A 72,089-nucleotide genomic window follows, 5' to 3' on the forward strand; every position below is an offset into this window, starting at 1 on the left:
ATGAGAGGGAGTAATTTCTGAGTAATTCCCATCTCATTGTCATTCTTTCTCAGAGAATTGGAGATCATAACACCCAGGTATTTATACGTATTAACTTTTTCAAGTTGTTCACTTCCCAGATACCACTGATAGGAATTAACCTTCAACAGCTTTTTTGGTTTGCAAACCAATATTTGCGTCTTTGCTGTGTTATTCACCAAATGGTTTTTCACTGCATACAGATTTAGTGCATTCAGCATATTTTGTAAAACACTCGGAGTTTTGGATTGCAAAATAAGATTGTCTGCATAAAGCAGATAGTTTATCAAATATGAACCCAGTTTTGGAGCATCACAAATTATATTCTGAAAAGCACGACCTATGTCTAAAATAAAAAGATTGAATAGTGTTGATGCCAAAATGCATCCCTGTTTCAAACCTCTCAGTGTGCGAATGTAAGCAGATAGTATTCCATTTAAAGTCAATATTACTCGCATGTACGTATTAGAGTGGAGCAAGCCAATCAGGGCCAGTAGAGTATCAGGACAATTGTAGCGCTTTAGTTTCTGGTATAGTAGCAAACGTTCCACAGAATCAAAAGCTATTTTAAAATCAGCAAATGCTAGGTAAATTGATTGACCAAGATTTGCATACTTATCCTTGATTAAGTTCAGGATCATTATGTTAGGTATTGTGCCCACTCCTGTAACAAAACCTGCTTGGAGAGGATCTACCATATGTTTATTTTGGGCCCCGTATTTAAGTTTTTTCAAGATAAGACACGTAAAGATCTTCCCTGGTGCGTCTAATAATGCTATTGGCCGGTAGCTATTAGGAGCCTGACGGTTACCCTTTTTATAAATCGGTACTGTAATTGAATGTCTCCATGACTGGGGGATGGTTTGAGAAGCGTTCATCATAGTAGAAATATTATAGAGAATTTGGGCCCACATCTGAGGGCTCTGTCTTAATGTCTGATTTGACAGCCCATCTGGGCCACCCGCTCTCGACGACTTATAGAATTAATACATAACTGGATATCTAAAAGATCGAATTCCAAGTTAAATTTAGTTGGGAACTCGACTGAATCCAAACTTGCATTATTTGTCGGTTGAGCATACAAGTTAGCAAAGTAAGCTATCCAGTCAGACTCCATAACGCTATTGCCTTGAATGAACGCTTGCGGTCCATTCACAGCACCATTCAAGATTGCCCATGTTCTTGCAGAATTTTTAGATTGTATTAGACTAAGCATGTTTTGACCATCTATCTGGTATAAATTTGCCCGCCTAGCTCTTAACCAGTTTTTATACCGTGTCTTTATCTTGTTTAATGTGGGCCCTCTTAGTACCATGGGTAGCTTTGCAACGTTTCTTTTTTCCATCCTATACACAGTTTTTCGCTTTTTTACTTCATCATTGTATGTATGGATAGATGGTTTCAGAAATCTCAATTGTCCTTTCTTATCGTCAAGAAAATAAGGCATCATTGTATAATAACAATCATCCAACGACTCACCCCGTTTGGTCAAACCCACGCAATTCTGTACATAATCATGATACTCATGCAGCTGCCTATCCGAGCATCATAGTCTGGTGCTTCTCGCATTGGCGGTCAGATTCATTAGGCCATACTCTCTTTCTATCAGCCTGGGTGGACTGCACGCTGTCCATTTGACTATCAACTGATCATGATCACTATAGTTAGATTGCACAATACAAAAATCAACAATACATGGGAATAATGAAGTGCTCACATATAAATAATCAATTAGAGATTCTGTTTTCCCCCGCCTCCATGTTGGTTGTGCGGGAATGTCAGATGCACACGAGCCATTAAGCATCACGAAATTATGATATTTTATGAATTGATTCCATACTCTAAGTCTTGCTTGAGACTTTGATGACTTCGCACACAAGCAATTCAAATTCAGATCACCACCCATGATTATATGCGATATGGATTTGTCTTGAGAAATCCTTAGCATTAAATCAGACAGGTCTTCAATAAAGCGTGTCTCCACCATGCCAGCCGGGTTCCAGTACAGATTAATGACAGCAATTGTATATTCAGATGTTATTACTTTGATCATTTGCATAAATCTATTCGGGCTAAACCATGGATCAATAACCGTACCTGGGACAATTTTAATTGCAGTAAGAAGACCTGATGTGGGGCGACCATTTTCAGTTTTGTGAGCCGGGTTTAAACATACATTATAGCCATCCATAAAGGGTGCAACTTGTAACCACGTTTCCTGAAGCATAATTACATCATACTTAATCAGATCACGAAAGCTTTGATTTAATTGCTTAAAGCCCCTTATGTTCCAACTAATTAAGGCAAGTGTATCAAATAGAGGTTCAGGGCCTAGCTAATTCTGAGCATGAGTGGACAGGTAATGCTTATTAATTGGTTTTTCTTCAGATATCATTTGCTCTTGGCTGATGGCTTTGTAGGGTTTGTTACAGAGGTTATTGTGTTTTATACTAGGAGTCTTTTCCTGTGGATCCTCTGTTGTGATAACAAAACCCAGATTAAATAGTGCCTCTTTTGCCATCCATATTGTGTTTTGCACCACTCTCAAATTCATCCAGATTTTCACTGTAGTTGCTAATTTGTTTTTAGGGAATTCAACTAGTGCTATATCAGTTGACAATATATCCTCTAATTGTGGTAGATCAGAGAAAATAGCTAGAGCAGTATGTCTGTTGATATCGTACTGTGAATAAGGTGCTGGACGACACGATAGACTCAGTGCATATGCCGCTGGGCGCTTTATGCTAGTTGGAAACAGTTTGGTTTGTGATAGATCTGGATTCTTAACACTAGGTATTATCAGATTCTCTTGGGTTTCAAATGGTAGAAGACCTGCAAGTGCTGTCTGCAAGAGTTGTATTTCCTGCATCAAACTCATCTGTGTTTGTGCAATATTAGTCCCATTCTGCAGACAGAAAATAGCTGTCGGGCCGGAGTCTATTTCTGGAACTAGAGTGGGTTCCGGCTCGGTTGTTTCCTTTAATAATTAACTCATTTTCTTTTTTTGCGCCATTGTGGACCTGCTAGCATCAGACTTACACGGGCGTGACCCATTATTGCCCTGTGGAGCAGAATTGTCATTGAAGCTGTCGTCGCATATTTGAGTTACTCTAACAGTCTTTGTATTACTTAGGGAAGGACTAGTAGACGGGATTTTGATGGGAACACGTTCCGCCATGTACGCGTCCACTGCTTCTCGAATCTCTCTTTGTTGTAAAGCTTTTTTATCAACGGGCTGTTCTTTATTATTTTTGTCTTTATTATCTTTTTGAGAAACATGTTTGTTGTGCTTCTCTGACATTTCCACCAAGTTGTATAGTGGGGCATAGGCAGTAATAACTTTCGCCACACCTTGGTTACAAGTAGAGACCGATTTTTTTGTCTTTTCTAGATTTTGATATTTTTTCGAAATTGTTTTAGAGAGCAAAATAGTATTTTTTACTGGTTTTGGCATAGATAATGCTTTAAAATACTGTTTGGACATAGAGCCATTCTTCTTTGGAGGATCTTTTTGATTTTTTGGTAGCTTGCTTAGATTCTGTACTTTATTAACTGTAGCTTTGGCTTTCGAGAAGATTGTGTATGCTGTTTTTTTGTTATTATTTTTATTAGTGCTGATTGGACTTAATGGATTTGACTGTGAGTCAGCAGTCACACAGCTAGAATTTAGTTCTGAATGAGGTAACGCTATTTCAGGCATATTCGATGGTTTGGTGTGTTTAGGTTTTTCAAGCACTTCATAGATTGGTCCATAAATGGAGGGTACAACGCAAAAAATCTCTGTATTTTCCACCGCTGTTAACATGGTTTGTGATGATTTTGTTACCAAGTTCTTCCGTTCATTATCATGGTTTTTATAACACATACATTTCCTAATTTGTAATAGCACAGACGTCTCCTTCTGCCAAAGAAATATTTGCTCCATTTGTGTATGCTGCATGGATATTTTGCCTTCTAATGATTCAAATAATTTTGTCATTGTTTTAGTGCTAAATTCATTGTAGTAAACGTTACTTCCAGCACTTTTGTTATTGGATCAATTTGATCATTCTTAACTACCTCCCCCGCCTTTTTAGGGTTACGGGGTGTTGGTGCTGTATAAGAATCAATTGAGCTAATAGAGGAGTGTGAGGTGTCTGGAAACATCACTGGAGACCTAGACAGGTTATGTTGTGTACCGTCATTTAGATGGCTAACATTAGGTGCATCTATATCAGTGGCCACCTGCTCTTCTATGATTTGTGGCACTAACAGCACTAATGGTGATGCCTCATGGGAAACAATTGCCTCACCTACGTTATTCAACATTACACTGTCAGATGGTGAAGGGTGCACAACTACGGCTAGTTCGCAGTTGCTACAGAAGACTTACTCATCACCATTGCCGAGTTTACCTGTAACTTGTGTGCTGTTGGAGACTCTTTACAATATTTACGAATGTCGGCCATAACCTCCATCTTGGGAATGGGCTTCTTTGTCTTTGATGTAAATCGATTGTTTGGCGTAGAGCTTGTTGCCTTAAACAGAGGTCTTTGGCTAATACGAGCTAAAGAGCATGAATTTAATAAATTATTCTTTACTATTTTTGTAGGGGGCATACCTGTTTTTAGCGTCAGAAGTACACGTTGCATTTCACTTCCAACTCTTAACCTTTTATATTACCACAAATCAAAATAGTTGCATTTAAAAATGAAAAATAAAAAGATAAATAAATAAATAAAGACGCAAAATCTTGGGCTTCAGCAGCCCTCAAGCAGCCCAAGACAGCCGCAGACAGCCCTTATACAACAGCGCTTTCACAAAAGCGCGCGCGCATAAAGCGCGGGAAATTCTTGCTAAATGGGTTCTGGGCAATGTGGGCGGAGTTGTGGACGGGGATAGCCACACTCGGAAAACATTTCAAAATCACTGCAAAAGTCACTGCAAAACAAATAGCCAACGTTAGGAACTCAAAATCACTGCCTTTCTCAACGTTGAATTGGCTTCTCAGGCAGTTAGTCCATACCAATGGTCCTCCGTGACTCGGCAGCAAAGACAGCAAAAGTTCAGGAAGCGCAGCGTCTCCAGCCGCAGACAGCCCTTATACAACAGTGCTTTCACAAAGCGCACGCGCATAAAGCGCGGGAAATCCTTGCTAAATGGGTTCTGATCAATGTGGGCGGAGTTGTGGGCGGGGATAGCCACACTCGGAAAATATTTCAAAATCACTGCAAAAGTCACAATGGTCCTCCGTGACTTGGCAGCAAAGACAGCAAAAGTTCAGGAAGCGCAGCGTCTCCAGCCGCAGACAGCCCTTATACAACAGCGCTTTCACAAATTGATTCCTCACTTCAAAGATGGGGCTACCCTGAGTGATCTCTAGGTACATGACCTTTCGTCTTCCAGGGATCACCTGGATCACATTTATGTCCTAGATTTTGGAATAATCTTCTTAGCTCTCAAAGCTTTTCTTCCCTACATCATGGAAAAGTTGGTGCAGATTCTCACATACAACACCACCTCCATGTTCTCGTAAATAAGCCGGGCGGGGCAGGATTTCTTCCTCTTGTTCTCTAGGCAGTGGAAATGTTGTCACACCCCAAATCTCTGCATCAAAGTTGAATGGCATGATGAGGACTTTGACGTGCACTGAGAGAGCAGAACCAGAGGTGAGTGGACACTTTCTGGGCCCGCTCTGAGGACCAGAAATACTTCTAAGTTTGATAATCATTCTCCAGTTGTGCTTAACGTGTTGTTACACTTGGTACAATCTTTGATCATTATTTCTACTCCATCTTACCTTCACATTAGTAACAAGTGGGCTGAACGAACTTCACAAGCAGTGCACAGCCAGCAAATATGCCTCCCCTCTGCCATTGTTCCTACCATAACCCGGTAAGCCTGCAATACCATGGCTTCACAGACTGATGATGTTTGAGACATATGTGTTAACACTGACGGGCACAGACTTTCCAGCATCAAGAAAATAGGCAGTGCAACTTATTGTCTTTGGTGTCAAAAAGCAGCACATATTTGCAGGCCTGTCCGCAAAACTCCTGCCTGGTGCTGCTCATGATTAACCCTTTTATTAAAGACACGAGACATCTAGCACCCAAATTTCAGAACAATGAGAATGTCTTACTGCGTAATATATGATTCGTACTAGGATTCAAGACCCCAGTGAACTAGTGGATGACTACGTTGTCAGACTGAGAGAACTAGCTGCCTTTTGTGACTTAAAGACCAGAAAGACTATATGCTCAGAGATGACAAGATATAAGATTCATCCAGCAGAGGGATGGTACACCAAACAACACCTTACAAACTGCTAGATCTATGGAAGATACGATGATCAGTAGGAAAGACAAAACATCCTCAGCAGAAAAATGAGAGATACACGCATTGGCCAAGAGAACGAATACAGATTTAGGACACACTACCCTCTAAGCCCAAAATGGACGCGAAAGGAAAAATCTTGACAAGGCATTGTGCAGACATTCCGATGCGGCAATGAGAGCCATTTAGCCAACAATTGCACATGCCTAGCTCGTTCCCGTGAATGCATGGGGTGCTGCCGCATAGGTCACTTGGCGCAGTCTGTCACCAGAAATTCAAAATGCTCAATGTACTTCCATCAGCGGATGATAGCTATACCTACTTGAAAAAGTTAGATGAACCCACTATTCTAGTGGATTGAGACAATAGAAAACTAGTATTAATGGCAAGTTCAGGCTTAGATCTTACAGTCATCCCGGTATATATGCACAAATACATGAGGGAGAAAGACTGCATTAAACTTAAAAAGTGAACAGCATATGGTGGCACTCCAGTAAAACTGGTAGGCTACAAGAACTGCCACTTAGACTTTCAGGTCCATACCACCACAACCAAAGTGTACTTAGCAGAACACTAATGAGCTGCTCTAAGCTTGTATGAGCAGGCTAAGCTTGGCATAACCATCAGTCCCTCTGGCAACGAGCTAGTGCTTAGTTTAGAAGGAAGGTCCTGGTAAAAAATAGTGAGCCGTCATAAATGTCTTTACTCCAGAACACTTGGATGCTTAAAGAACTATGTTCACAACATCAAGTTGCACGGTGGAGCTGATCCAGTGAAACATAAAGCCCCCCTGTACAAACTGCAGCAAGGTAAGAATTAAAGGACCTACTACAGAGGCTACAAAAAGATAAGGCAATTGAGCCAGTTGAGGTGTCTGAATGTCTGAGCCTGTTGGATCTAGTAAAAGAACAGCCTTCTAACAACCTTCACTTATGTGTTGACTTGATAAGCCTCAACCAAGAGATAATTACTGTTAACTTCCCTTTGCCCAGCAAATCGTCTAGAAATTGGACACAAGAGATGCTTATCATCAGATAAAACTCCATGAAGAGTTCACGTTCTTTGCAGCTCTGATCTATTCTTTTGGCCCCTTTCAGTACGCGCGATCAATTCTTTTGGCCCCTTTGAGTACGCATGCGTGTCCTTTGGTCTGTTTCAACACATGATGCATTCATTGTTACACTGTGTTCTTTCTGGACAACGCCCAGATACATGGGGACATGATAGCAACCCACAATACCACCTTATAGATTGTACTCCAAAATCTTCAGGTACCAGTTGTCCACCTCAGAAAGGAGGATCGCGTGTTCCAAGTAGAATCTGTGGAGACAGTCTCTGCAGAGGACATTGCACCTAAACATAATCTACTCGGCTCTGCAGGTGGAGCTCCTGCTCCATTGTCAAAATAAGAACTGAAGTCCTTTGTAGACTTATCTTAATATTGTGCAAAATTAGTTTCAGCCTTTTCCAAAAAGTGCAAGTCACTGTGTGCACTTGTCAAAAGGAGGTACATACTGTAGATGGTCGGATTCCAAATAACATGCCTTTGACGATGTGAACGTACACTGTACTCGGCGCACCCTGCCTACAGCCGTTTGCCCCTGAACTGGAGGCATCAATAAGAGTGGACTCTAGCGTCTATGGCCTGGGGCTCACACAGGCACAATGCAAGCATAACCAAGAACACATTGTTACTTTCACATTGAAGATGCTTTCACAGCTGAAAAGCAACCATTCTGTGATCAAAAAGAAATGCAACCATGCCCGTGTGATGCCGAGCCTTTTACAACATACATCAGGAACAAATATTGCATTTACTAACAGACCGCAAGCAATTAGTATACATGATAAAAGCAGGCAGCGTCAATTCCGGAGAAAACGTACAGTCATTTGTCCGTTCGATTTTTTTAAGACTATCATTTCTACGATACCAATACTGTGACTGGCCAGGCTAGGGGCAAAACTGCAGGAATATTCTTTTGACTTCCAACACATCATGAATGGAAGAACAGTCAAGCTGACTGCGTATCTAATCTACCTAACAGTGAAGCAAAACATGATACGTTCCTATGAGGCAAATTCAGAAAGCCAAGGAAACATTTGAGGTCCTGAAAAGCGTGCAACGTTACGTCTAAAGAGACGGACCGATGAGAGATGTGTTCCTCCTCTCCTGAGACCATGTAGGGCAGTATCCACAGAAACACCCTTCACTTGGTCAGTACTGCTGAGAGGAGAAGTGGCCGTACCACCCTACACCATTAGGCCCTCAGTGGCTAGAGAAGGCGCGTGCAGGGCATATCTGCATCACACAAGCAAAGAAAAGAGAGAGGCCTACTGGTGTCCACAGATGGGCACAGAAATAAAAAATGCCATTGAGAACACTGCCACAATTGCTGTTCAAGTGGCCAAAGGCTCAAGACATGCCATGCCTCCATGCAAAATATTGAAACACTGACTTGCCCTGGGAACGTGTCTAACTGGATTTTATTGGCTGTTGAATAACATGGTACCCGAACAGAGGCACAATATTGTACTAGTGGACTCTGGTATACAGTCTTTTCACCAATTTCTTTTTCACCGAGAGCTTTTTCACCTAAAAATGTTAATTGAATGATTTAAAAAAATATATGGATCTATGTTTGGGCAGGGTAAAGGGTTAAATTTGGAAAACAGACTTTGGGGGACCCCCCAATAAAAAAAAATAATGTATTTGGGAATGTTTGGTGTATTTTTAAGGGCGAAAACAGGAGTTTGGGGGCCCCCCCAATTAAAACAAATTTAAAATAATCGGGATACAGGTTTTCGGTGAATAGTGTTATTAATCTACATTAGGTAAAAAAGATTTTGGTAAAAACAATTAGATGAAAAATTCCTTAGGTGAAAAAAATTTGATGAAAAGACATGTAACCGTCCACCCTGACAGAAACATTAAAAGACATATTTGGAAGAAAAGGATTACCCAGACAGATTGTCACAGGCAGCGGAGTGCAATTGATATTAGGGGAAATGCAACGGTTACCTTCGGACCACAACATAAGACAGTGCAAAGCTGCACTATATCACCATCAGACCAATGGCCAAGTCAAGAGAGCCAACCATTTTAGCAAGGGCGGTCTTTAGTTGCCACAGCATCCCACAATGACCCCTACTAAACAGCCAAGTGTGCTATCTGGATGCACAGAATAACGCCCAACTGCATATAACAAGAATCCTCCTTCTAAATTATTAGCAAAACAGTTATATTCTATGCTGATACCCCCAGAGATCATTATAGACGCGTCCTTTTCCAATGGAAGATATCTTGGAAACTCACAAATAAACAGAAGGCTCTTAATGCCAAGCACAAATTCAACTACTTTTCTGATGTAGCTGAAGATGATTGGGTAAAGGTCAAGCTCAATCACAAGGACAAGTCAATTCTGTCCAAATGCAGCTCTCCCAAGCGTGTGCTTGAGAGGAGACAATTCTGTGCTCATGGATTAGTCGAGGGTTTGGAGTTTGTAAAGGGTCACCGGGGATCAAACGAGCAGCCCGACTCCAGTGATCTCCATCACTGGCAAAAGCACAAGAAATATCAAAGGGATGCAAACCCACATGATGAAGACAACAACGAATCGCTGTAACTCAGGCACACTAAAACACCAGCTTTAAAAACTGCACTTCTCAAGAGTCATGTTCTGCTCATGAGCATCAAACCAAACAAGACACATCAGCACCCCAGGGCCAATGCCAATGTCACTGAGACCAGAACATACTGCCCTGTGTATGACAAGAAGCTGCCCAGCTGATTTCAAGCTTTTGAGATGAACTGTGTAGAACAGGACACTGCAACCTCTCTTGAGAGAAGGAGGAATGTAGTTATGTTTGGTGATGCTGCAGATATCAGTGTTGGATAGGAATGATACAGCAGCGCTTTGGCGTAACGTCTGTCATCGTGCACAAGGACTTTGGCACGCATTGAGAGCGCCGAACCAGAGATGAGTGGATGTTCCATGGGCCTGCTCCAAGGTCTAAAAGACTTGCACTTATTTAAGTTTCTTAACGATCATCCAGCTGTGCATAAATAAAGCACTGTTACACCTGTTGCAATCTTTTATCATTTCTATGCCATCTCGACTATATAGTAGGAATAGTCTATGGGTCAAAGCCATTATCTGCAGGCCCTTCATCTCCAGGTTTATCGAACGATAAAGCAGACTTCTTCTATCCTCTTCTAATGAAGGATGGAAATGTCATACAGAAACGATATCCAGTTTATAATGTCTGTGTGTTAGTTAGAGATTGGGTAAACCCCAGGTAGATCTGTTTGCAAGTCACCTCAGTAGGCTCTGTTCTCTGTTAATTGCTCCATAGGGCAAGAGCCCAGCATCTCTGGGAATGCCATGGATACTTCGTGGGAAGGGATGTCAGCATTTGTTTTCTGCCTCTCTCCCACTAATACACCAGACAGTTCTGAAATGTCAGGAAACATTGGCTTGCTCTCTTATCCTGGTAGTCCCAGGGTGACCAGTCAGCTTCTAGTTCTTAGACCTGGTGACACTTGCAACAGCCCCTCTAGTCCATCTTTATCCCAGGTTAGATCTTTGTACCCAGTTGTTGTGCCGTGTTCTTCACCCTTCCTCACAATCAATGTTATTAGAAGCCTGGTGCTGGATCAAATCGGGGTTGTCAGACAATAATATGGACAAGATTTAGGCTGAGAGGAAAGATTCCACTCACTCTAAAAACCAAAGCAAATGGATCAGATTATGCCACTGGTGCCTCTCTAAGGAAAGTAGCCCTCTCCTATGTACTTTTGATCTTGTGTATCATTATGGAGCTAGAATCCTCGGGTCTTCAAATTACATCATGACTCGCTTATTGTGCTGTGATAGGCCTTTAACCGAATTGGGGGGCCTATTCTTTTTTTTTTCTTCAATCCAGTCGGGAAACTCCATGTTGATGGTTTATGCCATATTTTTTCTCCGAAACAGATCCTCAAACATCAATGAGATGTCAGTCTGGTCCTTCCAGTACTTAGTCGTAAATCATTTGTGCCCATGGCTAATGAAGCTAGTAAACTAGTTTCATGGAAAGTAGCCTTCTTAGTTAGAGATTGGGTAAACCCCAGGCTCGCTCAGCATGCAAACCCTTTAACATCTTTCATATGTACAAAGATTCCGCAGGCTCCTCCCTCCTTTGTTCCCAGAGTGGTGTCAGAAATCAAATCACAACATTTCTCTGCCCACCTTCTTTCCACACCCTTCCTCAGTGGCCGCAAAAACTCTACAGTGTCTGGACGTTTGCACAGTCCTCAATGTCTCCCTTAACATGATCTAACTATTTTGCACCTCAGACAGGCTGCTTGTGGTTTCGAGTGAGGCCATTAAAGGCACAAGGCCCTCTAAGTCTCCAATCGCAAGCTGAGTTGTCTCTTGCATTCTGGAAAGTTACATAGTTCAGAAACGAGTCCCTTCTAAGGGACCTCTTCCCCATGAGGTCTGGGGTAAGGTGGCCTCTGTGACCTTGCAGTGACATGTTCCATGGGATGTTGTTTCGAAAAACAACCGCTTGGGCCTCTGCATCTGCTTTCTGTAAGTATTAGCGCATGGATGGCATTTCAAGAACTAATGCCAAATTGAGCAAGGTTGGCTAGTTCCATCCTAGCCATGTCATTCAGTGCTTGGAAATCACTCATAAGTATGGCGTAAAGAAAATTGGATACAGGAGTATGAAAATGTTAACACCATAGTGACTTCTGCAGTTCCTTTTCCTCTGTACGCCCACTCACAGTGACCTCTAAAATGTAGCCATCATTAAGGCATGGCTTAGCCGGATGAAAAAGGACTGGCGGGTGAAGCTGGAGAAGCAGGGCTGTGGCGGCATAGGTGTCCGGCTTTGAATCAAAATAAAAGGACAGTTCTCTTTTGTGGTACAAAAATCACTCCAGTTCTGTGCCTGAAGGATACAAAGTCCCATAGGTATGAATGAAATGTACCCATGGACTGGGAGAACGGTAGATATTACAGTGAGTAACTTTTTATTTCAGCTGTTTCGGGTGTTTGAGGTGTGGAACCAGCTAGTGTCATGCCTTTCATCAGTAGTGCCAGCATGGCTGGCAGCGGAAAAAACAACCCTTTAACATAAGAGTTATAACGAATACAAAGGTGTAGTGTACACATGCTGGGAGACCAACACTCACTTCAAATGTATAATTTCCCTATGCAAAGTCTATAACACTATAAATTAACACAGTACACCACTACTTCACAACATTCACTTCAATAAAAATTAAATAATTGATGTAAGTGATATTTGTATCTCCTTATCTCTTTATCTGCGTGTCTATCTTTGTATCTATCTGTCCATCCGAGGCTAACATTATTGGCAGAAGAGCGCTATATAAGACCACTTCACATTACAATACATTACATATCTATATACCTTTCTCTGTCTATCTCAATATCGATCTACTTATCAATCTTTTTTTCTTTTCAACAAACTCACTAGTTACCTATCTGTATGTCTGCCTCCCTCTCTCTCTCTCTCTCCCTCTCTCTCTCTCTCTCTCTCTCTCTCTCTCTCTCTCTATATATATATATATATATATAAATATATATATATAGCCATCATTCTATCATCTATCTTTCTTGGTGTCTTGCGTGTCTTCCTATTGCTCTATTTTGTTTTATATTTCTGTATCTAAGTGCTTATATCCATCTATTTATCAGTCTGTCTTTGTGCCTGTTTGTCCTATTTCTGTATCTGTGTCAGTCTCTATTTATCCGTCTATTTGCCTGTCTGTATATCTTTCTGTCTGTCTGACTTCATATTTGTCTCTCTAACTATTGGTCTAGAGATATATCCATCTTTCTCTCTGTCTTCCTACCTGTCTGTCTTGCTTTCTATCTGTGCATTCATGTATCTGTTTATCTATCTGTCTGACTATCTATATTGTTAGCTATGTACACATCTTTCTCTATCTCTCTGTTTCTTTCTGTATCTGTCTGTCTTTTTTCGTGTTGTCCGGTTTGTCTGTTTTTATATTTATGCATCTAATTGTCTGTATCCTGTGGGAGGTCAGAGGAAGGAGACAGGCCACTTTTTGCCAGATGCACCAAGTGGTTCATTGAAATAAGAAGAACATTGCCTAGCTATCCCTATTCTGTGGGTTTCCCTACCGTGGTGAGGTGGAGTAAGGAGTTAGACAAAGGGGTGGCATGTTTTGACAAGTTTTATTTGTAAGGATAAAGAAACAGTCCTACCTCTACCTACCTCTAAGGGTTTATCCCTACCTAAACAAATATCAACTCGGGTTCTCAACATCAGAATGTTTATCAAAATTTAAAGTGTCTGTCCTATATCCAAAAACCTACTCTAACCCTACCACTAGTCATCAATGGCATTTGTGATGTCATCTTTGATGCCCTGAGTGTTAGTCTTAGCAGTGCACAGTGGTGGTGCAAGTTATGGTTGCTTATAACTGGTGAATTTCTGGGGGGATTCGGTTTTACTTTTAACCATAACGTCCCTTTAAGAACGTTTTTCACTGAATTTCATAGGTTTTTATTAGTGCAACTTAACCATAACAGCCCTTTAACAATGTTTTTTCATTGAATTTCATAGGTTTGTGGTAGTGCAATTTAACCATAACGTCCCGTTAACGTTTTTTCACTGAATTTCATAGGTTTTTACCAGTGCACCCTTAATCTGCTAAAAGTTCCTTATATTGTATTCACCCCCAATGTAGCATCTGTACAGTCCGCGGACAGTAGGAATGCCCTCAGACAGAAGGGAGCATTCACAAAGCCTAGAAGCACAGTGGAGAACAGAAAATGTTCTACCCATCAACCAACAAACACATATACATAAAGCAATGTTACTTATATTTACTGCACCCAAATATACCTTTTTGTAGAAATGATTACTTGAAAATGTACAAATTATTTTTTATTTATAACACACAATATAATGGAATGCACCAAGCATAAACCATAAGTGAACACCTCATATTATCACTTCAATAAACTATTTATAGAGACTGACATAGACCAAGTGCTTATTCTAAAACAATCTCTCACCAAACAGTAAGCACATTGTATTTATTTAATTATTATTTGCATTCATTATGTAAACATGTATTATAAATAAAAAGCTCTATTTTTTCAGTTTGACAGAAATGGCAAACACATTTAATGGTTAGAGGAGAACTTCCCAAAATAAGAAATGAGTGACAATAACATCTCTAATGGTATACGATACATGTTTTAATGTTAACAGATAATGTAATTTGTATAGACCTCATTAAAATAATAATTTAATTTTTCTTACAGTACATGGTTTTCACGAAGAAACCACACCCTAGTTTAATTATACACAATCCCAAGAATCACAAAGAGAAGCCATATCCCCAAATGTACACAATCAAATGACGAACTTGTCTACAAAACTGGATGAACTAAGTAATGATTTTAAAGAACTTTTGCAATGTGTGAAAAACCATGTTATAAAAAACATTCCCTATCACTGTCCTTCTTGCACCTGTCCCCCTTTTCCCCAGCAATGAGCTGAAAATTTAAATCAAAGATGCTTTGATGAAACCTCACTGCCTTCCTCCCCTGATCATTATTGTACAGCAATTTCTAATCCTCCTATTTATGTTTCCCATTCCGCTACCCCTTCCCTTTCATGAATAAATGTATTTTTTTATACTATTAATATGTTGTATATAATTGTGTGAAATTATTATTTTTTTAAAACCCCAATCATGAGTCAGCAGACACTGTGACAGGGGACATGTCCAGAAATGTCCGATTTCACATGACTCACTTTTAATTAGCCCATGGACACTGCACCTGTTCTACAGACACCCACGCGCATGCGGCCTGCAGTTGCCGCACGATGGGTTTCCGTGGATGTCTCTCATGGCCGAGGATGTCCCCGAACATCATCATTTAACCACACCCGTGTGGCGCAAGGGCCTGTTTGCGAACAGTGTCTGCGCTCTGTGGACAGTTTAAAGGTGGCAGCCGTCCACCATCCACCAGGAGGAGCAGGAGCTCCCCCAACACTGCAGGAGCAGTGCCCACCCATACCAGTGGGTCCGGATCATCTTCCGCCTTATTTAGGTAAGCCCTGGGCTTGCTGCACCCCTGGCAGCATCATATTGCGTTTGTGCCTCGATCGCCCTACCTTGAGCATAAACCTGCACTTCACGTAATACTGCTTCGTGAAGGCCCTCACCGGAGCTGATCAGCTGTTTATGCTGATGTTTTCTACTTCGCCATTGCAAACCACAAGGTTTGCACAATCCAATATGGCGGACCGCCGGCCCACAGAAGCTCTCCCTGCCTAACCTCTCACTGCCGCACCACGATTGGCTGGAGCATCCTTCTTTGCACCAATCGGGAGCCGGCAGGCGTTTAGCCAGGCCAGAAGCACAAAGGCCCTGAGAACTAAGGCTGACTCCTGTCTTCAGCCTGTCCGCAGCCTTCCTCGCCGTTCGCCCAGACTCCATGTCCAGCATCGATCCCATGAACAGATAGCCTTTTACTGGCAGACCTTTACGAAAATCGCTGTCACTGTGGACGTTTCATCATACTCTAGCAAAAGTAAGACTCTGTAGTACTATGAACTTTTAAATTTCCACCCTGCACTACTGTATGTGTGCTCCCCCATAAACCCGCTCACACGAGCCTTTGCTCTTTTAAATCCGCCTCGTACATGCCTCCAGCACCCTGAAACCGCTCCCCGCTCTCTCTGGCTCAGTCATCCCTCACCTGCCTTGATCTCGTTCCTATCACTACCTGCCCTTCTATCCTCACCGCCCGTTGCTCCGACTTTGTTGATGACCATATATACTCCTGATACTCAGTCGCCTTCCTTGCCCATCTTGTCTGTACACCTTATTCTCGTTCAGCCTGCCTCCATGGCCCCACCCACCCATTGTGACGCCATTGCACGCATGCACCTAACAATTACAATGCCAATGTATTTGTGATGCCTTGCACCCGTGATGCCTTTGAACGCTTGCACCTATCGATTGCAATGCCAATGTATTTGTGATGCCTTGCACCCGTGATGCCATTTTACGCTTAAACAGTTACTGGCCTACACTGTCGCAACGCTAGTGCCGCACCCCGGCTCACTGCCACGGTGATGCCCCCGCGCTTGTAACTACTTGATGCACATACATTTCATCCAACCTTCACTGTGCACTGCACTTGTGACCATACTGTGCACCCTTCAGGCGCGCTTGTTCTCCCGCTGCTCCGTGCTATCTACCGCCTTGCGTACTTGCACACTGTTACTATGGTCAACCAGCAGACGCATTTCGTCTGCATCTGCCGCGCTCTGTGCTGCACCCTCCTCCTAGCTGCACTGTTAGGCCCTACCCTCCTCAGTAGTAACACTCGACTTGCAGCCCTACCACTGACCCACCCACACACGCACCCTCCTTCCTGCGCCCCACAACACCCAACCACCATGTCCACTACCCTTCCTACTCCATGTCTCAGTGGCACCTTGCGCCACATTCAGCAGCCAAACCCTGCCCCAGCTAATACCGCTGCCACCTGCCCTAGCAACCCTTATCTTAACTCACCCTCCCTTTGGCTTGAACACTTTGCATCTAAACCCACCCCCAACCAACCATGCATTGGCCCTGCGAGGAATCGTCGACTTGGTTCTAGACTACATCATGCCTCCTACCACCGCACCAACATTAACTTACGGACTAACTCATCCCACCCAGAGCCAAGAGTACCCACCTCCCCTCACCCTCCCACACCCACAGTGGATGACAATCCTATTGCTAGTAACTAACCTCACACTCCTACAGCACCTCTAAAGGCTGCTTTAATCAACACCAGGTCACTTACAGCACACGCACTCGATGTAGCTGAACTTATCACTACACACGACTTTGATTTCTTAGCTGTCACCGAAACCTGGCTCCATGAAGCCTCAGGCCCTCTCCTATCCCTAGCGATCCCTGATGGCTACACCATTATAAGAGGTGACCGCAACTCCGGCCAATCCAAAGGAGGCGGTATTGCCTTCATACACAAAAATACCATTAGTCTTCGCCCTACCACCACTCTCCAAATCAACTCCGCCGAACTGCTCACAGTAAAGCTAGTGATCACCCACAATCAGACTATCACACTCCACCTCATCTACAGACCACCTGGTCCTCTATCGACATTTGCTGTAGATCTCTCATGTATCCTTGCCGATAACACTAAGTCTAAGAGCCAAATCATTATACTTGGCGACTTCAACCTAGGTTACCAAGACCCTCATGATGCCCCCGCGCATGACATCAAGAACCTGCTACTGAACCTCGGCCTCACACAACATATCAATACACCAACACACGTTAAGGGTAGGATCCTCGGCTGGATTCCTACATTAAACTGTGACACCGCCATTGCCTCCAACCAACCATGTACATGGACCGACCACCACCTCATCACTTTCAGCATCCCTACCAAAATGATCCACACCACCACTGATATTGCACCTACCACCGCCACAATAAACAAGCGAAACATAACCTGCGCCAAATTACTTCCACTTATCCTCCCTGCTCTCAACAATCTCTCCCGCTCATATTCTGACCCTACAGTCCTTGTAGACACCTACAATCAGACCATGCTAAAAGCCCTTGACCTCATTGCCCCGTCCAAACTTCGTAAACCTAGACCCCGAGCCCACCTCAACTCCTAGTACACGCCGCAGCTAAGAACCCTGCGCAAAGAAAAAAGGAACCTTGAATCACGTTGGAAAAGTAACCCTACTAATACTAACAAAGCTAGCGTTATACTTGCCACTCTAAATTACAAAGAGGCAATACTCCAGGCCAAAAGAGATGAGTATAACAAACGCATTGAACAAGCCCAGTCAAACACAAAGGAGTTATTTAAAATCTTAAAGGAACTGGAGTCACTGGCAACACTTCCTGACACCTGTTCCAAAGACAGTACCTGGTGTACTAACATTCAAAAGGCCCTCCTTGGCAGAATTACCACTCTCCAAAACAAAATCAATGACAAAAAAAACAGCAGCACAAAATCCATCAGACCAGTGCTAGCACCAACCGTGATACCCTAAAACCATTTTCCTTCTCTCCCTTATCCACTACTGATGTTGAGCACATCATTAATAACCTCAAACCGTCCAATTGTCAGGGCGATTTATGTCCTCCCACCATTATTAAAGAAGCATCGCACAGTCTAGCACCTTTCATTACCACACTCATAAATTCTTCTTTCAGCACTGGGATTGCCCCCGATAACCTCAAGGATGCCTGGGTCATCCCCTCCTCAAAAAACCCACCCTGGATGCTAATATACCCACTAACTTCAGACCCATTACAACAGTCCCCTTCCTCTTAAAGATTCTTGATCGGGCTGCATACTTGCAGATCCAGGACTACCTGGAAACCAATAATCTCCTGGGACTGAGACAATCAGGCTTCCGCCCTTGGTATGGTACGGAAACTGCCCTTCTAGATCTAAAAACTCAGATCGAAGACCTAAAAGACCAGGGCAAGCTTGCCCTACTACTCCTTTTAGATCTCTCTGCAGCCTTCGATTTAGTAAATCACCAAATCCTCTGCCGTCACCTTAAAACTGCCACCAACTTCATGGACAAAGCCATGGCCTGGATCACTTCCTTTCTGCAAAACAGATCCATGAGAGTCTTTTACCCCACCGCCATGGCGGATCCCGCGCCTGTCACCTGCGGGGTCCCTCAAGGTTTGTGTGTTTCCCCAACACTCTACAATGTGTTCACGAAAACACTCTTTGATATTTTGGACTATCTGGGTGTCACATATACCAATTACGCCGACGACACCCAGATACTCATCCCCATCACAGGTGACCACAAAACTGACACTCTAGCCATCAACTCCATCTATCAAGTCATCCAGGCCTGGATGGCGCAGCATGAATTGTGCCTGAACGATGAAAAGACGGAGATTCTCATCCTAGGCTCTCACCAAAGACTTAGCAAGCTAGACCCGTCCTTCAAATCATTCATAATTGAAGGCTTTACCATCAAAGTGGCCAAAGATACTAAAACGCTTGGTATATATATTGACACCACCTTATCACTCTTGAGACAGGTTAACGCTGTCTCCTCTGCAGCATCATACACATGCAAGTTCATCACTGCATGTCTGTCACAACCGCAGGTTCCTGGCGTCTATGGAAGAGGTGGAAATATGGCGGCCGTCCAACTGTGCCGCCACGTTGTGCTCCCAAGCGCTGTTAGCGGTCTAGTCCTTTCCATCATGGCCGCTGCCGAGTGTACTTCCCTGTTTACGCTTGGTGGCTCGGCGCGTTGCAACTTCTGTATCCTCTTCGTTGCGTGCGCTCCACAGTTCTCTCGCTTGGCGGTGTTCCGCTCCTGTCCTATTTTCCTCTGCTTACCTCTCTCTTTCCGTTGTCTTCTCTTCTCTCTCTTGCCTGCGCCCCGTTAGTTCTCTTGGGCGCGTGGATTGCTCGCTTCCCTTCTCCTCTCCTGCCTTGCCTCTTTTGATTTTCTCTCTCGGGCTCCCCCCCCCTTGATTCCATTTTGTGCCGTTCTCTCAACTCGCCTTTACTGAGCCCTACCCGCCGGTATTCCGGTCTCTCATATTCCAGCTGGTCTTGGTGTATCCTCTCGTTCCGCTGCATCGGATATCTACACTCCGAAGGGGTTTTTGTGCCGTAAGGCTTTTCCCCTTGCCTCACTTGTCTGTCGCGGGGGGGAGTCACCGCTGATTCGTTCCCAAAGGGTCGCGGTGGCTTCCTCCCGAGGCCGACCCTATCTACACAAGGAGAGGAGGACTTTCACTCGTCGATCCCGTGGAAAGAAGTTGGACATCTCATCTTCATCAGGTGAGGAGGAAGGGGAATCTGCAGACTCTCAGGGTTCGAGTGGGGTGGACAACATAACGGAAAACCCTGTCGATACGCCCACAGCATCAGGCATTGTTGATAGCTTGCAACGCCAAAACACTGACATGGCAACTCCCCAGCAACTTCAAGAATTGGTTGCGGCTGTACAAAACTTAAACCTGGAAGTTCAAGCCCTTAAGACAGCAAATACCGCTCTCCAACAGAGAGTTACCGTCAGAGAACAGCAAGTCACAGATATACCACCTTTGCCTCTGGTGTCAGGCAAATTCGACGGATCAGAGAAAAAAGTTAAAGAATTCTTGGAAGCTTGTAATATCCATTTCGCTTTCAGACAGAACGCCTTTTCCTCCGATCACGCTAAAGTGGGGTTTATGATCACTCACCTGACTGGTAATGCCCTAGCGTGGGCTACCCCATTGGTGTCCCAGTCCGACCCAGTGCTACAGAACTTTGTAGCATTCAAGGATCTTCTCAAGCAGACATTTCTTCGCACTGAGAGTGCTCACCTGGCTAGTGAAGACCTGTTGGATGTACGTCAGGGTGGTTCTGACCTACTCACTTACATATCCTCCTTCAAAAGACTAGCTGCAGAAGCTGGCTGGCAAGAAGAGGCTCAATACACCATCTTCAGGAGGGGTTTGCGTGAAGAGCTGAAGGACGAGCTCGCTAGGATCCCTCGCCCCGATTCTTTCTCAGATCTCATAAAGGCTGTTGTACGGATAGATTTTCGGTTGACTGAACGGAGGAATGAAAAGAGAAAGACCCGTAGCTCCAGCTCTTACCCCGAGACTCACCCATCGACCTCCTCACCTGCCGCTCGTCCATCCACCCGGGAAGAACCTATGCAAATAGGAGCAACCAGAGCGCCCTTGACAGCGGAAGAGAAGAAGAGGAGAAGAGAGGGCAGCCTTTGTCTATACTGTGGCTCCTCCACACACCTCTTGAGAGACTGCCCAGATGTACCCCCCAGACGTCCGGGAAACGAACGCCCTCGGTAGTTGGCAGGATGGACTACCGAGGGGCTTTTCCCACTTCCTATGTCACTCTTTCAGTTACTTCTGCCCAACCCTCGGACGACCAACGTCTCATGGTGGTATCCGTCAGCTTCAGTTCAGAGGAAAGGAAATGGAGACTCTGGCCCTGCTGGATTGCGGAGCAGCCGGGAACTTCCTGGACACCCTATGGGCCGACAAGGTAGGCCTTCGCAGGATAGCCAAGAAGGAAGACCAGAAGGTAGAGGTAGTAGATGGTACCCCTCTGTGCTCCGGCCTCATTACCCACACCACAGAGGAGGTACGGGTATCCATTCAACAACATACTGAAGTACTGAGCTTCGATATCATTCGCGCAGCTCATTTCCCAGTCATTTTGGGGATTGGTTGGCTCCGACGACACAACCCTACCATAGATTGGTCGGCCAATCTTCTAAGTTTTCATTCTGCTTACTGCCAGGAGAAGTGTCTTCCAGGACCCTTGTTCGAAAGCGTCAAGATGGGGTGTGCCCCTGAGAGGAGCACGATCCATTGTATCCCAAGCTGTCTTCAGGAGTACGCCACAGTGTTCCAAGACCAACAACCCATGGAACTTCCTCCTCATCGACCTGAGGACTGTAGGATAGACTTAGTCCCTCTGGCTCTGGTTCCGTTTTGTAGGATGTATCCCCTTTCCTTGTCGGAAAAGGAAGTCCTTAGACGCTACTTAGATGACAACTTAGCCAACGGACTTATCCGACCTTCCAGATCACCAGCAGGAGGATCTCTATTCTTCATTCCTAAGAGGGACTCCAAGGACCTAAGACCTTGTATCGATTACCGAGGGCTTAACCAACTTACCATCAAGGACCGGTACCCTATGCCCATAATCTCGGAGATCCTGGAGACCGTCCAAGGCTCAGTAGCTTTTTCTAAACTCGACCTACGTAATGCTTACCATTTGCTCCGCATCAGGACTGGTGACGAATGGAAGACGGCTTTCCGCACACACTATGGGCTGTTCGAATATCAGGTTATGCCGTTCGGACTGGTCAACGCTCCCTCCATCTTTCAAAGGTTTATGGACCGTATATTTTCTGATCTCTTGGGCCAAAACACCATTGTCTACTTAGACGATATACTGGTTTACTTCCGTCAGCCCGAAGAGCATACTCGTCATGTGAAGGAAGTATTACACAGGCTGCAGCGACATCATTTATTGGTCAAGCCGGAAAAGTGTGCTTTCGCCAAATCCTCCGTCTCCTATCTGGGGTTTATTTTGTCCAGCGAGGGGATCGCCATGGATCCCAAGAAGGTGGAAGCTATTCTAGGCTGGCCCTCCCCTTCGTCGGTCAAGGAGATTCAAAGATTTTTGGGACTGGCCAACTTTTACCGGAAGTTTATTCCCGAATTTTCCAGACTCACTTTGCCTATCACCTCCTTACTAAAGAAAGCCTCCAGGCCCTTTCGATGGTCCAGGGAAGCCGAGGAGAGTTTCATCTGTCTGAAAGGAAGGTTCTGTTCTGCCCCTATTCTGAGACAGCCGGACCAATTGCTTCCGTTTATTCTTGAGACCGACGCCTCCGCGGGTGCTGTTGGCGCCGTTCTCCTACAATCAAATCAGGGCCAAGAACATCCCATCGCCTATTTCTCCAAGACTCTGAACCCTAGTCAGCTAAACTACTCCGTCATAGAAAAGGAGCTCTTAGCTATGAAACTGGCTTGTCTAGAATGGAGGCATCTTCTCCAAGGAAGCTTACATCCGTTCCTGATACGTACTGATCACAAGAACCTACAGATCCTACGTCAACAAGAGTGTTATAACACCAGACAAGCCCGATGGGCGCATTTCTTTGCACAGTTCCATTTTCTCATAACATACATACCTGGTACCCAAAACCAGGTTGCTGACGCCTTATCTCGCAGGGATGAGACCTCTCTGGGATACGAGAAAGAGCCCATGTTTCCACATATCAAGATCATTTCCGCTGTATCGTCTTTCTTGGAAGAAGTGAGGGAAAGATCTCTTTCCCCAGAAGAAACACTCTTGCAAGTGGGGAGGACTCCGGTGGATCAGAGGGACGGTCTGTACTTCACTCGAGGGAGACTCATCCTTCCTTCACAGGACCTCAGAATACAAGCTCTCCAGTGGTGTCACAACTCGAAGGTGGCCGGGCATAGAGGCTTACGAGGGACTTTGGAATTACTGCAGAGATCCTTTTACTGGCCCGGTATGCGAGCCGATACTCAGGCATACATCCAGACCTGTCTGACTGTATGCAAAATAAACATCCTACTCGAAGTCCCCTTGGCTTGCTTCAACAAGACTTGATTCCCTCAGGCCCCTGGAAGCACATATCTACAGATTTCATCGTAGATCTACCGGTTTCCCAGGGTTGTACCTGTATCATGGTAACAGTAGACTCCTTCTCGAAGTTGGCTCATTTTTCCCCCTTACCCAGGATACCTTCGGCCTCCCTTATGGCGGAAGTCTTCATGAAAGATGTCTTCAGGTTGCATGGTCTCCCCAGAAAGATCGTGTCTGACCGTGGGAGCCAATACACCTCAAAATTCTGGACTGCCTTGTGCAGACTGTTGGGTATCGAAAGGGCCCTGTCCTCTGGGTTCCACCCACAGACTAACGGGCAGACGGAAAGGCTAAACGGGACCCTTGAGCAGTATTTGAGGTGTTTCATTAACCAACAACAGGATAACTGGGTTTCCCTCTTACCAACAGCTGAGTTCGCTTATAACAATTCTGTACACAGCGCACTTGGGATCAGCCCTTTCTTTTGTACGTATGGGTACCATCCTAAATCTATAGTACCCACCTTCTGGACTGAGACTCCTATACCATCCTTAGAAACCTCTCTTTCTAGATTAAAGGAAGCCCATAACACCGCCAACCAGAGTCTTCTAAAGGCCAACGCCCGTAACAAACTACAAGCTGATAAACACCGGAGACCTGTACCGGATTGGAACAGAGGATCCAAGGTCATGTTATCCACCAAGTTTCTGCCCCGCTGGGTACGTCCTTCTAAGCTGTCTCCCCGATTTATTGGTCCCTTCGAAGTCCTATCCAAGATCAATCCAGTAGCTTATCGCCTCAGACTGCCTAAGAATCTTAGTCGCATTCATCCGACCTTTCATACCTCCCAATTACGTCCCTTCGTATCAGGGAACAGAAAACAGAATACCCCCAGACTCCACACTTTGCCTGCTCCTACCTCTGAGGAATACGAGGTCTCCCACATCCGGGAATCTCGTTACCACAGAGGTCGCCTTGAATATCTGATTCATTGGAAAGGTTATCCTTCTTCTGAGGATACCTGGGAACCTCGGACCCATGTACATGCTCCCCGTTTGTTACGTCAGTTTCACAGGTTACATCCCAGCAAGCCGGGGGGAACCTGACTTCGAGGGGGGCATACTGTCACAACCGCAGGTTCATGGCGTCTATGGAAGAGGTGGAAATATGGCGGCCGTCCAACTGTGCCGCCACGTTGTGCTCCCAAGCGCTGTTAGCGGTCTAGTCCTTTCCATCATGGCTGCTGCCGAGTGTACTTCCCTGTTTACGCTTGGTGGCTCGGCGCGTTGCAACTTCTGTATCCTCTTCGTTGCGTGCGCTCCACAGTTCTCTCGCTTGGCGGTGTTCCGCTCCTGTCCTATTTTCCTCTGCTTACCTCTCTTTCCGTTGTCTTCTCTTCTCTCTCTTGCCTGCGCCCCGTTAGTTCTCTTGGGCGCGTGGATTGCTCGCTTCCCTTCTCCTCTCCTGCCTTGCCTCTTTTGATTTTCTCTCTCGGGCTCCCCCCCCTTGATTCCATTTTGTGCCGTTCTCTCAACTCGCCTTTACTGAGCCCTACCCGCCGGTATTCCGGTCTCTCATATTCCAGCTGGTCTTGGTGTATCCTCTCGTTCCGCTGCATCGGATATCTACACTCCGAAGGGGTTTTTGTGCCGTAAGGCTTTTCCCCTTGCCTCACTTGTCTGTCGCGGGGGGGAGTCACCGCTGATTCGTTCCCAAAGGGTCGTGGTGGCTTCCTCCCGAGGCCGACCCTATCTACACAAGGAGAGGAGGACTTTCACTCGTCGATCCCGTGGAAAGAAGTTGGACATCTCATCTTCATCAGGTGAGGAGGAAGGGGAATCTGCAGACTCTCAGGGTTCGAGTGGGGTGGACAACATAACGGAAAACCCTGTCGATACGCCCACAGCATCAGGCATTGTTGATAATGTCGCCCATTCCTGTCACCAGCCAACTGTACTACCTTAGCCAGGACCCTGGTCCTGTCGAAGATCGACTATTGCAATGCCCTCTAGCTGGGCACTAACCAATGCAACATCGGCAAACTACAGATCATTCAAAATAATGCCATCAGAGCGGCACTTAACATCCCCAGGAACCTCCACATCTCAGACACCAGACAGAATCTCCATTGGCTATCAGTCTCCCAAAGAGTTTCTCTCAAACCACTATCACTAACACACCAAAGCCTCTCGCTTCAAGCACCTAGTTACCTGGCCAGCAGATTCTCTCTACACACCTCCTCAAGACCACTCAGAAGCGCCCAAACCAACTTCCTCTCCATCCCCCGCTTCAAACTCCAGAGATCTGGCGGGAGCAGTTTCCCAGTCATGGCTGCGAAACTTTGGAACTCCCTTCCCAATCCACTTAGAGCTGAACCATCCTTCCTGGCCTTCAAGAGCAAAGCCAAAGCCTGGCCGGCAGCCCAAGAGCAGTCTGATTACTAGCATCCACTGGCACCCCGCTACACCTGCGCAAATCTGCTAGCTGCATGATTGTTATTATGTATAGTAATTGTATAATTGTATATAATTGTATATTTTTTAAAAATTGCATTCTTTATCATTATAATTGCCTTTATTCCATCCCCTTGTCATGTATATGCCCTGTATACCTGTATATACCCTGTAACATACCTGTAACCTAAATCATGCGCCCAGATGGCCTTGGGCCTGGTGCGCTTTACAAATAAATAAAATACAAATACAAATAAAAGTGCATTTTCCACCAATCTAGGGTGTGTGAAGCTGAAACGTTACCCTTACACAGCTCCCAGACCCACTCTTAGTTGATCTGGCAACGTTTTATAACTTTTCAAGGCCTATTTGCAACTCGGTAGTCCACAGACATCATAACTGTCCACGGACGGTTCCTCTAAAGGGACCCACCCATTACTTTTCCTCATCCTCAATCTGGCTAACCAGGAGACAGCAGCTACCAGCACCTTCTTTGCAGAACAGCTACTAATCCTGCAATGGCATCTCTTATGGTCAAATCTCCCCCCCAACCACCACCACTTGAACAACCTGGAGGGCCTAGACAGGGCAACAGGTGCAATGATGCAGAGGAAGATCAAGAGGAATACAAAGATGAGGTAGAGGAAGTGCCTACCTGTAGCACCCAGAGTGAGTTCTGGGTGTGGTGGTTCTTGAAGACCGTGTGTGGGGTCCTGAAGACAAAGACTGCATGTGTTGAATGCATTGAGTGTGGGGTGAAGCACAGTCATGGACAACAGGGGCACTACTCCTTTGGGACCACATCAACGCACCACCACGTCCATTCAAACCACCTGGGTGCACTGGGTAAGGCTGTTCCTTTCACAGGGAGGAGCAGGCGAAATTTCTCTGCGCCATCTTCCTCAACCACTCCTGCCAGCACACAGGGCACTCCTATGGGGCAGAGGATCCCACAAGCAGCCTTGCATGCCATATTAGATGCTGTACATCCTTACCTTTCGAGGGTTACAGTTTTCTGCATGTACTGCGACAACCAGCTCTGCAGGGGTGTGCAGTTTTGAAGTGCTTTCGAAGCATTTGTTAAAGAGCATGAGAAACACTGCCCCCCACCTTAAATTTAAGGCACGCCCAACATCTTCCCCTGTCCACCTGCCCCTCCGTCTCTGTGGGTGGTGCCCCCCTTCAATTCCATACCTTACCTTTCCTCTCCTGCAGAAATCCTCAAAAAGCACAAGAAAAATACAAAACGAAAAAAACACAAAAAATTTTTCCTTTATGAGCCACCTTTCACAATTAAAAAATAGAAATGTGGAAAAAACGTCACAGGCCCCTGTGCAGCATTCATAGTACGCAGACGGCACAGTAGTCTGCAGACATCTGAACAAATTCCAGGTGTGGGGTGGGAGAATGAAAACCATTGTCTCGGGAGGATAGCTCAGCAGCAATGTACTTGCCTTGGAAGCAAGACGACACAGAGCAACACTGGTTCGATCCCCGGGTCCGCGCTTAGAAACCTCCGGGTATTAAGCATGTTATAAATAACCTATCATTTGAATTGTTTTACGTGAAAAAATTGGTGGCTCTTAAAATAACCTTTTTTGTGTTTTTTTGGCTTTTATATATATTTTTTCATGTTTGGTTTTATAAACTGAACTAAAGAACATTTTACTGAACTTAATTATTTCTTCGAAGTTTGACAAAAAGTGTGTATTTATTTTTCAGTTTTTTCCATTTTCTTTATTTCAACTATTAAAGAATACTTAAATCCATACTTTACATGTTCAAAAAAACAGCTTCAAACATTTTGAACATTTTCCAGAAAAATTTGATTACCCACATCAGTTAGAATGACTCCATCTCTTTGAATTTGTTTTGCAAAGTCAAATTTAATGTTCTCATTATGAAAAGATACCATGCCAACATCTTGTAAAAAAACACTTACAGCTTTATTGACATTGTGCCTTGCCTTTTCCATTTGTGGACAAAATAAATTTGAGTGCATCCACATTTGTCCCAGAGCAATGCACGAAAACATAATTTTCCAATTTGGAAACATTTCCATCAACTTTCCAAATGTATCCATCATTGCAAATTGCAATGAAATCCTGGTAACGTACCCCAAACTGTTCCCTCCACAATGAACAACAATAATATTTTAAGTGAACCATATTCATACAAAATGGGAGTAAGTCAGGTCACTTCATTTCTCGCACTCCATACCAAAACACTTCAAATTCATAAAATCCAAGATTTCAAGCCACTCCACAGTGCTCAGCATACACCTTCAGCCAATGGAGCCAAGAGTCCCCCAAAATCCATACACTCTGCCTCATCAAAGACATACTCATAGCCATTTTTCCACCTCTCAAAACTACTTCAAACAAAATTCCTGCTACACTCTCTTCCTGTACACCACACCCAGTAAACCTGATTGGCTGATCCCGTGGACAATGCTACTGCGCTGTCTCGGCAGTCCCATTTCCATGCGAGGCACCCTCAAAAGACCTGGATGTGGCACGTGCCACTCGCGGACTACTGTGGATGTCCATGAACATCGCAGACACTCAAATGGGCGGGGGGAAATTAAACACAATTTCAGTTATTTATTCCTTAGTGGTGGCTCTGAAAAGAATGTTTTTTGTGGCTTTTTGGGGTTTGTTAACAAACACCTTTTTTTTGCTTTCATGTACATTTTCCCATACCATTTTGTTACAGGAACCTTTTCAATGCATTCCTAACATGGTAAAGAAATATCGCATTTCTAACATCTGTAAAATGAACTCCATCTTCACAAAACAAGCAGATACTCCTTTATTGACAAGTTGCCTCGATTCCTCCATTTTTAGACTGACATTTTTTGCACATGTCCATGTTTGCATCCGATTAGTTTCAGAACAAATATCTTTGTAGCAGGAAAAAGTTCCATTAGGCTTTTCAATAAATCCTTCAGGGCAACCGGCAAATAAATTGGAGTCACATGCCCCAAACTGTCCCCTCCACAATTAACAATTACAATGTCTGGACATTTAAAGTGAGCAATACTCTCACAGAATGAGAACAAACTCGGCCAGTTTAAGCCACAAACTGCATGCCACAAAACATCCACTTCTGCCAATCCAATACTTCCAAAGATGCCATAATTTTCATCATACACCTTCACTGACTGAATTGAATAATCTTCCAAAATCCACACACTCAGCTTCCTCAAAGCCCTAGCCATCTTCACTGCACACAACAACCAAAACAACTACTACCCTTTCTTCCTGTAAACCACAACCAGAACACCTCATTGGCTAATCCCCAACATCCCCTTTCCATGCCAGGCATCCTTAAAAGACCTGTGTGCCGTCCACAGACTACCGCTCTGTCCGTGGACCTCGTAGCACAGGGACAGCCCTTCTACCTTTTCCACTTTCATGTTCTCAACACTCCCTCATTGGCTGCTCTCAAAGAGTCACACATCTATCCACCAATCACATCCAAAAACTCGACACCTAACCCGGTCATCTTAGTTCAACACTTCAGAGGTACACTTGAACTCTGAGAGTACATATCTCCTGTTAATCACAGCCATCTGCATCAAAAACCTCTGTGAAACTCTCCAACATTTCTATTTCCAGATTCAACATCTGCAAATAACAATACATAGTACAGGTATGCTTATATTTTTTAAAGTATTTTCTGCAACTCTTTTACAAATATATATATAGAAGGTTCCTGCTACTTACCATGTATTAAGCGTCTCAATAAGCATATTCTCTTTTTATCCACTTTTTTTTCTTTGCATAATGTCACATCTAATACCACTTCTCCCATTATAAAACTCAGACTACAACTCCCAGAATGCAAAGTCAAAACCAGGACTGCATGGAAACTTGCCAAGTATGACATGTACATTGAATGAAAAATGTGCATTTAAAAATATTTCTTTTTAGCAGCAGTTTCATTAAAGCTAACCAATGTATGTATTCATTTACAACAGCACTGTGTGTATCTTTAAAAAAAAAAAGAAAACAAATGCAAATGATGTGTACAACTTTTTTAAGTGCCACTCGGTGTGTGCAAGTTTAATAACTTGGGAGCACATGCATACTTGCTAACATAACCCATTCCAATCCATAGGTGCTTGTCCAGTCCTCCTTTTTACTGTGCATTCTGGGATTTGTAGTCCAACTTTTCTAATAGAAAATGTGCAACTACAATTCCCACAATACAAAGACTAAAACCAACACTTAATTAGCACTTACATATTGGAATGCCTCATATTGGCAAGTGTACATGTACTGCCAACATATTAAACTTCCACACAACAAGTGCAACTTACAAATGTTCTATACATCTTTTTAATCTGCTTTTCCTTTCTTGTACAAAAACGTTACACAGTGCTGCTATAATTTCACATATCCATTTTTAAGTTTTTACTTTCATGAAAAGGCTCCTAAAAACAAACCTTTTTAAACTCTCTTAATTTCCTGTAAAAATGAGGCTTTCCAATCTGACTCATTACATTCCTTACACTGCCATCATTCTCCACCTGCTCACACATACATGTATACCACTAAAGTATCTATATTCAACCCTTACCCTTACATGTAAAGTACTCTTCTTTCCAAACCTCTACTGTTAGACACCACAAAAGCTGCAACAAGAATGCTCCATTGCATTACTAATGGCCACAGTTTCCATATTTTTTAAAACAGTGCAGAACATTACAAATACATTGCACCAGAATCACATCACTTCATTACAATCAGCAGCATTAAAGTAACCTATAAATTTACTTTTTTCTTACACACATTTTTGCCCTGTTCCTTCTAATGTCACAAATTGCACTACTCATGTTCCAATTGTTCCAACAACATAATTAACATACTTTAGTAGACTATCCATAACACAACTTGATTAACTCTTTTTCCCAACAACTCCTCCTACATTCATAAACAACAACCTCTTTTACAAAACGTACTTTACCATTACCATATATACCCACTAAATTTCTTTTACAATTACAGGAAAGAACAAAATTCCCGAACACGCCAACCAGAAGTAGACTACTCTTCACATCCTACACACATACATTACTATAGTATTAATCTGTCTGTTATTGTAACAGTATAGTTTCGCTGTATATTAGCCTACAGTATTGTTTTCAAATCAACACCATTTATTTTAATCTTACTTATATTTCAAAATGCACACTCTTTCTATTCTCATCTAAACACCATGATTACAACAGCCACTGTTCTCCTAAAAACATCACTAATATACCTACTTATTCATTCACACCACCACTCTCTTACTCACTAATCCAAACCCTTCAGACCTCTAAACCCTCTTACTCTTACAACCTTCACACCCATAACAATCATCCCACTGCAAAAGCACGCTATATTCATCTCTACCATCAGATTCACACACTTATTCACAATACATCCATATACTTTCCACAACTTTCACACCCAAACTTTCTTTTTTTCCAACAGACACAAAAGAATGCCAAGCAACTTTGTATAAAACAATGAAAAAATAGATCAGATGAGAATAAATGCAAGCCATATAGTCATCCACCTCTAGAACTATTTATAGAAGACATTAAAACAAAACTGCTAGTAGCTTCACTCAAAAAAACAGAACCAGAGAGCATTAAAAAAAGTAAGGCCCCTCTTCAAAAAAACAAATGTATAAACAAAACCAAACCTACTAATGAACCTAACACTATATCTACCAATGTTAACGTAGCCACAGTGAAGCATTACAAAAACATTATTTTACAAAAAAATGTTCCACCGTAGAGTGCTTCACAATCTTATGGAGACAGCTGAAAGTCACGATCTACCCTCAAAAACGACTACAGAAGACTAATCGCCGAAGCTCTAATTGACAGCGCATTTCTACTGATAAGAAAGTTCTTTATATTAATTTTAAACAGAATGAGACTCCTAACTAAATTGATCAGAAATTAAAAAAGTACTTCTAAACATGCGCAATGTCAATATAGATACCTTTTCAAACTTCTATGAAGGTGAATGGATTCACACAAGCAGCACAGAACCATATTTCAATGAAGAGGCTTATAAACAAGAAAAGAAAAATCCAATTGCCATAGACAGGCTGAGGGTATGAAATGGTAAGACACCATTATGGCACAAGAAACCCTTATAGAAAAAACATGCCCAATAAACATTGAACCAAGTGTTCCTTTTGCTCAAACAATCCATCCAGTATACAAATGGACATGCACCTCAATGTGCAATGTACACCAACAATCCTTCAAATCTTTATGACAATTCCTCAATCATTATGTCAAACTAAATGACAAAAGTGGAATGAAAACTTTACAAAATGTGAACTCCTGTCTAGTGCGCAGCCACACTGCACTGCAAGGACATTCATTAGCCTGCATTTCGTGCACTGTTTGCAAAAGCACATTCCACTACATCAAAATGTTAGCAACAGACCATTCCACTATACATAATCTTGTGCATAGATTGTACTATGCAAAAAATCCTGCTCTGCAATTGCAAAATTTAAATAACATTCTCCTACATGGAACAGCCAAATAAATAACTCCTTCAAGAAATAGAGCACATCCAAAGTAAATATTTTGGAACTGAAGTTCACAAAATGTAATACCTTCAGAAAACATTAGTGACAACCTTACAAACACCAACCTCCTAACAAATGCATACAAAAAAGAAATAGCAACATTTCAAAACACATCTGCTGACGTACCAGACCAAGTATGTGTCTGTTGTCACAGAACCTTTTATAAAAACAGCAGAAAAATAGTAGATATGCCCTTCAAAATAGACGACAATGAGGAATCAATGGTTTCAATAAGCTATATATCTAACAACAGAAAATAAGTACAAAATAACTGACCCCTCAATACTTTGCACATACTGCAATACAAAGCTTGACAATAACCAAATGCCATCACGTGCTGTCACTAATAACCTACAAATATTCCCTCTTCCAAAGGCTCTCCAACAATTTAACCTGTATGAGAGAAGAGCATTATAATCCAAACAGTACACCCATTTCAAGCTATAATACACCTTCAACCCAAAACAGCCAAATTGTGTCCTTCTGAGATACTAAAAGGCATTAGTGGGAAAGTAGTATATTTGCCATTAGATCTTAAAGAAAACGTAGGAACTCTAGGAGGAGAATGGGCAATAGATCAATCTTTGATTGCACTAGTTAATGGTGTACCAACAAAAGACAAAACAATTCGGCAACACTAGTCATCTTAAATAAAGTTATCCAAGCCCTGCAATATCTTAAAGAAAACAATGAATACTGTAAAGATATAAGTATAGAGGAGAACCTAAGAGAAACCACTCAAATAATTCAGGATACACCAGCAACAGGCCAATTTGAACGTGTAGATTCTATTACTGCTGCCAACATTTTGGACCAGTAAGCAATTCACCCACTACACTCCAAATACACCATAGAAGATGCATTAGAAACATATCAAATGCGTCAAGCCAAAGGATCTCCAATGAGCATATGGGAGAAAAGTATAGCAGCATGTTCCTTTCCTCTACTCTTTCCTACAAGAAAAGGAGGAAGATATGATGAAAGATCCATACAAATAACTGCATCAGAATATTGCTCTTTACAAATGTATTCTGAAGACCTCAGATCCAGACAACATGTAGAATACATTTTCCACCTCCGGTGTGAAAGTGAACTAGCAACTCTATGTTATGGAGTTCCACACACATTAAAAACAGGCTCTAATTTTTTAAACATGTCCGCTACCCAACTGCTTAAAAAATAAAAGACAAAGATGAACTTCTGCAGTCAAGTATCACACATCTCTTGGCAAAGATGCGTGGTACAAAAGAATACTGGTTCTGACGTCACGTTGATGTACGTATGTACGTTGCATGTTCAGGAACCTAGGCCCACCAACATGATTTGTTACTTTAAGTTGTGTAGAATACGCATGGGATGACTTCCACAAACTTTACGCATAGTAAACCAAAACAAAGAAGGAGTAGACATAAAAACACTAGGAGAACTAGGTTTTCTTGACCCTGTGAATGTATCAAGGTACTTTCACCATTGCTTTATTGCCATGCTGCACTTAATCTGCAATAAAACTACCCCTCCACTCGGAGAAGTGGAACACTTCTTTTGGAGAAAAGAATATCAATCCAGAAGAGCACCACACATCCACATGCTTTTGTGGATAAATGATGCTCCCAAATTTGGCCATGACAGTGATTCCACTGTTTTATAGTTTATTCAAAAATACATTACCTGCGACATCCCTTTAGAAACCACACATCGTCCCCTACCTACACAAATCTTATGCTTTCAAAAACATAAGAGTGGAAAATACTGTTGAAGTAGATATAAAAACAAAGGTAAATACTATACCAAATGTCACTTTGGCTTCCCTAGACCAGTTTCAGAAAAGGGAATGCAAATATAGACATATAATATATTGCAGACAATTCCACTTCTGTTGCAAAATATGTATCTCACCAAAGCTTAGCAAACAGAGGTAAAAGACCACTGGGATGACATATCTGACAAAACACTGTCACTAAAATTGTACAGCTTCGGTATAAAAATGGTCTCCCACAGAGAATGCAGGTACTATGAAGCTGCAGACCATTTAACAAGTACAGCAGTATATGGCAAATCTGAACACATTGTCTGGCTAAACCATGGGCCAGCTTCATCCCGCAAAAAGAGTACTGGCATCCTACCAAGAGATAGAAACTATAGCCACAAATAATCCCAACATCTAAGACATTTAAAAAAACAATTTAATAGACACATACTACTCAAACAGAAGTCCTGCTTTGGAAAACATGTGCCTTTATCACATAGCCCAAAACTACTCCTACAAAAAGAATATCACACCAGATGAGACAACTGGCAAATATGTATTGTCAACTTGTGAAGAAAGCCTAGTCAAATTTATCAAAACCAGTCTAATTAATCATTTAAAATGATCATTTTTATCTCTGAAGCATATGGAACTTTATTACATGGCCCTACTGCATCTTCTTTTTAAACCATGGCGAAAAGAAGAAGAATTATTAGATCACCATGACTCATTTAAAGCTGCATTCAATGCAAATGCAAGCAGTATAACAAATGTCAATTTCAAGCAATACAAAGAAATGTTGGACAATGAACGCCAATAATAGGAAAAAGTTGAAGGTCAACTAGATAAAGACACTCCTGAGGGCAGTCAACCTTCCCTTGCAAGTAGCCAAGAACCACATGACCACTTGGAGAACCACTCATTCTAAATTAAGCAGAAATGGCCATGACTGAAGTAGAAAACACCATGTATCAATATAAATAATCAGAAGAAGACGTGTCAATGCCCAAATCACAGCTAAATGATGAACAACTCAACATTTATCTAGATGTCACTGAAGAAATTGAACATGGTTTAAAAATGTAACTAAAAGTTGTAGCTGTAAAAATTATAAACCTCTGCTTCTGTAAGTAAGTGGTGAAGCTGTTTCTGGAAAACATTATTCAGTAAAATAATCAGCAAATATATATAAAACTTAGCAAACAACCTTTCGACTGTTGTAACAGTACCACAGGTTTAGCAGCCTGCAACATAGGAGGTGTAACTTTACACCGACTAATGCTCCTTCCAGTAGTACACCAAAGCAAATTACAATATTACAAATTATCAGCAGAAGCTATTACTGAAGTATGCAGAATTCTGAAACAAATGGAAGTGCTCCGATGAGATGAAGTAAGCATGGTTTCCAACCTCATGTTGGCTTTAATTCACCTCAGAATGTAATAAGTCCTAAAAACCGACTACAAACAACTGTTTGGAGGAAAACACGTTATTGTTTTTGGGGACCTCCTACATTTAAAACCAGTAAAAGGTCCCTGAAGCGTGTCACTGGTGTGCTACCTTTTCAATTTTATTTTATGCATGCAGTTTACTGTTTGTCTATTTTAACTCTTTCTCTTTTCAAATGAACATTTAATTTAATTTATTTTATTTAGATTCCTTGTAACCGCTACGGCGGTCTGAGGCTCCCTGGACTTATTCACGGCATCGGGGCTCGTCCCATTGCTCACCTGTCTTTTCTCTCCTACCTGCAAGCACCCGGCGAGTCTGTTCTTGCATTTCATTGGGACTTGCAGCTGATTGGAGGCTTCCGTGGCTGACTCCATTATACCTCATCGTTTTTATCGGCTTGTTGGCTTTGACAGTGCTACAGGTTGCTTTTTGCTCCCTCCACACCATTTTTTATCCTTGGTTTGTTTTACTTTAACGTTATTGCATTTCTATTTATTTCCTTTTGCACCTTCTACCTCAAGTGTATTACTGGCGCGCTACCTTTTCAATTTTATTTTATGTACGCAGCTTAATGTTTGTTTTATTTTAACTCTTTCTCTTGTTCATTGAACATTTTATTACATGTTTTTTATTTGGGTTCCTTGTAACCGCTACGGTGATCTGAGGCTGCCTGTACTCACTCGCGGCATTGGGTCTTGTCCAGTTGCTCGTCTGTCTTTTCTTTCTTGCCTGCAAGCGCATGGCGAGTCTGTCGTCACATTTCAATGGGACTAGCAGCTGATTGGCTCCTGCCAAAACATAAGTATTTCTATTGGCTCCCCATCGCGAGTGTGCAGTGGTCGCGCGTACAGTGAGCGCCTCAACTAAGCCGGAGTGCCGCTTAAATCATGCCCATCTGCACCCTTCCATGCCTCAGCCGGCCTCTGGGTGCTCCCATCTCAGTCCAATGCCCATGTGTACTCCCGTGCTGAGTTGCTGTTCCTCTCACCCATTGATACTACTTTTCCTGCTAATTGGTGCCGGAGCTTCCCATCCTAGCCCCCATTCCCTGCCGTCTCGACGTGTCTGTGTGCATTTCAATTGAATGCATACTCTCTTGTGGCACATGCCTCTGACTGTCTTGACTTGCTTCAAGACACTTTGCCTGTTTTAAGGATTCCTCAGACCAGGTTATTGGCTAGGCATCACCTCCTAACTACACCGTTCTTACACATGATCATCCCTCTGGTCGCCATGGTGTTGGAATTGCTCTGATTTTTAACTCTGTTTTTAAGTGTTCCATTTTCCCATGTGCTGCTTATGGAAGCTGGCCTTTTTTGCGCGGTTTTTTCCCCTACTGGCACCCTTCACTTCCTGTTGGTTTACCACTCCCTCCACCCGCCATCTCGATGCAGCTTTTATACCTGGCTTCCTTGAAATCTTCTCTGAGTTGAGGCTTCACTATTTACTCTCTCATTGTTCTTGGTGATTTTAAATTTCACCCTAATGACCCTTCCGATCTCCAAGGCCTGCACTTTGTGACCGCGCTTGCTGATTTTGGTCTTTGTCAGCTTGTTGTCGGTCCTACTCATTGCTCAGGTAATACTCTTGACCTGATTTTTGCTTCTTCGGACCTGGTAACTGCCCTTACGGGTTACCCCATTGCCTGGTCCGACCACTTAGTCATTCCTTTTTCTATCAAGGCATTCCCAGCCCCTTCTGTGTCCCCTCTACCTCATCCTCCTGCTCGTCGCTGGAATACTGTCTGCTGGCCTGCCATTCGCAATATCACTGATCATACCTTCTGGCTCTTCTTTGCCCTGCTATGTCTTGCGGTCGCCCCTCCCAACCCTGGTTCTCGGCCCCCCTTGCTGAGCTGCGTTCAGTTAAGCGCCAGGCCAAACATAGATGAAGAACTGATTATTCTCCCCCGCCCTGTCTACCTTCCGTGGTGCTACTGCTAGCTAACAGCTTGCCATCGTAGAGGCTAAGCTTGCTTTCCTTACCTCCTTTCCTCCTCTATTGAAGTGGCCATTAAAGCCCTTAAAACTCTTTTTAAAACTCTGCATGCCTTGTCCACTCTTCCTCCCGACAATTCTATTCAGCCTTAACATTTCTCTTATCCGTCTGAAGATCCACGTTGTTCAGTGCTCGGCTTCCCTGTCCCCTTGTACTGATCAGGCTTTCACTCTCCCGGTTCTCTGGTCTCAGTTTCCCGTTTTTTCTGAGGCAGACATTACCGCAGCTACGCTGCATCTTAAATCAGCCTCTCTGGCTGACCCTATCCCTATTAGGGTCATTAAGTAAATTATTCCTCAGATTGCTGGACTGGTATACACTTCTATCTTCGGGTGTTGTTCCTGTTCCTCTTAAAGATGCATTTGTCATTTCTCTTCTAAAGAAGCCCAGCCTGGACCCCGCTTTTCCAGCAAATTTTCATCCTATTTCTCTTCTTTCCAATCCTATGGAACTGCTTGAATCACTTATTATGCCCCTGCTCTCCTTCTTTTTGGAAAACTCTTGCTTCCTTGACCCGTTTCAGTTGGGCTTCAGGCCTAGTCAAGGCACTGCATCTGTTTTAGTATCGGTGGTGGACGATCTCGCACAGATTGCTGTCTGGGGTGGTTGGGTGCCCTCCTCCTCCTAGACCTTTCTGCTGCGTTTCACACCATTGACCACGCCATTCTTATCCAGAGGCTCTCTCAATTTGGTATCTCTGGCACAGTCTTGCAGTGGTTTGTTTCCTTTCTTACTGAATGCTCTCACTCGTTCCGCCTCTCTCCTTTTACTTCTTCTGCTCTCCCCCTTCCTTGTGGAGTCCCTCAAGGCTCAGCACGTTCTCCTTTACTGTTTAATGTCTATATTCCCCCTGCTCATTCTGCTGATTCAGTCTTTTGGCTTTCGCTGCTGCTCTTATGCGGAAAATATCCAGATCCTGATGCAGCTGGATCTGGCCTAGTCTGAAACCACTTTCTGCTGCCGGTCCTCCTTGTGGGCAATTCATTCCTGGATGGTTTGTAATTTGCTTTGTCTCAATGGGAACAAAACAGAGGTACTTCTGGTCGGCCCACACCATGATGCCTTTCTCTGGTCCGCAGCCTTCAGGCCTCCGGAGCTGGGTCCTCTACCCACTCCCTCCTGCGTCATCAAAAACCTGGGGGTTAAGCTCTCCCCTTGTCTCTCACTTCTTCCCCAGGTGAGGGTGGTTTGCCAGGCTGTACCCTTTAAATTTTGTGTTCTTTGTTAAGTTCTCCCTTTCCTCCCTGTCTCTCTCCACCCTACGGTTGTGTCTTCTCTTATCTCTGGTTCTCTTAACTACTGCAACTCTCTATATTTGGCTCAACCTAAATATTTCCTCCAGGTTCTTCATAACTCTGCAGCACATTTGCCTCCTGGGGCCCCTCGGTTCTTCTCTGCCTCGGTGGCCCTGAAAGCTCTGCATTTCTTACCTATTGCCAGCAGAGTTAAATCTCTGTGCATTGTCCATCGTGCTTTCTACAAGAGTGGACCTGTGTATCTCCAGGCAAAATTCATTCATTACGTCCCCTCTTGCTCTCTCCGGTCGGCTTCTTCTTGCCGCATATCCATCCCCCATATTCGGTGTGCCCGTTTCAGAGGTCGTTCCTTTTTGGTCTGTGCTACACAGCTATGGAAACTGCTTCCCCTCTCTTTGCATCTGGTTCAGGACCATCTTTCCTTTTGGCGCCAACTCAAGACTTTACTTTTCCTCTGTGATTAATTTCTGTGCTTTTCCGTCACATTTCTTTTTCTGTTGATCTAGAACTCTCTTTGCCTATCGCCTTGATGCACTCCTTGGTGAATGTTGTGCTTTACAAATGCCTTAACATAACATAACCTATTTTCAAAACATTAAGACACAAACAATGCCGCAAAACACTCAGCAGCATAGGAAATGTAAATCACTGGCAACATTTTCAGTACAGAGAACTAAATCAAAACAATCATCAGTCTGCAGACCTCACCTATGCTAGCATTTTAAAAACCATTTGAACTGGTCTGCTTACTAAGATGCAAAATCCTTCTTAAATAATAGACTAATCCATGAGTTGTATGGGAGAAATATATCTGCTCCTGATGTAATGGAACAATTTATTCGGCAAAATATAAAATGCATGTCCTTAATGCCAACCCTAGCAAGCTGCAGTCAATTCAACGAAACAATCATAAAAAAATAAATGCAACCCATACTGCATATCAGCTCCACAGACAAACTACAAGTGCACGGCATGACACTCCCTATGTGTCAGCAAGCAACAGCACAACTAAAGTGCATAGAACAATCCCCAACACAGCTTGATTGGAGAACATTTTAATGTTGTGTCTAAACTGCAGAGTAATTCTAAAAGGTAACCTTGGTGTAGAACAAGGTTTAGTCAATGAAGTAATTGGTATAGTTGTTGGTGTCCAAACATATCCACATGACAACAACATTCAGTTTGTCAACATCCACTTTGACAAACTTGCAGAAGTTTCAAAGACATGTACATACGCAGAGAACAATTCTCTCTGTCTCTTGCGTATGCTGTCCCTATTCAAAATCGCAAGGTCTAACCCGAGATCACGCATTGATTGACATTGGTCGCACAGTCTTTAAAGAAGGTATGAGTTATGTAGCACCTTCACATCTACGTACACTTCAAGGTTTATTCCTAGTCAAATTTGATGCAAACAAAGTCAACGCTGACATTCCTTGCATCCTAGAATACAACAGGCTACGGCGACTGTACACCCCCTATCTAGAGATGTACCCTGTACCTCAAAAAAACTAAACCTTTAAAAAGAAAAGTAATATAAACAGAACCTATAAGAGATCGCCCAACAATGCCACAAAAGAAACAAAAAACATCTGCTATTCCATCAGAAGTACAGAGGACAAGGCCTGCACTCCTCTTTGCAGCTCTTCGCTGCTCGAAGTCTGCCGTTTACCACAGACTCTTGCTGGAATCACAAGGTAAGGAGTCCCGCACTCCGGAACTACCCCACACACTCGCAAAAAGGCGAGACCGTCTACGCACACGTACTCTACCTAGCGTATTGGTCACTCTGCCCATCCCCACAAGTGCACGCAATGCACGACTACAGTCGAGAACCTTACCTACAACTAACCGAAAGGCCACCTCCCCAGTACTGCATCTATATCACAAACTAATCCACACAACGAAGCTGACCCCACTTATCAAGCACCACCGTTAGCCATTTGCATTGGATACAATGTCTAAGACTCTTGTTAATGTGTCACTCACACGTATGAATGAAATTACCGCTATTTGCAATTCTTCTACCACCGCCTTGCTACCTAATGATGCAAATGCCACTTTATCTGTGTCTATGACCCCAGAAAACATGCCCCCCACTGGTTTGAATGAAATTACCGCTATTTGCAATTCTTCTACCACTGCCTTGCTACCTAATGATGCAAATGCCACTTTATCTGTGTCTATGACCCCAGAAAACATGCCCCCCACTGGTTTGAACGAAATTACCGCTATTTGCAATTCTTCTACCACTGCCTTGCTACCTAATGATGCAAATGCCACTTTATCTGTGTCTATGACCCCAGAAAACATGCCCCCCACTGGTTTGAATGAAATTACCGCTATTTGCAATTCTTCTACCACTGCCTTGCTACCTAATGATGCAAATGCCACTTTATCTGTGTCTATGACCCCAGAAAACATGCCCCCACTGGTTTGAATGAAATTACCGCTATTTGCAATTCTTCTACCACTGCCTTGCTACCTAATGATGCAAATGCCACTTTATCTGTGTCTATGACCCCAGAAAACATGCCCCCCACTGGTTTGAATGAAATTACCGCTATTTGCAATTCTTCTACCACTGCCTTGCTACCTAATGATGCAAATGCCACTTTATCTGTGTCTATGACCCCAGAAAACATGCCCCCCACTGGTTTGAACGAAATTACCGCTATTTGCAATTCTTCTACCACTGCCTTGCTACCTAATGATGCAAATGCCACTTTATCTGTGTCTATGACCCCAGGAAACATGCCTCCCACCGGTTCGGATAGGCCACCCCCGACCATCAATGTCACCCCTGAACCGCACCTCAAATGTGCCCTCATCAACGCCCGCTCCATCAATGCGCATGCACTAGACATCCACGACCTTATTACCACCCTAGATCTAGATCTTCTAATGGTCACCGAAACTTGGCTAAATGAAGCCTCAGGCCCCGCCCTATCCCTCGCTCTCCCACCCGGCTATGCCATCACGAGACAAGATCGCATGACCACTGGAGGCGGTGTCGCACTCATAGCCAAAGACTCAATCACCATCAGAAGGGCTGACAAAACTATCAACAATAACAGCGACTACCTTCAATTAAAACTCACCATCTCGCACCAATGCACCATCACCCTACACCTCATCTATCGACCACCAGGCCCCCTAGGAGACTTCCAGGCCTCCATCACCCACCTCCTGGTGGACAACCTCAAAAAGTCATCCAAAGCCATTCTCCTTGGAGACATCAACCTTGGCCTGAATGACGCCAAAGACCCTACAGCCAAAGCACTTGACACAGCTCTAGCCACCCTAGGATTCATCAACACCATCAACAACCCCACACACGCCCTAGGCAGATCACTAGACTGGATCGCCCACCACAATTGCCCCATCACAGTCACGGGCAACACCCCCACCCCATGGTCCGACCACCACACCATCACCTTTAACATCCCCACCACTACAACCACATCCCACCCCCCTCCTCCCTTGCCTCCTGCCCTTACAAGGAGTGCCCGTCAACTGACCAAAGAAAGACTCCTACCCTTCTTACAGGGACCTGCCTTCACAGCCCCATTCTCCAACGACCCGGAAACTCTGGCAAAAAATTATGATACGGCCATCACAGCAGCAATCAATACCATCGCCCCACTTAAACTTCGGAAAACCAAACCCACTAGACACGCTAATGCATGGTTCACCCAAGACCTTCTAAAACTACGCTCCGACAAACGGGCAGCATTAGCTCTTTGGCAAACATCACGGGATGAGAAAGACAAACTCAACTTCAAATCCCTTGCAATTAATTACAAGAAAGCCATCATTAAAGCCAAAGCTAAATCCTTCGAAGAGAGAATTGCTGAGGCCAAGTCGAACACCAAGGAAATGTTCGCCATTTTCAGGGAACTTGAGAACCCCACACCCACCCCCCAAAACTTCACTAAGGACAAAGAATGGTGTGACAACATCCAAACAGCCATGCGCAATAAGATCAGCTCTCTCCAAGCCAAAATCTTGAACACCAAACTAACTCTCTCCACCCACACTACACCCTCCCCACCACCACTGCCCCCATCACCCACTGAGGCCCCACCCACCTTCTTGTTTAAAACCGTCCAAGAAAACGACATGATCAACATTATGAAAAACATAAAACCCTCCAATTGCAAAGGCGACCCCTGTCCTGCCTCCATCATCAAAGACTGCGCAGACACCTTGGCCCCTTTTCTAACAGCCTTCGTCAACGCCTCCTTCACCACTGGGAGAGTCCCCGCCTGCCTAAAGGAAGCATGGGTCCGACCCCTCATAAAGAAACCCACACTTGACCCCACCTCCCCTAATAACTACCGCCCCATCACCACTGTCCCTTTCCTCCTCAAGATTCTAGACAAAGCAGCCTACCTGCAGGTCCAGCACTTCCTCGAAGAACAGAACCTCCTTGGACTGAGACAATCCGGCTTTCGCCCTAGGCATGGGACAGAGACCGCCCTACTCGACCTAAAAAACCAAATGGACGACGCAAGGGACCAAGGCAAACCTGTCTTGCTCCTTCTCCTGGATCTGTCGGCAGCTTTTGATCTTGTAGACCACGACATCCTCTGCCACCACCTCTCCTCCACAGCCAACTTCTCTCAAGAAGCCATTACATGGATCACCTCCTTCCTCCAAGGCAGGACCATGCAGGTCTTCTCTGACCTAGCCACTGCATCACCCTCTATCATGCTATGTGGGGTGCCCCAAGGCTCCTGCCTCTCCCCCACCCTCTACAACATCTTCACCCGCCCCCTCTTCCTCATCCTTGAAGCCATGGGCATCTCTTACACCAACTACGCCGACGACACACAGATCCTTCTCACTCTGACAGGCGACTATGACACGGACTCTGCTACCCTCAACAACATCTACAACACAATTCAAATGTGGATGGCTATCAACGGCCTCTGCCTTAACTCCGACAAAACTGAGCTCCTACTCGTAGGCTCCCCTGACACCATCAAGAAACTTGACGCTCAGTTCAGCCATTTCACCATTGACTCAATCACGATCCCAGTACTTGACACGGTAAAAACACTAGGCGTCTACCTAGACTCCAATCTATCCATGACCAGACAAGTAAACGCCATTGCCTCCTCGGCCGCTTACCATGCAAAACTCCTTAACGCAATCAGACCTTATCTGTCAAAAGACACCTGCACTAACATAGCCAGGGCCATAAACGGCTCGCGACTTGATTACTGCAATATTCTTTTCCTTGGGACCTCCAACAAAAATCTTGAGAAGCTCCAAGTAATACAGAACAGTGCCCTATGCGCTGCACAAGGCATTGCCAAGAGAGAGCACATCACCGCTGCCAGAAAAGCTTCCCACTGGCTCCCCATAAAGGAGAGGATCCTATTCAAGGCTCTAAGCATCACCCACAAATGTGTCCATCTTGCCGCCCCAATGTACCTTTCGCAGAGGATCCACCTGGTCTCCTCCACAAGACCCACTAGATCACCCTATGCCAGCATGCTCTCAGTACCCAGGGTAAAAAGGACCAGAGCAGGGGGCTCCAGTTTCCCGTACCTCGCTGCCGTACACTGGAACACCCTCCCTAGCTCCCTGCGCTCTGAACCCTCACTGACCGCCTTTCGGAAAACCCTGAAAACGACCCTGTTCATCTAACAATTACATGGCCTAGCCCTCATAATTGTATTCTATGATGTATTATGTGATATATCTGATCACAGGTCACTGCCTTACTGTAACCCAAGGCACAACCTGCTCACATTGTAACTAAGTCTTCCTTGCAAGTAACAGTGCCACAATGCCCCCGGGCTGCCTGCGCGCTATATAAATTTAATAAATAAATAAATAAATAAGAAGACAAGAAGACAAATATGTCTTCTAAAAAACAATTGCAGGCCCATCAAATAACACAGAAACATAACTATATTGTCCATTTTTTTATTTTTTATTGTGGTATAAACCAGACATGGTTTTTTCACAAGTACCAAAGAAGAACTTTCAAGAAGAATAAAAAAAACATAAGAAAGGAAAAAAAAGAAGAACATGTACATTTCATATTTAAATCAAAAATAAAAACATATTTCCCAATTTCTTATCTCCAGCTATCTCTATGTAGAAAAATGAATGGACATTTACAGTTTCAAATGAAACCTATCTGTTGTAGGACTCTAACCACATTTATCGTCAAAGCCGTTTCATGGCCTGAAGTCATTGTCACCCAAAAGTCCTCAGATGACAACCAATCACTTGAACTAACAAAGTGTCCCAAATATTTCTTTCGCGCATCCCATGTACATTCACAGAATCTTAGTAGATGCTCCAATGACTGGTCTTTTGGGTCTTGGCATTGTAGACATAAGGGTCTACTCCTTTCTCCCCAAACCCAACGAGCAAGGACCAATCCTGTGCGAGTCAGTCCCAAACGGACTCTGAGGAAATTTTTCCTCCCGTTTGCATCTGGGAATTTCGTCAGATAGTTTGCTAGATATCCAAGTCTCTTGTCCGTTGGAGAAAGCGAGGGTGCCACAATAGAAGATCGTGTGTGGTCAATTGCCTTTATCCAATCTGATAATAGTAGCGCCCTCTTTGTCTTCATGGGGTTTGTGGTTAGTGTGTCTATTTCGCTGTTACATCTGAAAAGAATTTCTTGGGCTACTCTTTTTAAGTCATCCAGTACCCCCACAGAAGCACTGCTCAGGTGGACTTGTAGGTCTTCATATAGAGTGTTACGCCTTGGGTTTGTTATCAGGCTAAAGAGTGACAGAAGTTTCCAGTCAGCCTGCGACCCGAGTGAGGAGAGGCCCTACTCAAATCTTAGGCTGGCCATTGGTAGACTCTTTGGCAGGTGTAGAGTTTTTTTCCAGATCCTGCCCTCTATTATCTGCCAATCGATATTGCAGGCCAATGGTTTTGCCTCTAAGCCATATAAAAGTACTGGAATGATCTTTGCTCGATAGAAACGGATTGCAGGTAGGAGGGAAAACTTGCAGTATTGCTTAATCATTTCCTGGGGTTGTGCCGTTAATTGGATACATTTTTGTAATATCTCTGCCCATAAAAGACAGGGTCTTGGTGTAGCATACAGAGTATAGCCCAAATAAATGACCTCCTCGATCACTAAAATACGTTTGCCCCCCACTGTCCAGCAATACTTGCCTCCTCTACCACCTTTCTTTCCAAAAATCACGACTTTCAATTTTTCTCTATTTACTTTGAGATCGTTATCTTTCATATATTGGTCCAAAGCATTTAACAGCCTCTGAAGGCCCACTGGTGTCTTGTCCACGAGTAAGATATCATCCGCGTACATGAGCCACTGCCCAATGCCGCGATCTCGACCTCCGGTCCAAAATCAGCTAGATAAAAATTAAACAAGAAGGGAGCAACCATACACCCCTGTCTCACCCCCCTATTCACTGGGATGTGTGTTGATAAGAACCCATCTCAGTTTAGTTTTACTTGGACCGTATTTCCTTCGTGCAGGGAAGCTAATATGCCAATGAGTGAGGGCGGAGCGCCCCTAGCTTTTAGTTTGGACTATAGTCAATCGCGATTCACCAAATCGAAGGCGCTTGATAGATCAATGAATGCGCCATATAGTTGTGAAGTTTTCCCCCCCTTCCTTGGTATTACAGAGGTTGGAAAGTACTATGCCGTTGAGGAATGTAGAATGTCCCTTCCGAAAACATGTCTGCTGTTTCGGAAGGATGTTATTTGACTCGGACCGAATCTCTCAACAATAGGCTAGCAAACAACTTGCTTTCCACATCGAGGAGAGTAATTGGTCTATAGTTTAGGGGGTCCCTTCGGTCCCCCTTTCTGAATATTGGAACAATAATTCCCAATTTCCAAGATGACGCAATCTTTTTATGCCTTAATATCCCATGAAACAATGTATTCAAGAGACTGGCTCACCTTTTAGGGTTTCCCTTTAGGAGTTAGTAAGTTAAACCACTAGGGCCTGCTGCCCTTGAAGCCAAATAATTTCATTATTAGGGCATAAATGTCCTCTTCCGTTGTGTCCAAAGTCCACTGGCCACCAGAGGTGGAGAAAATTGGCTCCCCTTTCGACTTGGCATATTTCTTCGAGAGGAAATTTACCCACTCTAGTTCAGTGACCATGTTTGACAGAGCACCGACTTGGTCAATAGATTGCTGATTAATCAAGGACCAAAAATGTTGTGAGTTCTTATTTAGAACAGCTTGGAGCATAGTTTCCCCATCTTCCTGGGCACGAGCCATTCATTGTTGTTTCGACCATTGTTTATATTTACTTTTGATGGACTTTATTTTCGCCTCTCTGATAGACTTAACAATTTCCTCTCTTTTGATAGCTCTTATCGACCACCGCATCTCACGTTTCTTCTCCCAAGTGTGTTCGTCAATTGTATGTTTATGGGCTTTTCTCGTTTGTCCTACCACAAGTCGGGGAGCCTCGACTGACCACAGAAAATCATGGAAAGTATAAGGATTGCAAATATCTTTCAATTCTCTGTTACTTGACTCATAATTATATTTGTCCAGGGCTTCATTCAATTTCTCTCCTTCCCTTTTATATTTGACTAACCGATTATTTTGATTATTTACAACTATGCACTCCACCTGCCTCTTTATTTTCTTTACATAATGGCAGGTGGAACTGACATTTCTAGTCGTTTGTGATCACTTGTACCTCGTTCTCTCACCCCAGTGTTTTCACATTGATCAAACATGCTTGCTTGGTGACATGAACATATAATCCAAAATGGATACTGATGATCCCCGGGACCATGTAGTAGCCGGTGGAATGTCCCCTTCCAAGGATCCATTCCCCATTTTCAAGTCCCATTCTTTGAAAAAAGATCCCCAAACATTCCCATTTGGGGAAATAACCTTATGTTTGGGTGCTCCTCTCCCTTTACCACTTTCCACACACTGTGAATTTAAATCCCCTGCCACCAAAACATATGCGTCGGGATAGGTCAGTTTTATTTCAGTCAGCACGCTAGACAAAGCATCCAAAAAAACGGCAAGCTTTGAACTCGCAGTGTTCCAGTATAGATTTACTGCCTTCCTTTCCCAGTTGTCATTGCTGGTTGTGTGGTCATTATGAAGCCCTCCAGCTCTGGTGCATTGACTAACCATGTCTCCTGTAGGGGAATCAGGTCATTCTTGCCAAATAACTCTGATCTCATACTGCGGTTCCTGAAGGAACTGGAGCCCCGCGTGTTCCAACTTGCCACCCTCATGCTCTCGCAACTAAAGACGTGTCTCGCCCACACCCAGTTTCTGGCAGACCTGTGTTATAATCTCCAGTAATAGCGACCACATTGCTAGTTTATGCCCGTCGACTTGGTCTTGCACAGCAGCTGGCGTTCCCTTTGCTTGGTAATTTTTTGTTTTCACCCCTTCATTCGCTGCCTCCACCCTTCTTTCTCCAACACTGGTGTCTAATGGCATGGATTCATATGTGGTTAGACCTTGTTTCTGTAAAAGGCCTGCCACTTCCAGCACTGCCCTTGCCCCTATCTTAGATGTAATCCGACTTCCACTAAGTGGGTCAACTGCCGCTCGGGGAATTTGACGTACTCAATATCTTTTGATGCAAAAAGATATAAATCTGGTATCTTTTTGAAGAGCGTCAAGAGTGACTCTCTGTTCAAGTATTTACAGTTAATTTTGTCTTTGTGGCCCTGGAACCAAAGTCGCGGGGCTGCAAAAGGATTTATTTTTCCAAATGGTGATTCCCTTTCATCACTTTAATTTTGCTTCCCTTCTTTTCGATTTCCGGTGTCTTTATAGTTTGATTGCTCTACAGGAGTGTTATTTGATGCATCTTCTTCAGATGGCGACAATGTTTGCAGATCCCTTTGGGCCAAGATTGGTAATAGGCTTCCACTTATTTTCTCAGCTCTGTTTTCCAGGGCTTCTGATGCTTTTATGGTCTTTTTATGCCCTTGGAGAAATATCAGGGCTATTTCTATTTTTTACAGGGGCTCCTGACTGGGGCAGTATTGTTGTAACCAATTTGACTCTAGGGAGGAAAATTGGGGCCCACTTTATCGATTTCCCTGCAATCAATGGTGGTAATGTGCCCACCGCTGGTCCTGCCGAATTCTCCAAATTGTTACTGCCTACTTGCTCTGTTTGTATTCCTACCGTTTTGTTAGGCACGTTTTTAATGTCAGACCTCGGTTTGTCACTTATCTTTTTTTTGTTCTTTCCCATCACCTGAGTATCAGGGGACTCTATCTCCATTTCTGAAGGAGGTTTATCTCCTTTGTCTGTCTTCTCTTTGCTTTGTTTGATGGGTTAGCTAGGTTATTGATAAACTTGTTTATATCAGTATTGTTTGTTTTTTTAGTCTTCATGTTTTTGGATTTCTTTTCTTATCTGGAGGGTTGTTGAGATTCATGTCTTGCATTTTTCTGTTTTTTTTTCCTCAACCTCCTTCAAGATGTTTGTCCTGTGCTTTCCTTCCATGGGCTCCCTCCCTCCTCAATATCACTTGGCTTTAGGGAGAGTTCTTCCTCTATACAGATCACCTTATCTTGTGGGACAGCATCCACCAATTGTGCTAAGCGGCAGAACTCTTCCATCACTGATAAGGATAACGGAGTGTCATCCAAAGTGGAGGGAGATCCCTCTTTGAAGGGCTCGACCGATGGAAGCTGCTCTCGCCCCTTAACGTTTCCATGGGTCTGGATAAAATTTAGTAACATTGATTAAGTTTCTTTTCCCTCTATGCTTATACTAAAGAGCATAGTATTGATATCAGCTATCTCTGTTTTCTGTGACGCTAAAGCATCTGTCAATGATGTTATCAATGGTACAATTTCACTGTTTATGGCTTTGGTACGTTGGTAAGGCCCACTATTGAGGACTCAAACAGGTCAATATCTTTGGATATTTCTAGCAAAATTCCAGTGTGTACTTGGATGTCTCCCTTTGTTGCCTCAAAAACCCCCACCAAGGAATTTAGAACAAAGTTCAAAGCTGTTAGGGTAATCTCACTAGCCATAAGTTCTTCTGTTGGAGGTCTTACCAAAGGGAGCTGTTCATGTATATTTAATTGGGAGCTCGGAGCCAATTGATCCCCTGGTTATCTTCTGGTATTTTCTGTTACGTTCAGAGGGGGACCAAGATCTGGAGCGTTGTGTGATGAAATTGCAGACAAGTTGCTACATTCTGAGAGGTCTAGACTTGCGATTTGAAGAGTGGCATTTCCCATCTCTTCCACAAGTTTTGCTTTGTGGAGCGTAGGTGTTTGTATGCCCTCTCCACACCTGACCCGGCTTCTATGGCCTCTCCTCTTGAAGTATTGGTCTATGGTCCCCTTCATATTCGAGGTTGTGAGGGTATAGTCCTTGCCTCGTTTAAGTGTTGAAACCAAAGAGGAAGCTATGTTTCCCAAGTCCTCCCGTCCGTTCTGATACAAGGGTACAGGGTCATGTATTTGTACATTTGTGGTCCCTGTCTGACCTGCGGGAACGCTCATTTGCAATTCTTGCACGGTGTTGTCTTGTTGTATTATAACGTTGTGACTTGGGGAGCTCTTCCCTTCCCAGTCCATTTGTTCTTCTACCAATGAACCGCTTCTCAAGTTGTATCTCATTGACATGATCATTTCTCAATGTCTCTGAATGAATCCTTGGACTGCGCCAGTAGAGACACAATATCAAATGAGTTTTGTCTGCAGGATCAAAGGGGACAAAGCCCCAACAGTCTCCCGTCCTATCTCAGATGTAGTCTGATTTGGCCACAGGCACATGCGTTTTTTTGTTTCTCTTTATCCCTATTGTGGGACGTTTCAATGTCTATTGCCAAAATCAATAGAGGACAAAGTCACACTATGTTCTTCTCACAAGCAATGAGGGGACCAGCCTACCCCTCGGCTAAACCCAAAAAGTGACGCAGTGGTGGATTACCCAACAGAAAAGTCTGGCGTGGGCAGAGGAAGATTATTTTGTGTACTTTGAAATTTTAGGCCAGTCCCCTTTGTTTTTTTGTTTTTTTTAGTAATTCGTAGTATATTCAGCACACCACGTAGCCGTGTGGAAGTCTATAAATTGGAACTTACTTGTGCTCTCCACGATCCCGACCTTTATGCCTGGGTATATCTCAGCGACCCCGGCCCAGCATCCAGCCAAACAGCTAAACAGACGGCAGCCCTTTTCGCGGCAGGGCTTATCGCCGCAAGGGCTGCTGGGTCCCCAATTTCAAGACACTTCCTCCTTCCTCCTTCTTCCAGGGGTCGGGACTGGAGGATGTTAAAGGTGCAGGCACGTAGGGTGCAAACACAAATCTCTTTCTTTCCGTGTTTTTTTACTTCCAGGCAAAGCGTTCCGAATCTGGGCGCAACAGATGACAGATCTCAGCAGATAACAGCTAAACAGATGGCAGCCCTTTTCGCGGCAGGGCTTATCCATTTAAATTTAGCAACACAACTGGCGTACATTTCTATGCAAATGTGGCAATGAATCTTCTCTTCCAATTACCACCATGGTTCAAAACATTTACTTAAATGGCTCAGATCAGTTGTGTTTGCAAATGCTCGTCCTTCATAGAAATGCCACCAATAACCCTGACAACGCGTACAGTGTCTCGGGTATAAGGCAAGAAATCTTATGGGAATGGTGAAATTCACCATAAACACACAGGAAGATCAACAAGAATTTTTAATGTACTATTACTAGAGACCAAACACATGCCTATACATGAAATCTTCCAGATTTCATACACATAGGAACATACATGCAGTCTCTGCAGCCATGCTTCACAAGAGAACATCCCTACTAAACAATTTGTATATGTAGCCATACCAAATTGTGAATCCATTCAATTTCACCAGCTTCTGCAAAATACAAATCATGGCATATTATGCACTTTTTCCAATTCAGACAATCCTTCCACCATACAAATAAACTCACATAGCCAATATCTGATACTAATGCTTTTAAGGGTCTGTATCTGCAACCCTACAGTCCCTTCTTTCTGCACTTATGTGCCACCTGCTGGCTGCACTTGTGAGTTAACTGCACGTCCCCCCTTATCCTCCCCCCCAGGCCCTTCTCCCCTTCCCTCGTCCCCAGACTTGCACGATCTGAATGACACAAGGCCTAGTAAGATTGTTATTTTGTCCTCCCTTGCTTCCTCCTCCTTGTCTTGTCGTGCCTAGAAACACTGTTATACAGGCGCTTTATAAATGCCACATCACATAATTTCATATATCATAAGGTACAATGCAGATGGTGCCAAAAACAACTGTAAGCTTACTAGCTTCACACACGGCCAAGAATCTCTTGGCAAGAAAACCTTCACAACAGTAGGCATAATCTACCACACTAGTGCCACAACCACTGCAAGCCACTATACTGCATATGTAAAAAAAACAGTGGTTTGAATGTAACAGCCCTTCTGTTACTCTAAAACATGGGTTACCAGCAAATCTAACAAGTGCCTACTTAATATTCCTTAAACCCAAATTTAGTCACTTAACTGTAGTACTATCAACAGTTAGAATATGCCAACTGATATCTAACTACATCCATAATACTACAATACAACTTTTAAAAGTCAAAATAGTTAGAATACGCCAACAGATATCAAACTACTTTAACAAAAACCTTCATTGCACTACAGTTCAAATATAGCATCACAATTCCTCTTACTACAACACTTCATCTAACATCAAATATACTTAGAATACGCCAACATGTATCTAAGCACTTTGATCATTCCTTAAGTACAACACACTTCAAACAAACATACTGTCAAACTTACACTCACACAAATGTAATCTTTTTTTTTTTTAAATCCTGTATGGATTTGTTTTCCCAATGATTATTTAATGTCAATACAGCAATAGTGTAGCACACACTAATGTTGTACCAAACATAGTACATAAAATGTACTGTTTGTTATGAGGGTCTAGAAAGTACAAGAATATGTGAAATTGTATGCAATTAAACATTTCAAACTATCCTGCTTAACATACTATACTGTGTTTTTTTCACAGACAAAGAATCCCAGATGTCGCCTTTATCACCATCTGCAAATAAGTAAACCTACCAAATGTAATCCTATTTGTTATGTTTACAAACAAAAACAAATTCGATAACCTCTACACTCAATTGTACTGCACTTCTTCAATTGTATTATGCCACCATATTACAAATACTGTATACTCCCCCTACAGTACCTATAATTACTATACACACATTAATATACTGTATGTAGCCAGTGGCCAGATTCTTGGAGACATGGCCACTACCCTCAAGTGTACTGCACTTCATTTGTATTATGCCACCATATTACAAGTACTGTATACTCCCCCTACAGTACCTTTAATTACTGTACACATATTACTATAGTGTGTGTGGCCAGTGCCCAGATTCATGGGGTCATGGCCACAGCCACCACAATATAATGAAACCATATAACAAGTACATACTTACCGAAATAACCAAACTCGACAGAACCCCCTTCCAATGCAAACTATGACCACGGACACCGAAATTGACTGCGGACTCTGCGACATCTGCAAACCCTTTTTCGAAGGGATTGTGTCCTCCGACGTATTCCTCATCTTAGATATATCCTTCCAGCTCTGCTGGCCTCGGAAAATTTTTTCTCCAGAGGGCGCTGCGCGTCGACGTCCCTCGAGTCGATGACCCTCGACAGCCGCCGTATCGACGCTCGACGTCATCCTGCCTATAAAGGCCGCGCGCAGCGTCCGTTGCTCAGTTCCGTTTTTCCGCGCTACTCGGTGCCTCGGAATACCGTTGCTCAGTTCTTAGTAATATTTACTTCAAGTTATTCGAATCATACTCGATGGCTTCCTCGTCGGAACCGACAACCCCTCGATCCGGCTTCAAAAAATGTCGAGATTGTGGGAAAAAGATGTCGTTGACCGATCCTCACAGAAATTGTCTGTGGTGCTTGGGAGCCGAACACCATTGTTCGGAGTGCGAGGACTGTATGTCCATGACAGCTAAGGCCCTGAAGGAGCGTAGGGGGAAGCTGGAAAAAGGTAAGACTTTTAAAGCTTCTTCTTCTTCGACGAAGTCGAGACATTCGTCTCCTCGTCACCATTCACGCTCCAGATCTCGGAGTGGGTCTCATCACTCCTCGAGATCGAAACACTCGAAGAGGAAACGTCGAAGATCCCCTTCTCCGTCTTCCTCTTCCTCTGTTTCGCCAAAAAGAATCCCTTGCCCCACGAAACTTAGTTCCCGGGCTGAATGGGAGGAATTCAGAAAAAACATGATGAGCGTCTTCGAGAAAGCGGCCTCGACCCCCTCGAAGACTGCCGAGAGCGATGCTCTGGTCGAAAGACCCAAAGGTCAAAAACGCAGCGAGTCGCACTACCCGGCGAAAGAAACCTCTCGAGCGCGTCTCGAACCCTCGAGTAGGACTATGACCTCCAAACCTTCCTCGAAGGTTCCGTCGACGCCGTCGACGAAGGTTCCGTCGACGTCGAGGTCTTCGACGCCGTTGTCGAAGGGACCTTCGACACACAGGTCTGTCGACTCGACGCCGGCCTCGACACCGGCGTCGACGCCGAGAAAAGTCACGATGACCACACATCCAGTGACGATTCCCAGGCCCTCGACGTCGATGGCGTCGATATTGTCGAGTAAAATTCCAATTCTGTCGAGGTCCTCGAGGCCTCCACCTCTGTTTTCCACGCCACGCTCGAAGCCTTCGACGTCGGCGTCGACGACATCGACATTTTCGAGGCCAATAATGACAAGTTCAGCACCCTCTGCCTTGGAAATGGGATTTACTCCCTTTATTAATTCAGAAAAATTGAGAACTATATCCTCAATTTTAGAAGAGGGTGATTTGTCAGAACAAGATGAGTTACAGGGACCTGTAACCCCAGTTAGAGAGGAATTTTCCTCTGAAGAGCGCAGATTAAAGGATCTTCATGATTCTTTACATGAGGCAAGTGGTTTAGACACTTCCCCTGAGGTGGATTTTGCTAAACCAGACCCGGGGGAGCATGCTGAAACCCCCTACAGAGCCTTAATGGCCAGAATTACAGAGTTCATGGGGTGGTCTACACCTTCACAATCTTTCCAGCAAGATGACCTCACGGATATTCTTGACAAAGGCCCACAAGAGGATCCAGTGGTGCCCTTTCATAAGGCTCTTCAGAGAAAGATCATGACAAACTGGGAAACCCCAGATGTAATACCAGCAGTAAATAAAAAACTGTCTGCAAAGTACAGGGTATCTTCCACAGACCCAGAGTTCTTGTCTAAACATCCATCCCCAGAAAGTCTGGTGGTACAAGCAGCATCCTCTACCGACGTCAAGACGGCTTATCCTACTGTCCCACAGGACAGGGACGATAAAAAATATGATGCTATGGCTAAGAAAGTCTTTTCAGCATGTAGCATGGCGTTAAAGTCTGTTAATGCTACTTGCACCCTTGCTAGGTTCAGCCATACACTTTGGGAGTGTGCTTCTACAGCGGCTGACTGCATCCCGGAGGGAGAAGAAAGGGATGCGTTCCTGAATATTATACAGGACGGTAAAGACGCTATGTGCGAATCCCTCCAGACGGGCATTGATTCGGCTGACAGTATCAGCAGAGCAATGGCGGCAAGTACATCAACCAGGCGGTTCGCTTGGTTGAGAAAGTCGGGTTTTGCCCCAGATGTGCAAGCCAGGCTCTTCAACATGCCATTTGATGGCTCTTCTTTGTTCGGGAAAAAGGCGGATGACAGTTTAGAGAAACTGCAAACTTCAAAAGCAGCAGCAAAATCCCTAGGAGCTGCAATCCGTCAGACTCCTTTTCGTCCCACAGGAACCTCTGCGAGGGGCAAGTCCTTTCGCTTCTACTCCTCATTCGGAAGAGGTAGAGGACGACCGGCTCAAAGGGGTCAAAGAAGAACTACCCGAGGTGGACGGGGTAGATATTCTAAAGCCGCAGCAACAGCAGGTGCCTCTTTACCATCGGCATCTGCATCAGCCGCCCCAAAACCACTCTGAGGACTTCCCTCACAGGACACCTGTAGGAGGCAGGTCGACTCAACATCTGGCGGAATGGCAGGCTATCACGTCAGATGCTTGGGCATTGGAAACAGTTGCCCAAGGTTACTGCCTACCTTTCCTACGTATACCTCAGAGTCATCCACCGGGGATCAGCTCTCAGAAAGCTCCAGATCCGCTCCTCTTGCAGGAAATTATAGACCTGCTAGAGAAAGGTGCCATAGAACCGGTACCTGTAGCGGAGAGGAACAAGGGCTGGTACTCCCCTTACTTTCTCGTTCCAAAGAAAGACGGAGGACTGAGACCCATCTTGGACTTGCGAGAATTGAACAAATTCCTCAGGAAAGACAAATTCAAGATGGTCACTCTTTCTCAGATCCTCCAGGCCCTTCAGTTTCAGGACTGGTTGGTATCTCTGGACCTTCAGGACGCTTATTTCCATGTGCCTATCCATCTCAAACACAGGAAATACCTGAGGTTCGCAATTGGCAACTCTCACTATCAATTTCGAGTACTGCCTTTTGGGCTGACCTCCGCCCCGAGGGTCTTCACCAAGTTAATGTCGGTAGTGGCGGCAAGTCTAAGGAGGGAAGGGATTCACGTCTACCCCTACCTGGACGATTGGCTGATCAGGGCTGTTTCTCCGGAGCAAGCTCAGATCCAGCTAAATCACGTATGCTACTCCCTTCACAAGCTGGGCTTCTCCCTCAATTTAAAGAAGTCTCAAATGATACCATCGCAGAGACTCCAGTTCATAGGAGCGATCCTGGATACTTCCCTGGGAAAAGCCTCGCCACCAGAGGTGAGGGCTCAAGATATTCTACAGATGGTTACCAAGTTCCAACTTGCCCAACGTCTCCCAGCTTTCGACTTTTTGAGGTTGCTAGGCCTCATGGCATCCTGCATTTTCCTTGTGCCAGAGGCTCGCCTGAGAATGAGATCCCTCCAGTGGGCACTGAGGACTCAGTGGTCACAATTCTCAGGGAGAATGACAGATCTTCTTCAGGTTCCCGGCAGGGTGGCTCGAGACCTTCAGTGGTGGGCCTGTCAGGAGAACATTCTGAAAGGAGAACAGTTTTGGCAACCCTGGCCGGAGATAACAGTAGTCACGGATGCCTCACTCACGGGGTGGGGAGCCCACGCCAACGACTTGACCATCAGCGGTCGTTGGTCTCCATCGGAGTCCAGACTACACATCAACCTGTTAGAGCTGAGAGCCATCAAACTTGCGTTGAAGGCTTTCCTGCCAGTTGTACAAGGGAAGAACGTCCTGATAATGACGGACAACACGGTGGCCATGCATTACCTCAACAAAAGAGGAGGCGTAGGATCACTACCCCTGTGCAGAGAGGCCATGCAGCTCTGGTTTTGGGCAATCCAAGAAGGAATCTCTCTATCGGCAGTTCACCTAGCCGGAGAGAAGAACTTGACAGCGGACGCTCTGAGCAGGCAGAACACAGTCTCTCACGAGTGGGAGCTAGCTCAGGAAGTCCTTCAAGAGATCTTCGCCCTTTGGGGAACCCCTCAGGTAGATCTGTTTGCCACCAGCCTAAACAGGAAATGCGACCTGTTCTGCTCAAGGGAATTTCCTCCGAGAGGAGCTCTGGGAGACGCGTTCATAGTGGACTGGGCGTTTCCGCTTCTGTACGCGTTCCCACCGGTCCCTGTCATTCCTCAAATGATCAGGAGGTTGAGAAGATTCCGGCGAACCATGATCCTAATTGCCCCGGATTGGGCCAGGAGAACGTGGTACCCGGACCTTCTAGACTTGTCCATCTGCCCTCCATTTCGACTTCCTCTCAGAGAGAACCTACTCTCACAGAAGGGAGGTCAGGTTCTCCATCCAGACATCAAAACCCTCAACCTTCACGCTTGGCTTCTGAACGGCTGAGGTACAAGGATTGGGACCTCCCTGATGATGTTATGGAGGTGTTGCTTTCGGCAAGGAGGCCAGCAACAAAGTCTTTATACCGCTGCCGTTGGAACAGATTTTGCAGCTGGTGTAGAGAACAGAATATCGACCCATTTTCATGTGGTACACCAATGGTTTTGTCCTTCCTACTATATTTGGCAAATTCAGGCCTTCAAGTTGGCACCATTAAGGGCTATCTCGCAGCGCTATCTATCTTTAAGCGTACTGCGGAGGAACCATCCTATTTCAAATTACCCTTGGTAATACAGTTTCTAAAGGGGATAACCAATGTTCATCCCCCAAGACCATTCCAAGTTCCCCTATGGGATTTAAACTTAGTATTAACTTTCCTGATGGGGACACCTTTCGAACCTCTCCATTCTTGTTCGTTAAGATTCCTTACCCTTAAGACTGTTTTATTAATAGCACTTACATCTGCTAGAAGGGTGAGCGAATTACAAGCTCTTTCTTGTAAACCCCCTCATACAATCTTTCACAAAGACAAAGTTGTCCTGCAAGTGAAGCCTAATTTCCTCCCAAAAGTAGTCTCTGAATTCCATATCTCTCAGAAGATTATCCTACCATCTTTCTATCCTCCTCCTCACCCGGGGAAAGAGGAAGAGAGGTTACACAGACTAGACCCTAGGAGGGTTTTAAGTTTTTACATTAGTAGACTAGCCAGGATAAGACAGGCAGACCAGCTATTTGTAGGCTACACAGGTCACAAGCTGGGGTTACCAATAACTAAGCAGACCATTTCCAGATGGATCATTCTAGCCATTCTGGAATGTTATAAACTGGCAGGGAAAGAGCCCCCTCAAAACCTTAGGGCTCATTCGATTAGAGGTATTGCAGCTTCATCGGCCCTCAAAAGAGGCGTGCCGATTAAAGACATATGTGCGGCCGCTACATGGTCGTCTGTCCATACCTTTACACGTTTTTACAATCTGGATTCCTCCTCTAGTCAAGAGACTAGGTTTGGAAGGGCTGTACTACATTCTATTCATCAATAGAAGACAGCGTGAAGTCAGTACTCCCTCCTCCGAATATAGAATACTGCTATGGGAGCCTATCTAAGATGAGGAATACGTCGGAGGACACAATCCCTTCGAAGAACAAGTTACTTCTTACCTTGTAACGTTCTTTCGACGGGATGTTCCTCCGACGTATTCCTCATCGACCCTCCCATCCATCCCCGCAGTTCTACTTCCCTTGTTGTTGCAGCTTACGCTCCTTCAGGGTGATTAGTCTAGTCCAGACAGTAATACTGTGGGCTACAAAACGGAACTGAGCAACGGACGCTGCGCGCGGCCTTTATAGGCAGGATGACGTTGAGCGTCGATACGGCGGCTGTCGAGGGTCATCGACTCGAGGGACGTCGACGCGCAGCGCCCTCTGGAGAAAAAATTTTCCGAGGCCAGCAGAGCTGGAAGGATATATCTAAGATGAGGAATACGTCGAAGGAACATCCCGTCGAAAGAACGTTACAAGGTAAGAAGTAACTTGTTCTTTCCACCTATAGAAACAGGTCCATATTATCTTCATTCCACTCCCCTACCCTTTCCAAACACTCCTTCACCCACCAAATAACTCCACTTCTCCAGCATGGGGTCTGGCATGGATTCACATGCTCATGAATATTCCCCGTCGTTAGGCTGTGAATCCTCTATACAGAAAAAACCAGTATCAGTTTCGTTTCTGATCTGTCTTTCTTAATAGTAACCAATCACAGGTCTCTGGGTCATACTGCCCCAAGCCAATGACCGCCCTCTCCCTAAGCCCCTCCCCTGGCAGCCATTCTTTTACTGCAAGTTCAAGTGTTGGGAGTCCTCGTTATAGCTCTTGAGCTTTTACTGCTTTTTGTGATTTTTCAAAGAGTTTAATCTAATTTCTTTGGTCAATCGAGCCTCAAGCTCCACCGTTTCTTCTTCTGATCAACGGGGACCTGTTTCGGAATTTTCTACGCCCCTCAAGGGCGGGGTTTTCGTCGAGTATACTTCTTGGAGGATTCCAGAAGACCTTGAGGCCTACCCCGTGGACATGGCCCAGGACAAAGGAAGCTCGACGCCCGGATCGAAGCTGTTCAGGAACTGCGCTGGATGCGGATTGCCGAATGTGTTCAAGGAGGACGAGCATTCTAGATGCCTCTACTGCCTTCACGAAGACAAAACACACGTGGAGAAGGACAGTGCGTTTTGCAAGAACATGTTGGAGCGGACCAAGAGGGATCGGCGGATCCCCCTCACCAACCGGCTGGAAGGGAAGAGCCCAGCGGTAGGTGAGAAGAGGTCAGAGCAACCTTCTAAGTCCTTTGAGGGCGCTCCAGCGACAGGGGCCCAACAGAAGGCTAAGCACCGCGAGTCCGCAGGCACTGGGAGCGCCGAACGGTCAGGCTCCACAGCTGCCAGGCAGGGCGCACTTTCACCGATGCCATCAACCACGAGCCAACGCTCTGACTCGGGGAAGAGAAAGTCAGAGAACGCGGCTAAGATTCTGGAGAAGCCCCAGTCAATCCCGACGGAAGCAGCCGAGGGGGAGCGAGGCGGTGACCCTCCCCCCAAGGTGAAGGCCTCAAGCGCGCCAAAAGTCGTGAAGGCCCTGATTCACCCGGCTAAGGCCTCTATCGAGGGAGTCGTGTCGGCCCTGGCGATGCCTTTGGAGGCTACCCCAGTGGAGGCGACCTCGGGGCCCAGAGTTTCCCTGCCACCGCAGAGGGAATCCTCTTTTCAGCCCATCGATAAGACCCCCGTGAAGACCCCGGTGGAAAAAGAGGGGGGGCGGTGGCCGTTACGGACACGGATACAGCCTCTGAGGAGGAGCTGGTTGAAGTCGTGAAGGGCCTCAACAAGAGGTTTGAGGAGGTCCGGTCCCACGGGAGGAATCACGGGGAGGCAGACAAAGAGAGCGACAGTGGCGCCGACGAGGCTCCCATGGAGAAGGATCGAGCATCGCGCCCGTCGCAGCCAGTGCCCGAGCCTCAGGACAACTCGGTGGCCATTTTGATGGCAATCCAAACCTTATGCACGGAGATAAGGACGAGGTTGCCGCTACCCCCAACGGACGACCCAGCAGAACCAGGCCCTTCAGGAAGCCCTTCAAACAAGCAGAGGAGAGTTCATCCCCTTCAGGCCTTCCAGCCCTTGTGGATCGCTCAGCCTTCATCTCCTTCCCCTGATCCTAGGGATGACACGGGAACAGATACGGCCACGACGGGGACGGATGACGACAGTGGTGACGACGGGATGGGCCTTCCATCACCACCCCCTCAGGACTCCCCGCCCAACGAAATTGGCTCTTTCCACACCATGATTGACAGGGCATCCAAGCTTTTGCAGCTCTGCCCCGAAGAACAGAAGAAGGAAGATGTCAAGACTATCAGACTGTCTTACTGGATTGACCACGGAATGCTATGTCCTCCTCACTACTAGAATTACTGTGCACCCCCAGAGTCCCTTCCTCCTCCTCACCTGATGAGGTAGAATAGTTCAGCTTCTTTCTTCGGGGGTGTCGCGCTGAAGACTTCTTCTTTGTGAGCAGATACAGTCTGCCTCGAAAGGAAGCCACTGTGACTCTATATAGAGAAATTCACAATTACTCCTCTCCGCGACAGCCAGATATGTTTCAGGGGAAAAAGCCACTAGGGCACAAAAAAAAACCATGATGCACCGAAGAGGACTGTCGATAGGCTGATCCGTTGTAAGGTAACTTGCCGTTACGGAAGCAGAAATCTCTGGAGGAGCACTCCAAAGACAGGTTGAGATGCAAAAACACAACTGCCACAAACGTAACAGAACGTAGCAGAAAGAGGAGAGGCAAGGAACCAGGAAGCAAGAGGCAGGGAGGAAGGGCAAGGAACCAAACAGGTAGACTGGTAGCAAGGAAGGAAAAAATGGAAGCATAGGAGAGGAAATGAGGCGGACTAAGACCGCAGAAGGAAACACAGAAAAATGAGCGCACGTAACACGGGAAAGCACAGTTGCAACGCGCTGAGCCGCCGAGTAACGAATGGTGAAATACTCGACGGGCGGCCATGTTGGTAAAGACTAGACCACGGGATAGCGTTTCGAAGAAACGTGGCGGAACAGTCTAATGGCGTCAGAGTTTTCACCTCCGCCAGACTCGCCAACTGCCAGCTGTCATGACTGTATGCCCCCTTCAAAGACCCCTTCCTCCCGGTTTACCTGGATGAAGTCTGTGAAACTGGAGTAGTAATCGGGGGGCATGAAATTGAGTTTCTGGATCCCAAGTATCCTCTGAGGAGGGATAGCCTTTCCAATGTATGAGATACTCAAGGCGCCCTCGATGGTATCGAGAGTCTCGGATTTGGGAGGCAGAAGTGGGCTGGATCATTAACTTGGGCGAAATTTGCTTCCTAGTATCAGGTACAAAAGGGCATAAGAGAGAGCAATGAAATACCGGATGGATCCGTCTGAGGGTCTTTGGCATCTTTAACCAGTAGGCAACTGAATTGACTCTGGACTCTATTTCAAATGGTCCGATGTACCTGGGAGATAGTTTGGAAGGGCGAACCCAACGGTGCAAGAACCTTGTGGACAGCATAACCTTTGTGCCTGTACCCCAAGTAGGCACTTGACTCTGATGTTTATCGGATTGCTTCTTATACCGTCTGCTGGCCTCCTGTAAGCTTTGTTTAGCCATGTCATTAGCTTCCTTAAGCTGTTTGAGTGTAGTCTCCAAAGACGAGATGTTGGTCTCTTTCCAGATGGTAGGTATGATGGATCGAGGATGGAAACCATACGTACAATAAAAGGGGCTGAGACCCGTAGCGGAATGCACCGCATTATTGTACGCAAACTCAGCGGTAGGAAGTAGGGCTACCCAGTTGTCTTGTTGTTGATTGACAAAGCATTTCAGATACTGTTCCAATGTTCCATTGAGCCTTTCGGTCTGGCCGTTTGTTTGGGGATGGAATTCTGACGAAAGGGCTCTCTCCATGCCCAAAAGTTTACACAAGGCCTCCCAAAATCGGGAGGTGTATTGGGTACCTCGATCAGACACGGTCTTTTGGGGCAAGCCGTGTAACCGAAAAATATCTTTGAGAAAGACTTCAGCCATGATGGAGGATGCCGGTAACTTCGACAGCAGAGAGAAATGAGCTAGTTTGGAGTAAGAGTCCACAGTGACCACAATGCATGTCCAACCCTGGGAACTAGGCAGTTCAACGATGAAGTCGGTAGAGATGGACTTCCAGGGACCCAAAGGGATCGGATTTTGGTGTAATAACCCCGAAGGTCTTTGGGTGGAATGCTTGTTCTGCGAACACACTAAACATGACTGTCCGTAGGTCTATGTATCGGTCTTCATGTTTGGCCAATGGAAAGAACGTTTAAGCAATTCCAGCGTTCCTCGTATCCCTCGATGTCTGGCGGTTTTAGAGTCATGATACCATCGAAGAACTTGTTGGCGGAGTCTTTGTGTGGGCAAGAAGAGTCTTCCTTGGACAAAGCATAGACCATCTTTACAGCTGATTGGCAGTCTACTAGTATCCAGTGCTGACCCATTCAGAGAGGCTTCTCTCACTTCCTGCATAAAGGAGGTCACCATTGTGATTATTCGGGTGTGTGGGAACATCACCCCCTTCTTGTAGGTCGAGTTAGTGTCGTCTCGGCGGGACAATGCATCTGCAATCTGGTTCTGGGTACCAGGTATGTAGGTTATGGAAAAATCGAATTGAGCAAAGAAGTGAGCCCATCTGGCTTGTCTGGTGTTCTAACATTCCTGTTGTTTGAGGATTTGTAGATTCTTATGGTCTGTTCGTATTTGGAAGGGATGAAGACTCCCTTGGAGTTGATGTCTCCACTCAAGGCAAGCCAGATTCATGGCAAGGAGTTCCCGTTCAATGACAGAATAGTTCTGTTGACTTGAGGTCAAAGTCTTTGAATAGTAAGCCACAGGATGTTCCCGGCCTTGGTCTGATTGAAGGAGAACGGCACCTACGGCCGCTGCTGAAGCATCGGTCTCCAGGATAAAGAGTTTTAGTTGATTTGGCTGCTTAAGAATGGGTGCTGAACAGAAACTCTGCTTCAAGCTGAGGAAGCTGTTCTCAGCTTCTACAGACCAAATAAAGGGTCTGGATGATTTCTTTAACAAGGAGGTAATGGGAAGAGTAAGTTGGGAGAACTCTGGAATAAACTTCCTATAGAAATGTGCAAGTCCCAAGAAAAGTTGGATTTCTTTGATGGAGGTGGGTGACAGCCAGTCTAGTATGGCTTCGACCTTTTTGGGATCCATGGTGATTCCTTGCTCGGATAGAATAAATCCCAAATAGGACAAGGAGGACTGGGCAAAGATACATTTCTCTGGCTTTACCAGAAGGTGGTGTTGTTGTAATCTGTGTAAAACCTCTTTAACTTGGGGGATATGGTCCTCCTGATTGCGGGAATACACTAGGATATCATCCAAGTAGACCACTGTATTTTGTCCCAATAGATCTGAAAAAAAACGGTCCATGAAGCTTTGGAAGATCGAGGGTGCATTAACCAGGCCAAACGGCATCACCTGGTATTCATACAGGCCGTAGGGTGTGCGAAAGGCCGTCTTCCATTCATCCCCCACTCTGATCCAAAGTAGATGGTAGGCATTCCGTAAATCGAGCTTGGTGAATACTACTGAGCCTTGGACGGCTTCCACAATTTCGGAGATGATGGGCATCGGGTAGCGGTCCTTGATGGTCACTTTGTTAAGTCCCCTGTAGTCGATGCACGGCTTCAACTCCTTGCTGTCTCGCTTGGGGATAAAAAACAACGAGGCACCTGCAGGCGATTTAAAAGGGCGGGTCAGTCCGTTAGCTAGATTGTCATTGAGGTAACGCCTGAGTACAGCCTTTTCTGACAATGAGAGGGGATACATCCGTCCGAAAGAAACCAAGGCCTGAGGGACCAGGTCAATACTTCAGTCCTCAGGTCTATGCGGAGGAAGTGCAATGGGTACCTGTTCCTGAAATACTTCTGAGTATTCAAAAAAACAACCTGCACTACAATGAATGGAACTCTTCTCCGTAGCGCATACCGTCTTAACGGTTTCATGTAATGGTTCCGGTAAACACTCCCTTTGACAGTACTTGGAGTGAAAGCTCAGTAGGTTGTTAGTCCAATCCACCGTGGGGTTGTGCTTCCGGAGCCAACCGATTCCCAAGATGATGGGGAAATGAGCAGCACGGATTATGTCGAACAGTATTAGCTCCTTGTGTTGCTGTATAGAGACTTGTACCGTCTCCGTGGTGTGGGTTATAAGTCCGGAACATAAGGGAGTACCGTCCACCCCTTCAACTTTCTGGTCTTCTTTCTTGGCAATTCTGAGTAGACCCACCTTATCTGCCCACAGGGTGTCTAGAAAGTTACCTGCGGCTCCGCAATCCAATAACGCCTGAGTGTCAACCTCTTTATCTCTAAAACGAAGTTTGATTCCTATTACCATCAGTCGCAGGTCTTCGGATGTCTTTGCAGAGGTTACCGAGAGTGTGGTTAGGAACAAGGGAGAGTCCCTCGGTAGACTGTCCCACCAACTACCAAGAGTGTTCGTTTCCCGACCTTCTGGGGGCACATCTGGGCAATCCCTCAATAGATGATTAGCTGAACCGCAATACAAACAGAGGTTCTCATCTCGTCTCCTTTTCTTCTCTTCGGCGGTCAATGGAGGTCTCGTGGTACCGATTTGCATGGGTTCGTCTTGGGTATTCCGGGTAGCAGGTGAGGAGGCAGAAGTGTTAGTGTCCGGGAATGAGGATAGATACGACTCTTCTTCCTTTCGTTCTTCCGTTCAGTTAAACGGAAATCAATCTGTAGAACAGCCGCTAGTAGATCCGAGAAGGAGTCAGGACGAGGAATCCTGGCAAGTTCGTCTTTTAGCTCTTCCCGCAATCCTCTGCAGAAAATCGTGTACTGGGCTTGTTCTTGCCAACCAGCCTCAGTAGCCAATTTCTTGAAGGTGGAAATGTAAGAGAGTAGGTCTGAGTTCCCTTGACGAACATCCAGTAAGTCCTCACTGGCGATGTGGGCACATTCCGTCTGAAGAAAGGTCTGTTTCAGGAGGTCTTTGAATGCAGCGTAATCTTGTAGGACTGGGTCGGACTGGGAAACCAAAGCGTTAAATGCGTTCCTGGTTAAATGCGTTATCATAAAACCCACCTTAGCATGGTCCTTGGAAAAGGCATTTTGTCTGAATGTGAAATGTATATTGCAGGCTTCTAGAAATTCCTTTACCTTTCTTTCGGAGCCATCAAACTTCCCTGACACCAGGGGAAAAAGAGGGTAGATCCGTAGACTGTTGTTCTCTAGTGGCTACTCTCTGCTGGAGAGCCGCGTTGTCGGTCTTGAGTGTCTGGACCTCAACCTGGAGGTTCTGGACCGCTGCCACCAGCTCTTGTAATTGCTGTGGCGTGGCTATGTCTTCACTTTGGCGTTGCAATCTGTCAAGACTATCAGACTGTCTTACTGGATTGACCACGGAATCTGCTATGTCCTCCTCATTACTAGAATTACTGTGCACCCCCAGAGTCCCTTCCTCCTCCTCACCTGATGAGGTAGAATAGTTCAGACTTCTTCTTTGTGAGCAGATACGGTCTGCCTTGAAAGGAAGCCACTGTGACTCTATATAGAGAAATTCACAATGACTCCTCTCCGCAACAGCCAGATATGTTTCAGGGGAAAAAGCCACTAGGGCACAAAAAAAACCCACGATGCACCGAAGAGGACTGTCGATAGGCTGATCCGTTGAAAGGTAACTTGCCGTTACGGAAGGAGAAATCTCTGGAGGAGCACTCCAAAGACGGGTTGAGATGCAAAAACACAACTGCCACAAACGTAACAGAACGTAGCAGAAGGAGGAGAGGCAAGGAACCAGGCAGCAAGAGGCAGGGAGGAAGGGCAAGGAACCAAACGCCAAACGGGTAGACTGGTAGCAAGGAAGGAAAAATGGAAGCAGGGGAGAGGAAATGAGGCGGACTAAGACCGCAGAAGGAAACACAGAATAATGAGCGCACGCAACACGGGAAAGCACAGTTGCAACGCGTTGAGCCGCCGAGTAACGAATGGTGAAATACTCGACTGGCAGCCATGTTGAAAAAGACTAGACCGCGGGATAGCGTTTCGAAGAAACGTGGCGCAACAGTCTAATGGCGTCGGAGTTTCCACCTCCGCCAGACTCGCCAGCTGTCATGACAGAAGGCTTCCTCTATCAATGGCGCCAGGCCAAGAGGAAGACGGTACTCGTGGTGCTATTGCTTGACGACATCTGGGACAAGGGACTTGCTCTCCTGAAGAACCCGTCCACGCCTGCCAAGAGGGATTGGTACGAGAAGAAGTACCGGGTCCCCGATTCCGCCTCTTTGTGCTTAGAGTACAGCCGACTCCGGATTTGGTCGTCTCGGCGGCGGCCAAGAAGAAAGCGGCTGGGGCGACGGCTTCAACTTCAACCTCCCCACCTGACGGCGAGGGAAAGAAACTGGACGCCATGGGACGACGAGTCATCTCGTCTGTGGCGATGACAATTAAGGCGGCCAACGCCATAGCGATTGTGGCCCGCTACGACAGGGAGTTGTGGTACAAGCTCGCTCCCCTGCTGGACTTCCTACCGGACGACAAGAGTGCAGAGGCCCTGGAGATCCTACAGGAAGGTGAGGTGGCGTCGGACCACGCCATAACAGTGGCCACGGACACCGCGGACACCGGGTTCCGCCAGTTGGGCAACAGCGTTTGCCTTCGACGGCGGGGATGGCTCAAGGCAACAGATTTCCGCCAGGACGTGCAAACCAGAGTTCTGGACATGGCCTTCGACGGGAACAACCTGTTTGGGAAGACAGCAGATGAGTCACTTCAGGCCATGAAGACCGACACGGAGACGGCTCGGGCCTTGGGAGTTGTGCAGCAACGACGGCCGCCCTTTCGGAACTCCGGAGGCAAGCAAGGTGCATCCAAAGGATTCAGCGGTGGCTCCTCTACGTACCGCCAGGCAGCCCGCTCCTCATTGCAAGATGCCTACAGAGGGCGCAGCAAGTCAGGAGGATCTCGTCACCGTCGCCAAGGGGGCCAGGGCGGCAAGGCCGTCTCCAAGCAGGACTGAACCGGCCGTAGCATTGGGCCCCCACCTGAGCACCCCGGTGGGAGGCCGGCTGGTGAAGTTCGTCAGTGTGTGAGAGTCCATCTCCACCGACCGTTGGGTGCTGGATGCCCTGGCCCACGGGAGCACTCTCGAATTCCTAAAGAAGTGCCCCGCATTCCTAGCGTGGCCAGGAAGGAAAATCACATCCCTCAACTGCTGTTAGAAGTAAGGGCGATGCTCAAGAAGGGAGCCATTGAGCTTGTCCCGAGGAGGCTCTGGGGTTCCGAAGTATACTCAAGATACTTCCTCGTCAGAAAGAAGACAGGCGGTTGGCGCCCCATCCTAGACCTGCGTCGGTTAAACAAATACATCAAGGCCCAGAAGTTCCGGATGGTCACCCTCCAGCACGTGCTGGGACAGCTGGAGGAAGGTGACTTCCTTTCGTCGCTGGACTTGGAGGATGCTTACTTCCACATCCCCATTCTAAAAGGACACCAAATGTTTCTCAGATTCGTAGTCCAAGGACGGCACTACCAATTCAAGACCCTGCCATTCGGATTGAAGTCGGCGCCCAGGGTATTTACCAAGTGCCTAGCACCAGTGGCGGCGCGGCTGCGCCTGCAGGGGATCCACGTTTACCCCTACCTGGACGATTGGCTCATCCGAGCAAGGACAAGGGAACTCGCCGTCGAGCACACAGCAAAGACCGTCCAACTGCTCACAGATCTGGGATTCTCCATCAACTTCCCCAAATCCCACCTGCTTCCATTGCAGGTTGCACAGTTTCTGGGATCCAAGCTCGATACAGTGGCACGATTGGCCTCTCCATCGAAAGAAAGGACAAAGAGGCCATCCTGGGCAAAGGCTGCGCCTGCTGGCCGCGGACGTGGCCAGGGTGAGGTCCATCAAGTCCCTTCTCGGCATGATGTCCTCTTGCATCTACCTGGTGCGCCTATGCAGGCTGCGGAATGTCCTCTACAGGAGTTCCTTGACGCCCGTTGGATGCAAGCGGCGGGCAGTTTCGAAGACAAGATCCCGCTCAACGAGGTCTTCCACCAAGCAATTCGGTGGTGGGGCACCAGCGTGCCTCTCGCGGTGGGCACGGACTTTCAGACCACAGCACACCAGGAGACAGTGATGACAGATGGCTCCCTGGAGGGATGGAGAGTGCACACTGGAGATCTTCACGCGAGAGGCCTTTGGCTCCTGGAGGAGAGGTCCCTCCACTTCAACATCCTGGAGCTCCGAACAGTGTTCTGGGCTCTCAGGTCGTTTCTCCCGTCCCTCAAGGGCAAGGTGGTGAGGATCTTCACCGACAACACCACCACCATGCTCTACATCTGGAAGCAGGGAGGAACCAGGTCCCCGTCCCTATCCAAGTAGGCCCAGGATCTGTGGCATTGGGCCGTTGCCCAGGGGATGTTTCTGGTGCCCTTCCATCTAGCAGGGATAAAGAACACCATCGCCGACTCACTCAGCAGGGAGCTGCGCTCGTGCCACAAGTGGGAACTGCGTCAGGACCAAGTGGATCGACTTTTCCGACGATGGGGCAAACCCCAGATCAACCTGTTCACGACGGCGGCGAACTGCAAGTGCCAGAGGTTCGCCAGCAGGTTTTCCCAGCCGAGGAGCATGGGCGATGCTTTCTCATTCCCCTGGGACAGCCTGTTCCTGTATGCGTTCCCCCCGTTGCCGTTGCTACTGCGACTCGTCAACCAACTCAAGAGGTCCCGGTGCAGGATGATCCTTGTTGCACCGGCGTGGCTGAGACAGATCTGGTTCCTGGACCTTCTGCACTTGTCAGCGTCCCCCCCAGTCAAACTATCGACGGACGTGGATCTTCTCTCCAGAGAAGGAGGTGCCATCCTCCATCACAACCCGGGGCCTCTGAACTTTCAGGCCTGGCTCCTGCGGCACTAGAGTTTGGAGGGTACAATATCATGGCAGACTGCAAGGAGGTGCTTGCAAAGGCCAGGGCGTCCTCAACTCTCAAGTGCTATGGACAAAAATGGAAGAGGTTCTCTGTCCGGTGCCGTGCACAGAAGATGAACCCTCTGCAAATTACAGCCCCTCAAGTGCTGCCGTTCCTGCTGTCGCTGGCCAAGGTGGGGCTGGCTCATGCCTCCATCAAAATACATCTAGCGGCGATCTCCCGCTACACCAGAACTACGGGACGATCATCTCTGTGGTCTCATCACCTGGTGAAGGAGTTTATGAAGGTACTGTTCCGTTCATTCCCGCCGGTGAAAGCTCCAGCCCCGACGTGGGAGCTCAACGTGGTGCTGACCAGGCTCATGGGGGCGCCCTTCGAGCCTCTGCATTCGGCACCGTTGAAGTTCCTGTCGTGGGAAACAGCATTTCTTGTGGCGATCACCTTTGCACGACGAGTGGGAGAAATCCAGGCCCTATCCTGCAAGCCTCCATACTTGACTTTTCACGAGACGAGGGTAGTGCTGAGGATGCACCCTTCCTTCATGCCCAAGGTGCCGTCGGACTTCCATCTCAACAAGCCCTTGGTGTTACCAGTTTTCTTCCCGTCACCTTCGTCGCCGGCCGAGAGGACTTTGCACTCGCTTGATGTAGCTAGAGCGCTGAAGTTCTACGTGGACCGCACAAAGAGTTTTCGGAAGACATCACAACTCTTTGTGAACTTTGGACCTGTGAACCAAGGGAAGGCCCTCTGGAAGGCTTCCATTTCCAGATGGCTCTCCGGCTGCATCATGCACTGTCACCGGTTGGCAAACCGACCGTTGCCCGGCCGTGCGAGAGCCCATTCGACCAGAGCGATCGCTGCTAACAAAGCATTCTTGTCTGGTGTACCTCTGCTGGACATCTGCAGGGCTGCTACGTGGAGGTCGACGCACACCTTCACGAGATCTACTGCGTCGACCGGGATTCCAGGGAGGAGTCCAGGGTCGGCCAAGCAGTGCTGCGCAACCTGTTCGCCTGAAGGTGGGACTGGTGAGGAGGTAAGAGATGCTTAATGTTGAGTTTATGTAATGCTTAATGTTAAGCCTCGCCACCTCCCATGGTTGTGCATGTGTGTACTGCTATGTATTCTTATATTCATGAGCATGTGAATCCATGCCAGACCCCATGCTGGAGAAGGAACAAGTTACTTACCTGCAACTGTTGTTCTCCAGCATGCGTTTGGCACGGATTCACATGCGAACCCTCCCTCCTTCCCCTTTGCGGCCCTTCACTTGGTCCTACTGCCACTTTATGTGCTACCAAATCTGAGGATGGCTGCCAGGGGAGGGGCTTAGGGAGAGGGCAGTCATTAGCTGGGGCAGTATGACCCAGAGACCAGTGATTGGTTACTACTAAGAAAGACAGATCATACTGATTTTTTCTGTACCGAGGATTCCCAGCCTGACGACCGGGAATATTCATGAGCATGTGAATACATACCAGACCCATGCTGGAGAACAACATTTACAGGTAAGTAACTTGTTCCATGTGTATCGCAAGGCGTCCATTCACGGCGCTATCCGCCGACTGCCGCAGTGTCTGTGGACTACCATGACACCTGCATTCGCCTTTTCCACCTATAAAAATAGCCCCAGATCATCTTTTTCCCTCTCCCTGACCCTTCCCTGCCCCTCTTCCCACCACCAAACAACCCCAAATGTGTTTTCCAGATTTGTCCCTAGCACGCTGTCCGTGGACAGCAGCTGCTGTCCGCGGATAGAACATGGCCGCCGTTTCTGAAAATGTGACACACCCCACGCTTTTCACCATCCATTCAGTGGGCGCGGACCGAACCCAGATATCACACATTTTTTACCTACTTTTTGGCTGTTTTAAAAAAACAACTGAACGGATTTACACCAAATTTACAAAACCACGCTTTCGGGACCAAGCCGCCTTTCCTGGTGCAAATTTGGTGAAAATTCGTCCAGCGGTTTGGACTGTAGGCGTGAGCAAAATGTTTTTTCCAATGCTTCCATGGGAAAAAAACACACATTTTGGGACCTCCCTATAACTTTGCCCCCCTCTCCCACTTCCTTGCACAAAAGTTCACCAAACTTTGCAGAATCAATCTGACAGGGCCATATACTTTTTTTGCAAAGTTTCGTGATTCTTCCAAGGGGGTGAAGGAATAATGCGCCAAAATTGTGC

This window comes from Ambystoma mexicanum, chromosome 3p, assembly GCF_040938575.1.
Source record: "Ambystoma mexicanum isolate Mex_15411 chromosome 3p, UKY_AmexF1_1, whole genome shotgun sequence".
NCBI classification, from domain to species: Eukaryota; Metazoa; Chordata; class Amphibia; order Caudata; family Ambystomatidae; genus Ambystoma; species Ambystoma mexicanum.